The sequence below is a fragment of the Acartia tonsa genome, chromosome 14 (assembly GCF_053477335.1).
Source record: "Acartia tonsa isolate MP-2025a chromosome 14, ASM5347733v1, whole genome shotgun sequence".
NCBI classification, from domain to species: Eukaryota; Metazoa; Arthropoda; class Copepoda; order Calanoida; family Acartiidae; genus Acartia; species Acartia tonsa.
In genome coordinates, this window is record NC_137273.1 from 27,705,842 (window position 1) to 27,777,930 (window position 72,089).

General features: G+C 31.3%; 4 protein-coding genes across 4 annotated transcripts in view; 2 read left to right on the plus strand and 2 right to left on the minus strand.

Moving 5' to 3' along the window:
• Positions 1-20,854: 20,854 nt before the first annotated feature.
• On the plus strand, positions 20,855-34,155 carry LOC145305387 (proton-coupled folate transporter-like). Its single transcript, XM_080147004.1, has 11 exons — positions 20,855-20,934; positions 23,306-23,388; positions 23,843-23,888; positions 24,660-24,701; positions 24,948-25,006; positions 25,880-25,931; positions 26,250-26,307; positions 26,706-26,762; positions 29,154-29,238; positions 31,615-31,721; positions 34,073-34,155. Exons 1-11 carry the CDS (start codon positions 20,899-20,901, stop codon positions 34,153-34,155), a joined length of 708 nt encoding a protein of 235 aa, XP_080003130.1. The 5' UTR covers positions 20,855-20,898.
• A 959-nt stretch (positions 34,156-35,114) lies between these two features.
• On the plus strand, positions 35,115-47,141 carry LOC145305388 (proton-coupled folate transporter-like). Its single transcript, XM_080147006.1, has 11 exons — positions 35,115-35,147; positions 36,281-36,323; positions 37,179-37,252; positions 39,275-39,343; positions 41,115-41,152; positions 41,450-41,519; positions 41,807-41,867; positions 44,647-44,719; positions 45,829-45,897; positions 46,356-46,431; positions 47,045-47,141. Exons 3-11 carry the CDS (start codon positions 37,197-37,199, stop codon positions 47,139-47,141), a joined length of 609 nt encoding a protein of 202 aa, XP_080003132.1. The 5' UTR covers positions 35,115-35,147; positions 36,281-36,323; positions 37,179-37,196.
• A 1,759-nt stretch (positions 47,142-48,900) lies between these two features.
• On the minus strand, positions 48,901-63,125 carry LOC145306047 (uncharacterized). Its single transcript, XM_080147977.1, has 18 exons — positions 63,075-63,125; positions 62,641-62,701; positions 61,846-61,910; positions 61,055-61,109; positions 60,339-60,367; positions 60,169-60,206; positions 59,971-60,014; positions 58,855-58,932; positions 58,070-58,131; positions 57,141-57,222; positions 56,630-56,676; positions 56,011-56,090; positions 55,469-55,498; positions 55,089-55,128; positions 54,572-54,703; positions 50,476-50,518; positions 49,621-49,672; positions 48,901-49,026 (listed from the first exon to the last, which is right to left on the minus strand). Exons 1-18 carry the CDS (start codon positions 63,111-63,113, stop codon positions 48,924-48,926), a joined length of 1,080 nt encoding a protein of 359 aa, XP_080004103.1. The 5' UTR covers positions 63,114-63,125; the 3' UTR covers positions 48,901-48,923.
• A 4,290-nt stretch (positions 63,126-67,415) lies between these two features.
• LOC145305590 (proton-coupled folate transporter-like) overlaps positions 67,416-72,089 on the minus strand; it is a 22,266-nt gene continuing 17,592 nt past the window's right edge. Inside the window, exons 17-23 of the mRNA XM_080147279.1 lie at positions 71,610-71,647; positions 71,239-71,308; positions 70,992-71,052; positions 70,437-70,509; positions 69,751-69,819; positions 69,468-69,527; positions 67,416-68,973 (exon numbers count right to left, since the gene is read on the minus strand). Of these exons, the coding sequence (XP_080003405.1) occupies positions 68,879-68,973; positions 69,468-69,527; positions 69,751-69,819; positions 70,437-70,509; positions 70,992-71,052; positions 71,239-71,308; positions 71,610-71,647 (466 nt within the window). The 3' untranslated portion in view covers positions 67,416-68,878. The remainder of the gene's footprint in view (positions 68,974-69,467; positions 69,528-69,750; positions 69,820-70,436; positions 70,510-70,991; positions 71,053-71,238; positions 71,309-71,609; positions 71,648-72,089) is intronic.

The window sequence follows — 72,089 nt, forward strand, 5'->3', positions numbered from 1 at the left end:
ATCTTTTGGTGAAATTAACAAACATTTTGACAAACCTTTCTCCTACTTTAAAAATCAAATAGGATTTATACCTTTAGCAGAAACTTGTATAATTCTTCAAGTTGGAGTTTTGACACATTTTAAGTTTTGTAAATACTTTACTATTTTAGATATTTTTACATTTTTTACAGTTGTCCTATTTCTGTGGACCATACTGTGACGACGAGATTTTCGGAGATGGGTGGGTGGGGACGGAGAAATGAGAGGGGGGGGCCTATTGGGCATGCATAACCATCAGAGGTGATACAGGGCAGACTAACTTTTCTTAAACCTTCAAATTTTATAAATTTATATACATCCCCAGTAAAGATAAACAGAATTATCCCTTACTATAAGTTTGAACTAAACAGTTAAGCCAACAAAATCAGATTTAAAAACTTAGGGTACCAGATAATTTTTTTTTAAATCTATGCAAAATTAAAAGTTCTTCCAAAAATTACCTTATAAATATGGCTCTTTTAGATATTCATTTTAGGAATTACAAAGTACAAAGAAATGGATGAAACAAAAAAATGATTTAATTTTTAAGAATTTTTTGGCTCCTTCTTTGTAAAGTAAAAGATGTTTATATGTACAGTGTAAGGGGGGGGGGGGCACTAAAGCGTGAGGTTCAGAAAATTCCAATTTCTTAAGGCCTTTGGGGGTCGGGATTTTGACAGCCCTAACATCCCCACAGGACCGAGGGGAGGGGATTTAGGATCTGGTAAAAAAGGGGGGAAAACGAATATTGAATTTTTCTGTGAAGAAAATAAGAATTCTGAGTTTTGTGTGTGTGTGTGTGTGTGTGCGTGTGTGTGCTTATGGGTAGGGGAGAAGTTTAGAGGAGAGGTAGAAAAAGGGAACTTTTCACTTAGCATATATATACATTTTCTAACTTTATCTTTATAATAGAAAATAAGAACAAAATAGAATACTGCATTGGATCATCTCCCTTTTGTCTCCCTTTAACTAACCTCCCCCATATATTTGTTTACCCAAATATTGGAGATTACTCCTTTCCCCCTTTGTTTCAATTATTTTTATAAAAGAATAATTAAAACAAGAACAAATATGTATACAGAAGTATACACTTATATATATTGCGATAAAAAAGCACAGTAACTCGTTATACTGAACTTTCTAGGCTAACAAGGAAAATGAATTGGTAATAATCAATATTATAAGTGGGCTGAATTCTTTTAACTTTTAATTTTAATGTTGTTTTTTATGTCTTTATATTAATTTAGCCCAGATTAGGTGAGGTAATTGACGGTTCAGGGTAGCCCAGTAGGGTTTAGGCAACGCAGATAAAGGCCTCGAAGAGTTAGGGCCACATACATGTATTAGGTACATAAAAATATCTCACTTTCCTTTCTTACTTTTTAATTAAAGTATTGGAGGGTGGATTTCATTGCTCAACAGACAACGATTTGGGAAAGAGCTTTGCTATTAAAGAATGTTTTCATCCTGGTTGTAATAATAAGCATATTCCATAACACAAAAAAAGTAATAAAATACAAATGTAGAAAATAAGAAAATTTTACATCTCATATATTTCAATATGAAAAATAATGAAAAACATTTTTTATTTTCCTTAAAATGAATATAAATTTAATGCATATCATAGATTTATTATTTTTAAGTAGTTTAGCCATTCTATAATTCACTTTGTCTGTTAGTCAGTCTGTCTGTAACGCTATGAATAAAATGAAACGGTGCCTTTACCCTGGAGAGCGACCCAACCTTGCTATTAATTATTTTAAACTTTCTTAATTAAACGAATTCCACGATATATTGACAGGTGAAAATTGGTCGTCTTTTTAGGTTGCTAATATGGTTCTCATTTATTTGTCAGTTTTTTCGTCTAGTAGGAGGGAAGTGGATAGGATAGAGATGGTGAATGGGGGGTATCGTTATTTTAGCCAGCTGAAAGTATAATTTTATTAGAGTACATGCATATCTGGTTCAACATCCAAGTAATTCTATATTGATTTTTTTAAAGCGAAGCTTTTCTATAATTAGGGTCGGTCCGTCCGTCCATCCTTGTTTTCTAATTTCTGCAAGTCTGTTGTTGTTGTGCTACTTATGGGCATAATTATCCTAGTTATAAAGTTTTCTATAATTGAAAAATAATCTACATTTATAACAAGGAGGACAACAGCCATAAGTATCAAAACTCCTACATTGAATATTCACAAAAACAAGTGTAGCCAAAGGTGCTTATTAGTCAAGGAAGAAGCTATCAAGAAAATATTTCCCAATAACGATAATGATTGACAAAAAATCAAGTAAATAACAGTCAATTTTTATTTGACAAAATATTTTTGGGAATAGTCCTTTTCGTAACATCGCCCCATAAGGGGCGATTCGTCCTATTTTTAAAATGGCTTTTTATAGGTTATTTTAGGTTAAGTTAGGTTATATTGGGTTAGATGATTTCCCCACAGGATTAGGTAATTGGCCCCGCGGGGTTAGAGCCCCCTACAGGGGCTAGAAATAGGAGAAAGGCTACTGTGAAAAATACAAAGAATCGCCCCATAAGGTGCGATGTTACGAAAGGGACTATACCCATATTTTTTTCTTCGATTTCAACCAACAGTTGAAAAATTTCGTTTCTTTTTAATGAACCTACAGTCGAATAATTGTAATTCTGAAGTAGCTCCGCTACCAAAAATGTACATTTACAATTGTAGAAGAAAATTAAAGGGAATAAATGTACGAGATATTTATTGGATTCTAGAAATCCCCATAATGAAATAATACACATACGTACAGGGTCATATAACAAGATGTTCCTTTTTAGGAAAAAACATGAACAGGTATTTACATAAGTAACGCAGCAATTACAATTAAAATAATGCAATACATTTATGTGTAAAACCACCCAAACAAGGATGACAACATCCATAAAAGCGAAGCACTGAAACGGTAGGACAAACGGACATTAACACTTGAATAGTGTTAGAACTTAATTATCATAATATAAATTTATAAGAGTAAATTTGTTGTTAAACTGCTTGATACAGGATAATTTTTATGCACATACTTACATTTTTAGGACTTGATTATAGAGTTGCTTCGCTTATTACATTATACTTTGTTGTCCCAGGAATCAATATACTAAAAATCAGATCAATCCGATGATTTGATCAAATAAAAATTTGTTGTTAAAAAAGTAAAAAAATCAACATGTTTAAAATGGACGTACGGACATTTTGGTAATGATTATAGAGTTACTACGCTTTTTAAATCGTACCTAACTACTAAAGGAATCACCATGCTAAATTTGAAATCGATAGGACAATTCTAACATGCCTAAATTAACGGAAAAAGCTATCCGTTACGGACGTACGGACGGGCCGACCCCAATTATAGAAAAGCTTCGCTTTTAAAAAGCTGTATTCATGTATATTAAAAATATCGGATTAGCTCCTGGCATCTAGATGCTTTGCTTAAAAGTAAATTATAACTATCATAAGACTTTTCAACAGTAATCTGTTGCTACAGTCAAAAAAAAACTTACTTCTTGAATTTGTTTGATTAGATTTTATTTTATCCCAAAATTTTGTGTCCATTTATTCTTAATTACCCTGTAACTGTGTATAATGAAATAGAACTCATTCGATTCCTTAAATACCCGAAAAATTCAGGTGGGGAGGGAACATTGACTGTTAATTGCATTGGTACCCAAAGTTTTATCTAAATTAAATTTAATTTGTTGGTTCCAACTATAACATCCAATATTTTTAATCTACTTTAAGAGTAATTTTGTTTATTATCATTGGGAATAAATCTATCCTACATTGTCTTATCCCTTAAGATCCCTGAAAAAAATCAATACTGAACAAGCTTAGTTTATAGAATTGTAGAAACTTATTATGATCGACTATGTAAATGTTGTATTGGCAAAGATCAATAATTAAAAGTTTGGAGATTTTATTATATTTCTCTCTCTCTCTCTCTCTCTCTCTCTCTCTCTCTCTCTTTCTCTCTCTCTCTCTCTCTCTCTCTCTCTCTCTCTCTCTCTCTCTCTCTCTCTCTTTCTCTTTCTCCCTCTTTCATTCCCTCTCTCTCTCTCTCTCTCTCTCTCTCTCTCTCTCTCTCTCTCTCTCTCTCTCTCTTTCTCTCTTTCTTTTTCATTTTTTCTCTCTCTCCCTCTCTCTCTCTCTATTTCGATACATTTTATTCTCTCTCATTTTCTCTCGTTCTCTCTTTTTCTCCCTCTCCTTTGTCTTCCTCGCCCGTTTATTTCCATAGGCATTCCCCCAACTCATACTATAAATCTCATACATAGCCGCAGTAGGTACTATTTCTTAAATAAATTTAAAATGAAGAAAAAATTGTAATATAGTTACGCTTGCGATATTTTGTCTGTGCCATTAGTATTACCCAAAATCTAGATATGTTGAAAGTTTTAGAAAATCTATGAACTAAATAGATAAGTTTTGGGGAATATTTTGTGGAAAAGTAAATAATCAAACCATTTAAAAGTAAGATAAGGCTGTAAACATCCCAAGAACACATAAATAAATAAAACAGACGGACAAACGAACATTGACAAACATAAAGTGACTGTACTTTTAGAATTAAGAATCATAATAACATTTGGAAATCTCAGGAAAAATCCTTTTCATATGCCATTATTAAAAGCGAAGCTTTTCTATAATTAGGGTCGGTCCGTCCGTACGTCCGTCCGTCCGTCACGGATAGCTTTTTTCGCTAATTTAGGCATGTTAGAATTGTCCTATTGATTTCAAACTTTGCATGGTGATTCCTGTAGTAGTTAGGTACGATTTAGAAAGCAACTCTATAATCATTACCAGAGTTTCCGTACGTCCATTTTAAACATGTTGATTTTTTCACTTTTTTAACAACAAACTTTTATGTGATCTAATGATCCGATTGATCTGATTTTTGGTATACTGATTCCTGGGACAACAAAGTACAATATTATAAGCGAAGCAACTCTATAATCAAGTCCTAAAAATGTAAGTATGTCCATAAACATTATTCTGTATCAAGCAGTTTTTCAACAATTTTACTTACAATTTTGCTTCGACATTTATACATTTATATTCTGATTGTTCAGTTCTGACACTATACAAGTGTAAGTGTATGTTTGTCCTACCGTTTCAGTGCTTTGCTTTTATGGATGTTGTCATCCTTGTTACTTGATACTTATATTTATCAAAAGTCTGAACAAAAATATGATGTTAAAATGTCATACAGGTGCCTAAAATGCTGTATATGGACATTTTCTATTGCATACTACAAATGTTTTTTCTTCTTTTTTATGCAATAGCTAAATTAAAGAGTTTCTTTAGTAGCTTTTCGGCTATTTTATTAAGTTAGTTAGGTACATTTATGTATTAATAGTTATTTCTCGCATCGTATTATAAACGGCTTTCCGCGGATATAGAATGTACAATTAAAAGATTAAAACTAGTTTTTTTAGCCCCGAGGTGCCGGAGGCACCGGCTAAAAAAAACTGGTTTAAATCTTATGATTGTACATTTTTATATTCGTAGAAAGCTGGATATAATACGGTGCTAGACATAGTTTTTTCGTATGGATAAGAACCGGTTCCTATCCACCGGATTCGAATGAATACGAGAAAATGATTTAATTTTGTTATTTACGTCAAAAAAAAAAACCAAGCTAAAATGTTGGAAATGCCGTTAAGGCGATATCAATGAACACAAAAAAAAACTCGCCCTTTTACTCTTCACGTGTAGGAAGTGAACTTTTTTTATTTCCCTTGAAACAAAAAAAGGGGGGGGGGGATTTTAAAAGATTTCATGATTTAAAATTTAAATTTAATTCACGTTTTACACGATATAATTTTGCGTCAACCAATAATAATACAGGGATTTGAATTTCATTAAAATTAGTTTGACTCTTTTTCAAACAGGGATCTAAAAGGATAATACATTGGATGATAAATTGATTTATATTTCAATTAATGAAGAACACATTTTCCCCTTCTGTACAGTGTTGCGGAGCCGGAGCCGGGAGCCGTGAAGCCGCCATATTTTGGTGGAGCCGAAGCCGTAATTTTCGTTAAAAAACGGCTCCGGCTCCTGACTAGATACATAAAGAGATTTTTTTTATAAATTATAATTTGGTAACTCTGTTTTATCATGTGCCCCTATTAGGTTTTTCAAGTCAATTTTATCAAAAATTGAACTTTTAAAACATTCAAAAGTCAAAAATAGTCGTGGGAAAAAATATGTCGAGTTTTTTCTTGATTTAAGTTTGGAGCCGGAGCCGCCATCATCACAGACGGCTCCGCAACGCTTCTTCTGTAGATTAAAATTATTGGTTAAATTATTGGAAACTGCTAGTTTGTACCCAACAATCATGTTAAAAGTACACAAAGTTTTACGCCAACTAATGAGAGAACGAGATAATACAACTTTTGGGTTCTAGCATAATTTACAGTTTCAATGTTTTTACCCTCCCTGATCATTTAAATTTTATGCACTTTTTACACAATACAATTTTGCGTCGACCAATAAAAATTAAGATTTTTGAATTTCATTAAAGAAACTGAAAAAGAGGTACATTTCAAATTTATTTTGCGGATAATGTTTTCAATCTTTATGTAAAAGTAACAAGATGTCTGAGAGTCTTTTATCTAGTTTTTACGTATTCATTCGAATCCGGTGGATAGGAACCGGTTCTCATCCATACGAAAAAACTATGTCTAGCATCGAATTATATCTAGCTTTCTACGAATATAAAAATGTACAATCATAAGATTAAAACCAGTTTTTTAGCCGGTTCGGGGCTAAAAAAAACTTGTTTTAATCTCATAATTGTACATTCTATATCCGCGGAAAGCTGTTTATAGTACGATGCAAGAAATAACTATTCCTTCACAATGATGTAGCTTCTCATATGTCCTTAGAAGGTACAGTAATATTTTAGGGGAGGGTACCGATACACTTTCAAAAGTAATAGACTCTAGACCCGGCCACCATACTTTTATTTTTCGAAACCCCCTCTTTCAAATACTAAAGAATTTAGTAATAATTTTAGATGACTTTAAATACTAATTTTATTTTATTTCAACAGAAAATAATTTCAAATATTAAAATACATTTCTAATTAAAATGTATTACAAAACTTTAAATTTTATTAATCAAAATATGTTTATTTGTAAACAATTCATTTTTAATTTCTCTCTTTACCTCCCTCTCCCCTCCCCCACCCATCTCTATCTCTCTCTCTTTCTCTGTCTCTCTTTTTATCTTTCTCTCTCTTTCTCCTTTTCTCTCTATTTATCTAAATCTTCTCTCAAAATTTTATTTTTTGTAAAATTCCAATTTTATTGTATTTGAATTTTTAATAAATCAAATTGGTTTATAAAATATTAATAAATATCAAATTTAACATTTCCGGGATAATGGATAATTTTTGCAAAACTTTAATTGATTTCAGTAGCGCTTTTTAACTATCAAATATAATACTTTTTTAATGGTATTGTTCATTTTCAAATATGTCCAATTGGGTATGGGTAAAGGGGAGTTTCTCCCCACTCCTCTCGCCTTACGAATTCGAAAATATTTTTGGAAACAATTAAGATTTTAAACCCCCCACCATCCAAAAAATAATATAAGAAGGGTATTTACCCCCCAGGTCAATTTTATACCCCGAGTAAAAATTTTACCCCTATCCCCAAATTTAAAAATCTCCGTATCCAGATTTTTTACGCCCAACCAAAATAAAAAGTATTGACGTCCTTTTACATTTTCCTTTTTTTGTTATGGACCTACCTAATTATTCTTGTTTTAAAAACAAGTTAGAGCGATGTTTGTCTCTCTTAACTAAATGGGCTTTTCAGGGAACATACCTTCTAACGATAGTTTTAGGCTATATTCCCTTCCACTCCCCCGAAAAAAAAAACTATTTGTACAATTTACTAGCTACCAAAAGCATAATTTTATGCCTTCCATTGTCCTTACCTTTAATTCCTAAGTGGACTGATGGACAGATGGCCAGTCCATAATTCCTGATTTTAACATCCCGATATTTGTAGTCCATAGTGATGATATTAAATATTAATTTTTATTCTAAATTCTATTTGTTTTTTTAAAGTTTAAACACGCATATCTTGGAAATTTTTATTTTTATATAAATTTTCAAATTATGAATATAAAATTAGTTGGCCGTCATGTATTTTTTTTATTTTCTAGTGTGGATTTTAGACAATCTCTAATACAAAGTAGAATGATGTCTGTCTGTCTGTCTGTCCGTCTGTCTGTCCGTCCCTTAAGATCTCGGTAACCACTGATATAATTAGGTTATATATTGATCGTCTGTTTTAAAGCATGTTAGCTTTTTCATTGCTGCGCTACTTATGAACAAACTTGTCTGTGTTTATTTAAAATTTCAATGAACAACACCTGAAGGCTCTTTTGTGTTTTACCTTTAAGATATTTATTGTCATATTTGTCCTAATATTTAATTTTAATAAATTATTCAAAAAATAAATTAAGTTAGATGCATACATGGATATTGGGGTAAAAAAAGTTTAAACACTTATAGTTTTACCAACCAATCAGATTCTAAAAGATTTGTAAGGAAAGTTTTAAGGAAATTAATAAGAGAGATCTATTTAAAAACTTTTTACAGTCCGATGTCCCCTCCCTCCTTGCATATATATTTTGTCAATGGCGAACCAGGAAAATCGCATAGACATTTTACAATGTCGACTGTAGTACGAGGTCATTGCTGATATATTATTGACAAAACTTAACTAGGACGTCAATGTGGGTAAATTAAGCTTTTTGTAGGCTAACCCCCCCCCCCCCTCCATCCCATATTATATTGGTTGACATTTAATCGGCATGCCTTTGGCTCTATATTAGTGAGGAGGATAAAGAATAAAAAAAATGAGCCAAAATCCAGATATTATGTAAGAAAAATAGCCAAAAACCAGACTGGGGTTTATGCGAGCTTTTACAAAAGATATCCGTGGTTATTGAGTGCTTAACACACATAGAAAAACCTTACTTCCCTTATATTATAGGATAAATAGGTTAGGGTAAAAAATATGTTTCGGGTGATAGAAAAATCAAAGAGCCGCTAAAATTTTATTGGATAGGTTCCGTGATTTTTTATATTAGATTATCATATTTTATATGAAATTAGAAATGGAATACCTATTTTGAAGATCGATGTTTTTAAAGTCCAGTAAGATCTTAAAAACGGCGAGATAGATATTTAAGCAGTTTTTGAACAAATTTACTAACAATTGTGCTTCGACTCTTATACATTTATATTCTAATTATTCAGTTCTGACACTATACAAGTGTTAAATTGTTAATGCCCGTTTGTCCTACCGTTTCAGAGCTTTGCTTTTTTGGATAATGTCATCCTTGTTATGTAATCATTTCGTGCGTATTTAAATTATTTAATTGGCTTGAAAATCGTCACACAAAATCCAATTTAATTCTATCTTTAGGTAGCGCATCTACTCTATAACTATAAAGCAATATGTTTGTCCGTTCGTCCTTCTGTTCTTAATGGCAAGTTGAAAGGAATGTTGATGTTAACTTATAAAAAAAATTTAAAATGTAATATATTTTTCTTGTAACTGCTGCGCTAATAATTGACTTAATTGCCCTTGTATTTAATCTGATTTTTAAAAGCGAAGCTTTTCTATAATTAGGGTCGGTCCGTCCGTCCGTCCGTCCGTCCGTCCGTCCGTCCGTCCGTCCGTCCGTACGTCCGTCCGAGATAGATAGCTTTTATTCGTTTATTTAGGCATGTTAGAATTGTCCTATCGATTTCAAACTTTGCATGATGATTTCTGTAGTAGTTATGTACGATTTAGAAAGCGTAGCAACTCTATAATCATTACCAGAATGTCCGTACGTCCATTTTAAACATGTTGATTTTTCTAATTTTTTAACAGCAAATTTTTATGTGATCTAATTATCCGTTTGATTTGATTTTTGGTATATTGATTTCTGGGACAACAAAGAACAATATTTTAAGCGAAGCAACTCTATAATCAAATCCTAAAAATGTAAGTTTGTCCATAAACTCAATAAACATTATCCTGTATCAAGAAGTTTTTCAACAAATTTACTTACAATTTTGCTTCGACTCTTATACTTTTATATTATGATAATTCAGTTTAGACACTATACAAGTGTTAATGTCCGTTTGTCCTACCGTTTCAGTGCTTCGCTTTTATGGATGTTGTCATCCTTGTTTTTATTGAATTTCGTATTTTTTATATTTGAAAATCAATTAAAAAACGGATCAAGTTTGAATTATGATGAAATTAATTATTTCTTTATACATGCAACGGCTGGTGGACCCACAGTCTAACTTGGCTTATTATGATATTAGGCTAAACTTGGCCTAAAAATTCAAGCATATTTTTAAAATAAATTGAAAATAACGGGGACACATTTCTAAAAGCGAAGCTTTTCTATAATTAGGGTCGGTCCGTCCGTACGTCCGTCTGTCCGTAACGGATAGCTTTTTTCGCTAATTTAGGCATGTTAGAATTGTCCTATTGATTTCAAACTTTGCATGGTGATTCCTGTAGTAGTTAGGTACGATTTAGAAAGCGTAGCAACTCTATAATCATTACCAGAATGTCCGTACGTCTATTTAAAACAACAATTTTTTAAATGATATAATAATCCGATTTATCGGATTTTTAGTATACTGATTCCTGGGACAACAAAGTACAATATTATAAGCGAAGCAACTCTATAATCAAGTCCTAAAAATGTAAGTATGTGCATAATCATTATTCTGTATCAAGCAGTTTTTCAACAATTTTACTTACAATTTTGCTTCGACATTTATACATTTATATTCTGACTATTCAGTTCTGACACTATACAAGTGTTAGTGTCAGTTTGTCCTACCGTTTCAGTGCTTCGTTTTTATGGATGTTGTCATCCTTGTTTCTTTATGCCTAACCCTTTGGGACTACCATATATCCATCAATATGCGAAACATTAACACACTAAAAACTACCCCTTACTTTCAAAATAAGGAAGGGAAGGAAACCGCCCGTACACATGCATTCAGGCCTTTTTTTTAGCCAGTTCTAAAGATTCTACACCACCATGCATAGATTAGATACATGATTTTTCAGTATTGATGAGAAACTGTTTTAGTCGTATGGAAATTAATAGGTTTCGGATCTATAGTGTAAAATATATTCCTAAAAATCTACGACATGATCCGATTTATCTATTTAATAATAAAATTCTTAAAATTAAATAATGTACTTCATCATATTCAGACTATTATTTACAAAAGAAATTACATTTTCTCTCTTTTTAAATGTTCTTTTAGCATTAAAAGTACAATTAATTACAGTGGTTTTAATTTTAATTTCAGTAAAAAAAAGGACCTATAAACAAAGGTTATAAAATAAAAGAGCGAAGGAAGGAAAATTTGACTTTGAGTTACCTATGAAATGAAAAAAATTAGCTCTCTAGATTTAATAAGAGCTTTAAAAGCAGTGAGGTGGGGGGCCTCCTCCCCCCGACCGCTTAAGATCCAAAGGACGGCCCTGCTAGTAAGGATTAAGCCGCGGCTGAGGGTGTCTGTGGTTGAATCCGGCTAAGGGTTGCTTAGTGTTGCTGAGGCTTCAGATTACTGAATTTAAAATTAAGTGTCTATGGCCGAGCCTGCGGCTTATTGAGTGGCTGTGGCATTGGATGCCGAGACCTGCTCATTCTTTGTCTTCTAATGGCTGCATGGATATTTAATTCAAACACCTTCGCTTCTATTGGACGTGATCGTAATCGAAAAAAATATGTTTTAGCAATATAATTGTCTGAATAAATGAAATTTTATAAATAGCAAAGCTTTTTCAAGATGTTCATTTTGAAGCCTCTTGATTTAAAGTTATAAATGACTAGCGATAAAGCGGAAGGGGGTTATTGTTATTTTTTCAGGGGTGATTCTCTTAGAAAGATGGAGGTACCCTTCCCCAATATAGTTATGAAAGTTCCTGGGACATATAAGAAGCCTCACTTTAAAGAAGAATCTTATAGGTTCATTTATATTAGGATTTGTTTATAATTTGAAATGCATTTTTGGATGTGGTCATTCTTGTATTTATAACATATTGACAAAAAATAGGAAATAAAATCAATTTTTTATTTCTAATTTATTTTAAATTATTCCAAAACACTAAAATAAAGTAAATAGTGTGAAAAATGTATTTTTTATGTATTTTTACAAATGTTATATCGATTTTTTGAATAAAACTTATTATAAGGCGTGTTTCAAATGTTACTGCATTACATAATTTACTTTATAACTTTTCGTTTGATAGTTGAAGTTAAAGCTAATATATAGAAAAGACGTAAAAAATCTGTAAACCTGTCAAAAAATATTTTAGCAATTCACGCAAAGGTTCAACGCCATTACTTTTTACAAATCCGCTCCTTGGCTAAAGTTTAAGTTTAAGAAAAAAAACGGGAATAGTCCCTTTCGTAACATCGCTCCATAAGTGGCGATTCGTCGTATTTTTCAAATGGCTTTTTATAGGTTATTTTAGGTTAAATTGGGTTAGGTGATTGCCCCACAGGGTTAGGTAATTAGCCCCGCAGGGTTAGAGCCTTAGAGCAGGGGCTAGAAATAGGAGAAAAGCTACTGTGAAAAACACGAAGAATCGCCCCATAAGGTGCGATGTTACGAAAGGGACTATACCCAAAAAAAAAACTTACTTAATAAAAGACTTATATCTAAAATCAAGATAGCCTAAAACCATCTTGGGATCTAAGTGAAACTTCGATATATGAAGATCTCAATCGGTCCAGAACTTAGCGAGATCTTGATGACAATCCAAATCAAATTTCTTGTTTTCATTATGAATTGGTTTTTTTTTTAATTAGGGGAATGCAGAAAATAGCCCAAAACCGATTAAGTGGTGAGTGGAAATTTTAACTGAAAAAAAATATCACTACTTGATAAATAAGAATATCTATTTTTATCAAGAAAGAATAAACACCATAACTAATACCTGCTATACCAATAAAAAAATATAAAATTCAATAAAAACTAAAATTTACATTTTTAACAAAAAGTTTGATTTTTAACTCGTGCTATTATAAATTGTTTAAGGGGATTTTATTAAAATGTAGCTACTCTATAATTCCTAATTTTATCTAACTCACATATTGTTGTTGTTTGTAGCCAATAGTCATCACTTATAACGTCAAGAAAGCCAACTTAAAAAGCGTAGCCGCTCGTTGCCATGAAGATGGGTTCGAACCTCGGTCAGAAATTCAGATTACATTCATATATCCTTACGGCTACGCCCATAACATATTGGGACTCTGTAGATATTAGAAATACCATAATTCCATCCCAGGAGCTGTATATAACTTTACTAAACAGTAAAACATAGTATATTAAGTGGTTTACAACCATGTCTTCTCCCTATACTACCAAAGTCTGAATTCTACATATAATCTACTTGGTTTCCAGATTATTTTCTGCCCATTGTCCTATTCCTAGATCACTGGGTGGAGAGTAAGTGTAATTGCTGGAAAAATTGAATCTGTACATATTTTTCAGGGATGCAGAGATGCGGTAATGGGAACTTACAGCTAAAAATTATAAAATAACATTGAATGAATATTACATAATCTCACATTGGTTTTAAAAACCCAAAAGTAAAGTCAGAGGTAATTCCTTCGCACCTTTTTTTATAACCTTTGTCTGTAGGTTCTTTTTATAGATTACATAACAAAATATTTAAATTTTCGGATACTAAAACATAAAACTAAAGGACTCTTAATAAAATTTCAACTTTCTCCATATTTTCCTGAAATTTATTTAATTTCAATTGAAAACACGAATCTTCTGTTCTACAGAAAAATCCCCAAAATAACAAATGTTAAAAAAGAGATTTACTTTTAAAAAATCTAAAACGGTTGATTTTTATCATAAATGTGGAATTGATTAATAATAGAATTAGTCGCGGATGAGAGTCATCGAATAAAATTCATAAAAACAACTGGATGTATGTGTGTATGTATGATTAGTAATAGTCACCACCTGAATATTGGTCTTGTTATTAGAAAATTAAATAATTAGTTTTAGAGTCACCTTTCATTAGTTGATTAGTTGATTTGATTGCTAGATAGATACTAGCAGATACGCCTCTAGAAGCTTCTATGGATTGGACAGATTCACTTTAAAGAAGAACCATATCGGTTTAGCGGTTTGCGAGATCCTTTGCTACAGACAAAAAGCTTACTACTTTGTATGATAGGATAAATATATATCAATATTACATAAATAGAAATGGATCTATTTCAAATAGATAAAAAATAGAGCAAAAGATGAATTAAATAGATAATTTATACATATATATATATATATATAGATTGCTGGTATATAGATAAATAGACAGAGAGATAGATAGAGAGATAAATAGAGAGATAGATAGAGAGATAGATAGAGAGATAGATAGAGGGTAGATAGAGAGAAATATAATTGTATAAATTATAATAAATAATTCTATAGTAAGATTGATAAAAAAATATATATATAGATAGATAAAAAAAGATATGTGACCCTGCTTATAAAATAATCCATATGAAATTTTTGTCCGCCTGGAGCATTTAATAAAGTTTTTAACACAAAACTGTCCAAAACTTTTATAGGAATTAAAGGATATAATATCTGATAAAATATCTTATTTTGTCATATTTTGTATTGTTTTTCTATTAATAATTTCATTATTAGAATTGCGCTTTATGCCCTATATATTAATTTTTAATGAAAAACATAAGTAAGTCAGGTAACGGTAACTTTTGTCAGTACTAAGTTAGTCAAGTCATGGCCGCTTTTAAATATTACAAAGTCAAAATTAAAGTCATTTTAAAACTATTTTATTAAAGTATAATTTTAAGATATTTTTGAAAAATTTTCAACGTGAATCCATGGTATTTCTGAGAAGTTTTCAAAGTATTGATAAATTTTGTTTGTTTTAACACAAGAAATTTCTCATCATAGCATAACCTAGCAGGGGTGTCCATGTGGTACAGCAGGTTTTATTTTTATTTATTTAAATATTTATATTTTGAATCAAAATTGCAAAAAGGACGGACAGACAGACCAAGCGAGGTAAACTAGGGGTTAGCGTATCACTAATTTAAATACTATTAATATCTTTATATGAAATTAATAGTATGGTTGTCTTTGAATATGTCTGTCTGTTTGTCAGTATGAACCGATATGGTTTTCCTTTACAATGTAGCTTCTAAAAGGTTGTTGGAAGGTTTATAACTATTTTGGGCGAGGGTACCACCAACCTCAAATTAAAAATCGCCCATAAGTAATAAAAATACTCCACTCAAAAACAATTTTCTCTTTAGGACTAAAATCAAAATGCTGGCTGGTCGACTTCCCTCTGCACTCAATCACCCTTAGATGCCTCTGGTTAATAATATTTGCTGTTTTTTAATTACACCCCGATTCAGGTGTTTGTGAAGTATTGAAGATTTGCAAAAACTTATTACACACAAAAGTTGAAAAGTTTCAACTCAGGATAGAAAATGGATAAAATATGGATAGAAAATGGATAGAAAATGGATAAAATATGGATAGAAAATGGATAGAAAATGGATAGAAAATGGATAGAAAATGGATAGAAAATGGATAGAAAATGGATAGAAAATGGATAGAAAATGGATAGAAAATGGATAGAAAATGGATAGAAAATGGATAGAAAATGGATAGAAAATGGATAGAAAATGGATAGAAAATGGATAGAAAATGGATAGAAAATGGATAGAAAATGGATAGAAAATGGATAGAAAATGGATAAAAAATGGATAGAAAATGGATAGAAAATGGATAGAAAATGGATAGAAAATGGATAGAAAATGGATAGAAAATGGATAGAAAATGGATAGAAAATGGATAGAAAATGGATAGAAAATGGATAGAAAATGGATAGAAAATGGATAAAAAATGGATAGAAAATGGATAGAAAATGGATAGAATATGGATAGAAAATGAATAGAAAATAGATAGAATATGGATAGAAAATGGAACCGCGAGGTACATTTTTTTAACATCTCCTTGGTCACCCAGCGATTATATTATCGAAATGTAACTCATCAGAAGCTGGGATAATATTATGAGGGGTGTTATCGTAACCTTCCACCCCCCACTCCCTCCCTATGATTGATAAAATTCTCGAAAAAGCCAACTTTTATGGGTTAATGTTTGTTTGTCCAATTGTAAAATTTGTCGGGCTTGCATTGGATTTATTTATTTGCTCTATTTTTGCTGAAATTAAATTTCATCTAAAGTTTACTTTATATTTTTCAGATCCATTTTTTTGTCAGTGGAATACGACCTTTAATAATATCTCATAGAAATGTATGTCTAATAAATACATTTCTTATTAATAAGGAATGTAAGAAATTTTTGTATGATAATTAGTAAAGGATACAACGAAAGAAGGTTAAAGCAAGAAGTGAAGGATTTGAACTCTCAAGATACTTTTATTCAACCTTAATTGGTTGGTAAAATGGAAAATAAATAAAAAGGTAAAACATAACCTTCCAATTCAATTCAATAAAAATGAAATAACTTATTTTTTTGTTCTAAAGATTTCAAATTCTTTTTCAAGTTCTCAACTGGTACATAAATTACAAAAAGGATAGTCTACACACACACACCGAGTCTAAACGCACAGACACACCCTCATTCCTCTCTTATTTCTGACCTCAGCGGCGTATGCAAAACCACTGCCTTTTACGTATATTTAAAGTGGAAAATTCTAAGAATTTTGAATACCGTATACTAAATTTTGGGTCATGGAAAAAAACGAAGTTATGGAAAGAAAGTGTTGCGGGTTTCGTCGCATTTTCACAGTAGCTTTTGAAAGGTTATTTTAGATTGGGTTAGGTAAGTGTTTATGATTGCCCCAAAGGTTTAGAGCCCCCCGCAAGGGCTAGAAATAGGAGTAAAGCTACTGTGAAACCCGAAACTTCATTTTCTTTCCATGATCCATATTTTTTTTTTATCAAACAGTTTTAGTTTTCATGTGTAAACACTCAAATAATTATCTTTGAAGATTTTTATTCAAAAAAATATCCAGTTTTATTTCACTGTGTCTATTGAGTGTAAAGTCCAAAACTAACTTTCTCTATAGGTGCATAATAAAAATGTACATAATGCTGGTTATTTTCACTTTTTAACTTTTACACTAGGTTGTCTATAGATTTGAGATGCAGCTACTCTTGAAATTTAAGTAGCATATCTAGTTTATAGATTTTAAAGGTGCAACTACTATATTACTATGCTAGCGGTTTCTCCCCTATCCTCTAGGGACTTTTTCTCTAAAGGTTCAGAAGAAAATTTCAAAATTTTTTTTTACATATTCTTTGTTTACATTTTTAGATATTTTCTGTATTTTATAACTTTATATAATGCTTTATAACTTTTTTATATTTTTATATTGATTTATATTTTTCAAAGTCTTAAAAATTTTTCTTCTTTTTAATTTTTAAAAATATTTCTTTGCCATTAGCCTTTTTTTGGAGAAGGAAGGTTTCACAATCTTTTTGAATTTGATAAAAAAAAAGTTTAAAAGAAGAAAAGAAATTTAAAAAGAAGAAACAAATTAAAAATATAAAAAGTATAAAAAAATATAAAAATGTATAAAAATATATAAAAACATAAAAATAGAAAAAAAATATAAAAAAAAACTCTGAGGACTTTTGTTATAAACACTTCTGTGTCCCTGCCCACCCTCCCAGGATATAATCTTAGATAACATCCAAAACCAAAATAGGGGAATTACAAAATTTTAAACAATACAAATTTTAGAAAGCGTGGTAATAATTTCTTTTTAGTCAAATTTCAACTGAAGGCTAGTGATGAGACATAGTGACAAGTGTTTCTCCTCTATCAAAAAGGCAACGGGTTCGATTCTTGCCTAAATAGCGTTATTACAATGATTGCTGTATACACGTACCCGTCAGTCGCATGAAATTTATTTGTGTTTGTTGTTCTGTGGAAACATTGGACCAAAATTTTGTAGACTAGCCTAAGAGTTTGTGTACCATTTACGAATGTAAGAGAAGAAAACCCTAACCCATAGGCTAACCTAGGAAATTTTGGATCACGGAATGAAACGAAAAAGCAAACATTAACATTTAACTAACCTAAAATAAGCTATCAAAAGCTACTGTGAAAATACGATGAAATCCCCAACTTCATTTTCATTCCATGTTCCCAAATTTTACATGTGATTTACTCTATCTAGAATTTTAAAAAAGGGTTTTCAAAATAAGTATGAATACCACTTTTATATAGAAGTATTTTTTTGCTGACATTCTTGGCCTATCTAATCTATAATTAATCTAAAGTAGTAGGTTGTAAGTGTGTTATGGAAGATCTCATAAACGGCTAGACTAATCCCTACACAATTTTCAGTGAAGTTTAGAAATGGCCGCCAAAGAAGGGTTTTTAGTATTTTTTTATGATTGGACGCCTCCCCCCCCCCCCCCCAGAGAGAAGAAGAAATTTTTTTAACCAAAATGAATTGCTGTGTGTGGTGTGTGGACCAGGGAACCCTACCCCCCCCCCCCCGCTCTAAGCTCTAAGAGGCAACCTCCCCTTCCTCTCTTTTGGGGGATAATAGTTATTTACCACATCGTATTATAGACAACTTTCCGCGGATATTCAAATGAAAAATATAAGATTAAAACCGGTTTTGTTAGCACCTATGGGTCGAAATGGTATAAATTTTAGGATTTTTATTTTAATACGAGTGGAAAATTGTCTGTAATACGATGCTATAAATGATATATACATAAATCTTAATTAGACAGTGACACTCTATTTAGTACCCAATTGTTAAAATAACAAATGGCTGCGATCCTAGCATCTAGGGACTTTGTATTCAAAGTGGTTGGGAAAGAAATCTGAAAACCAAGAGTATAAAACCACCTTGGGACCTATGTGAAGCTTCAATAAAATGAAGAACTTAATCAGTATTGTCTTTTATGAAATCTTAAGCTGCAGACATAAAAAGAACCTTAATACTTTATATAGTAAGATTAATTAAGGTCTTTTGCCTGTATTTTAAGATTTGGATAACTACTAAACCGATTGTGTTCTTAATGTTATGGAAGCTCTAAAGACATTCTGAGGTGTTTTTCTTGTTGCAAATTTATCTTAAATTTAAATCATTGGATTGTTTTAGGCTTTAACACTGCACTGTCCTCCTTACCCTAAATGCTAGGGTTCTAAATAAAATATCAAAAACCAAAATCTATCCACTACCAAATGCAAATTCTTTGCTTAAGACTTTTGGTTGGAAGATAATTTATTGCCCATTGTCAAATTATTCAAAAACTCAAAGCATCATTTTGATATGGTCCTGTAATAATTATAATTATACTGTTATCACAACAGATTTTTAGTCTTTATGGCGTTGAATGTTGAAAGTACAAAATTTTTTTAAATTTATATGAATAAGAAGGCTAGACCTCTCAGGCTTGTACCATGTTAATATATATGATAGGTATTTACAGGGTGGTTTTGTAAAGGTTTTACCATGATTATATTTAAGGCATTATAATAGTAAGTTGTATATTTAAAATGTCAAACATTTAAATTAGTAGGGTGTTTTTAAGTCCGCCTATTTACCTGTTTGTCGAATAATACCTTAATTATACTCATAAAATTAAGTAATAAATTATAAGATTGAAAAATCGGCAATAATTACATATCGTTTTTTAATAAGTATCTAATGTTGACTTACATTTGAATATCTTAATGAATGAGACAATGGACTTTATAAATTGGATACACATCCCCAATGATGATATACAAGATTACTCATTCAGTAGATAAAAATTATGGGTTGAAACGTTTGGACTAGTTTCAAACAAAACAATCAATGTAATTTACAATTCAATGTCCCCTCCCTGCCTACTTAAATTAAATATTAGCGCTTACAATAAATATATAAACATTTTTTTAATTTATTCAATGAAAATGTGTGTTTTGTTTATAAATATAATTTCTTTTTAATCTGTTTAGTGAATAAACTTATGTAAATTCATGGATTGTAATAAGACAATGGACGATAAATTGATGAACTGAACATCTCAAATGATGGTAAACAAAATTTCCTTTTCGTAGTTTAAGATTATTGGTTTTAATGTTCGGACACTGCCAGTTCGAATATTAACTATGAAAAAAAATACAATTTCTAAGCAAACTAATGAAAGAATTTATTTATAAAAAAACATTAGGTTTCAGTATAATTTATATTCCAATATATGTAAAACTTTTCAAAAAGTGTCAAACTTTTTATGTGATAATCAACACATAAATTTATGTTTCAGATTTTTAAAAGCGAAGCTTTTCTATAATTAGGGTCGGTCCGTCCGTCCGTACGTCCGTCCGTCCGTCAAACTTTGCATGATGATTCCTGTAGTAGTTAGGTACGATTTAGAAAGCGTAGCAACTCTATAATCATTACCAGAATGTCCGTACGTCCATTTTAAACATGTTGATTTTTCTAATTTTTTAACAGCAAATTTTTATGTGATCTAATTATCCGTTTGATCTTATTTTTGGTATATTGATTCCTGGGACAACAAAGAACAATATTTTAAGCGAAGCAACTCTATAATCAAATCCTAAAAATGTAAGTATGTCCATAAACTCAATAAACATTATCAACAAATTTACTTACAGTTTTGCTTCGACTCTTATACTTTTATATTCTGATAATTCAGTTTAGACACTATACAAGTGTTAATGTCCGTTTGTCCTACCGTTTCAGTGCTTCGCTTTTATGGATGTTGTCATCCTTGTTTAGGTATAAAGCACATAACAAATATTAAAATGATGATGAGTAGAATCCTTAAAATGATAGAAAGGGTAAGTTTGTATCCTTTTTTGTTAGTACAATTTTATAATTTTGTTTAGGTTTCAATATAATCCTTATACTAAAGTAACAGGATGTTTGTTTGTCTGTGTGTGTATCTGTGTGTGTGTCTGTACCGTAGGATCTCGCTAACCGCTGAACCGATTGGGTTCTCCTTAACAGGGTAACTTCTCATAAGTCCCGGGAAGGTTTATAACTATTTTCTTGGGGGGTGGGACACCCCCAACCCCCGAAAAATGAAAAATAACCCCCCAAAAAAATTTTTTTTTCGTTTTTTAACTAAAATTAAAAATGATGGGGGGGGGCACCCCCCCCCCAAAAAAAAAAAATTTCAACCCCCAAAATATTTTTTAAAATTTTTCATTTAAAATCTAAAATAAGAAATTGGGTAATCAAATTCGACTCCCCCCTCCTCAAGTGCCCCTAGAGGCCTCTAGGGGCGTAGCCGCTAGTATTCATTAAACAAACAAAGAATAAAGCTTTGTTTTTGATTAGGGTAAAATGAGGGGTTTAAATGTTTAATGGGGGGTAATCTCATGTATTTTTTAAAGAAATTTAGGGAGGTAAAATAAGTGCCCAGTTCAAAAATACCGATTTTTTCTGTAGGTCAACCTAAACAAGTACAACCCACAAATACCTTTATAAAATCGGTTTACCTAAAGCTTCTATAGGTCGACCTAAAATTTCCAGAGGTCGACCTTTGACTTTTGTAAACTGGGCTAAGGTTATAAAGTTTTAGTGGATCCTTAAACACCCCTTTACCGTCCAACCCTTGGACGTCTATTAAAGCCGACCCAAACTTAATTAACATTTATTGTATTATAACTTAGAATTTCTAAATTTATAATTTGCCGCTAAAATTAACCAATTTCATATCTCCTTTGTGAATTGGCAACCAATAATATGCTAGTATTTTTACATGATTGGTTCATTTTGGCGGAAAATCAAGAAAGCCTCCAATTTTCTTAAAGGGAGTGTGAATGTAAAAATTTCTCATCTGATTAGATCAAATCTTAATATTTTCTAAGCACCTTTCACTATACTGATCAACAAAAAACGCCCTATTAACAAAAAATATAGTGGATTTATGCCTTGATTTTGCGGCATTTTGGGAGGGAAAAATGGAAAAACAAGGAAAATCATAATGTTTTTGTTTACTAGTGTTTCTAGGGATATTTAACTTGTCATAGTTGAAACAATTTACTAACTGTTAATGATTAATTTTATGACATAAAATTTCCAAATCATGTTATAATAACATAGTAATTAAGAAATAAAGATCTATTTTAAATTTGTGTTATTGACAAAAAAGTACCTCACTGTCAACATATGATTGAATCTTAAAGGTTATTTAAACTAATAATATCCTTTTTTCTTGTGTCGGACAATAAATAACCCACTTAGAGTATTAAGATTACACTTTTATCAGACTGTTTATAAAGAAATATTGCACTTTTATTATTTTAAAATTTGTAATCAAAAGTGGTTGAGAGATGAGCCAACTGAAGTTTATTGTTTACTATCAAAAAAACCTGTTTTTGGCTTTGTTATTGTATTTGATATTAAATAAAAAATATTGCTTATTTTATCAATTTCTAAGTAACTATACATTGGTTAAAGGCAAGGATTATGTTAAAAGTAGACTTAACTGTTAGGAAAAATAGAGAACTATGTCAAAAAGTTTAGTTTTAACTATAGACGGAGAAAAAGACAATTAATTGCACATTTATATACTCCAGAAAAATTTCTTCCAATCTTGGATTTAGTAAAATTCAGCGGAAAAAGCCGTTTTAAGGAAACAAGAGCCCGTTTGGTCCTATTGTTAAGATTATATGAATGAGATGATGTTCAGGTTTGATAATATGATGAGAAATTTTTTTGGTTCACAGTCCCTTTAAACTGTAAAACAACTTGAATTGAGTCATAATGCAGTGTAAATGAACTTCAACTTGAAATATTTATTGTATTTGATAAGTAACATAGAAAATAAAAATGCTTTGCTTTTAAACATTTTTTAAGAAGCAAAGGGAAAGACAAAAAAAAACAATTATTTACAGACGAGCAATCATGAATCTAAAGGGATAAGACGATGAATGATAAATTATTGTACAAACCTAATGATGATTAGCTAAATCATCCCTTCTGTAAATTTAAGAAATTATTAGAAAAGTTTGTTGCCTGCAATAATTGATTTATATTTACCTGGATATTGATTTTCGTCTACTCTTAATAAAATGGTACTTCCAGCTGGCTAATTTAACAATACCACTATCCATCCTCTTTACCCCATACCCTCACCTTTTACTTGAGCAACCTACTGACCGATAAATGAACACCATATTAGCAATGCAATTTTCTGTTTAGATAACAGTGGAGCCTGGGATGTTATTCTACTTCATTGGAATTTATTTTTTATATTCTGCCTTACAGCCACTAATTTATCAAAGGTAGCTTATATTTTCGTATATTATAAAGTAACAGGATGTCTGTCTTTGTAAGTATGTATGTATGCATCTTTTAGTCTATTTAGTACCTCTCCCATTACATCACCTTTAATTGATTACTGCCTATTCAAAAAAAATTAAAACGATACCCCTTATCGCAGTAATCTAAAGGGATAAGGCAACGATAAATTGATGTATAACCCCCAATGGTGATAAACAAAGTATCCCTTCTGTAGATTAAAATTTATGGTTGAATCTAAAATTCTGTAATAGTACCCAAAGTTTTTAAGCAAAGTGAAAAAGAAAACGTGGCTAACTTTGGATACTAGTATAATTTATAGTCCAATGTTCCCTTCCTCCCTGACATTTCGCTAACAGCGAATCTACAATATAAATATAAACTAAATTAAAGTGGTGTATTCTTCATTTAAAAAATTAATTTTTTTCATTTATTTAGATCATGTGAAGATTATTTGAGAAGTATTAATTCAAATCTATCCTGCCAGGAATTTAGAAAATTATCTAGTTGTAGAGTAGCTGCGCTACTGCATAGTAAATAAATACAGGGACATAGGGGCGCGGACCCAAAAATTCTAACACCCCCTGTAAACTAAAATCAATGGGGGTGTAATACAGACGACAATAGAGGCGCTGTTTATTGTGAAGGTGAGGATACACCGCCTTGCATAATCAACATACCCAAAAGCGTTCATTGCTTGGTAAATGAGTGCAAAATTTTCCCCTCTTTTTTTAGCTTGACACTCCCCTTGGCCGTTGCATAATCTTCTAATCCATGACTGTGGCGTAATACGTAGATCATCCACTTGTTGTCAGGAAGGTTCGAAACTTGTTCCAACACCGAGTTATAACTAACGACGTTAAAATGTTTTCCACTACTGCTATGACTAGTGCACGACATATATAGTTAAGGTAGAGGGAATAACTTGGCCCAAAAGAGGCGCAACTCATTACCATGCCCACTGCCCGGTTAGAACTTCAAGACAAGGGTTGTACAATCTAAGGGTTAATTGACTCTATCTTCTAATTATTTTGGTTGTATCTTTGAAACTCCCTCCCCCCCTACCATCATCAACAAAATCATGTGCACACCCTTGGTTAAAACGCTCTAAATTTTAAATAAGCTAAAGGAATCCATTTCTATTTATTGGTTATAACAATGAACAAACTGTCAAACTTACAGACGAACATTCAAGTACTATAGAGTAGAGATGTATGATATAAAGATGAATATTCTAAATATTTTGGTTGACATACAGGCAATGAACACGTGGAATGATACAAATGCAGTAATTAAAGTAAGTTATTATTTAATTAAAACATCTTTTGCTTTTTGAATTATAGATGTATTTACATACGGTACGTATCACCAATTTAAATAGGCAGTTTCCCCTAAAGTGTTGATTAGGTTATATTGGTTACTGGGTAGCTCCGCAGGTTGGGATGCCGCAGGTATAGGCCACACAGGGTTAGGGCCACTCACAGGGAAGTAAAGTTTACATAACATTAAAATTGATGATTTTGTTAATTTATTTATATTTTAGATATCAAAAGATGCATCACATTGGATTCGCTATACATCTATTTGTTATTCTGTACCAAGGTATAATTATCATTTGTGGAGTGCCGCAGGTATCCTATTCGCTATACAACTATTTGTTATTCTGTACCAAGGTAGAATTATCATTTGTGGAGTGTCGCAGGTATCCTATTCGCTATACAACTATTTGTTATTCTGTACCAAGGTATAATTATCATTTGTGGAGTGCCGCAGTTATCCTATTCGCTATACAACTATTTGTTATTCTTTACCAAGGTATAATTATCATTTGTGGAGTGCCGCAGGTATCCTATTCGCTATACAACTATTTCTTATTCTTTACCAAGGTATAATTATCATTTGTGGAGTGCCGCAGGTATCCTATTCGCTACGGATTTCCGCGGATATAAAATGTACACTTATAAGATTAAAACCAGTTTGTTTAGCCCCGAAATGCCGAAGGTACATTTTTATATTCGTAGAAAACTTGTTATATTTTTTCGTATGGATGAGAACCGGTTCCTATCCACCGGATTCGAATAAATACGAGAATAGTTATTTCTCGCATCATATTATAAACGGCTTTTCGCGGATATAGAATGTACAATTATAAGATTAAAACTAGTTTTTTTTTAACCCCGAGGTGCCGAAGGCAACGGCTAAAAAAACTAGTTTTAATCTTATGATTGTACATTTCTATATTCGTAGAAAGCTGGTTATAATACGTTGCTAGACATAGTTTTTTCGTATGGATGAGAACCGGTTCCTATCCACCGGATTCGAATAAATACAAGAAATTGAATTACATAACTAATTATGATATACAAAGTTACCTTACAAATTATTAGTTGGTTATTGCCAGTTTGAGCCTATGAATGAGAAAACGAGTTTATAAGATTTTGGGTACCATTATATTAAAGTTTTGTTAAATTTTAGTTTGTTGGTTGATATTTTAATGGGCAGTTGGAGTGATTACTTTGGAAGAAAGGTGAGTCTATAGTTATTTGTCGGTTATTTTTTGGGGGGTTAGTCCTGAACTCCCAACATTACAAACCAAAATTGCAATAAGGGTCCTCCAGAGCATAGAGAGCTCTATAAGGATGGGGTCCTGAAGGGTATTTTGAAAGTATTTATTTTTCCTTTTTCCTTTCTTATGTTTATATTATAATTAAGTTTTATTATTCATTTTGTAAATGTTTACAAATAATCTTTTAAGTTAAATCAAAATGTATACCTAACAAATAAAGTGTTCTATATAACCAATAATCACTTACCCGCCCTGCTTATAACTATTTTAAAATTTGAGTTGCCCTTGATTCTTCCCAGTATTGGACAAGCTTTAGCCGCTATCATCTACGTTTCAAGTAAGTTTTAAATAAATAATACCTTTTCAATTATTTTTAATAAAAAATTGTTGCTTTTACACAAAGTGCCTGTTGAACACCGACATTCCCCTGTCTTATTTTTAAAATGAATTGAAAATAAGGGTGGGTAGTCGATCGATGATAACCCCTTCCCTCTTTTTTATATTAATGAACAATGAAAGGAATTTTTTTCCTATGCCTAACCCATGAGGGGGGCCCTAATCTTGCCAGTCTGTTCAGCACCTAATCCTAATCATCTAACCTGTCCAGAAGTAATTAACAAACCAATAAAAAAAACTACGCCTTATTTTTAACTTACTTATAATATAAGAGAAAGGAGGGGGGTGAAGGGGGCGGGTTCTTGACTCACAAATATTGAATATTCTAATTTTATTTAGTCAGTGAAATAGTCACCATGAATACCTATTGGTTCGCTATAGCGAGTGCTTTATCAGGTAATTGTATTTTAGTAGCACAGCGAAGCTTTTTGTAGTGCCTTTAAAAATAACGTCATAGTGGCCTAACAATAGTCAATTAACATCTATACTGGCCTGCCAAAGGTGATTTAGTCTGTGCATTGTATGGCGTCCTTTTTTTCTTATAGGCACCATAAGCTGCCTCTAGCACAGCTACTTATTTTATACCTATATGAGCGATTACTTTTTCTGTTATTTACCTTATGAATTATTTTCAACAGATTTTTTATAAAACCGCTTGCTTTATTGCATCAAGATCCATGACAGATCTATATAGGAAATAAATGTCTATAAATGAGCTCGAATCTTCCAATAGTAGAGTGTTTAATACTCATAGTGCTCCAATAATCCATAACAAACTCTCATTGACCAGAACAATAAGACACATTATTTTACTCTATGAAGAATAAATTCATTTTCTTATTTCATGTTGCTAATTGAATTATATTAAAGTATCAAATTTCCATTCATAAAATAGAAAATTTGGATCATGGAAAGAAAACAAAGTCATTCCTTAATTAGGACAGAAGTCATCTTCCTAGGAAGGACATAAGTAGCTTCCCTTATGTGAGAATTTGTTAGATGAAGGGCATAACTTGTCTCCCTTAACAAAGATTTTGCAAGATGGAGGACATAAGTAGCCTCCCTTCACCACACAAAACCTAGCTTTTTGGTCCTTCACATAGCAAATTCTTGCAAAACATAGTATTTCTGTCCTTCACATAGCAAATTTTTGCAAAACATAGCAAATTCTTGCAAAACATAGCAAATTCTTGCAAAACATAGCAAATTCTTGCAAAACATAGCATTTCTGTCCTTCACATAGCAAAATCTTGCAAAACATAGCAAAATCTCACAAAACATAGCATTTTTGTCCTCCACAGAGCAAATTCTTGCAAATTCCCTTCACCACACAAAACCTAGCTTTTTGGTCCTTCACATAGCAAATTCTTGCAAAACATAGTATTTCTGTCCTTCACATAGCAAATTCTTGCAAAACATAGCAAATTCTTGCAAAACCTAGCAAATTCTTGCAAAACATAGCAAATTCTTGCAAAACATAGCATTTCTGTCCTTCACATAGCAAATTCTTGCAAAACATAGCAAAATCTCACAAAACATAGCATTTCTGTCCTCCACATAGCAAATTCTTGCAAAAAATAGCAAATTCTTGCAAAACATAGCAAATTCTGCAAAAAAATAGCAAATTCTTGAAAAACATAGCAAATTCTTGCAAAACATAGCATTTCTGTCCTTCACATAGCAAATTCTTGCAAATCATAGCAAATTCTTGCAAAACATAGCAAATTCTTGCAAAACATAGCAAATTCTTGCAAAACATAGCAAATTCTTGGAAAACTTAGCATTTCTGTCCTTAACATAGCAAAATATTGCAAAACATAGCTTTTTGGTCCAAAACATAGCAAAATCTCACAAAAAATAGGTTTTTCTGACCTTTTTCTAACAGGAGATCAGAACTAAATCAGAACACACATAACAAGAGTTTAAGGACAGAAATGCTAAGTTTTGCAAGAATTTACTATGTTTTGCAAGAATTTGCTATGTTTTGCAAGAATTTGCTATGTGAAGGACAGAAATGCTATGTTTTGTGAGGTTTTGCTATGTGAAGGACAGAAAAGCTAAGTTTTGCAATATGAAGGACATAAGCAGCTTTCCTAATGTAAGAATTTGTCAGACAAAGGACATAAGTCACCTCCCTTAAGTTAGATTTTGTTAGATGAAGGACATCATTGGCCTTCCTTAGACCAATTTCCTGTGACTTATGTCCTAATTAGGAATGACTTTGTTTTCTTTCCATGATCCAAAAATTTAAATTTATAAAATAGTAAATAATTTGATACTAGTGACGCGTCTGAAATGTGTTCAGAAATTAAACTAAAATTTAACATTTAACTAAACATTTTAACCCTTTCAGGACGATAATTTGAAACAAAAAAATTCCAGGATCCTAAAATATTTTAAAGAAAGAGAGACAAAATTATAAATACGGTTTTAAATAAAAATAATGAAATTTAAAAAAGATGGAATGAAAGGGAAGTGAGAGAGAGGGACATTTATCTTTAAAAAATTATGAAAATACAAAACTAAAGTCGTAGTAATCTTTATGAATAGTAACTTTTTTTGTAGTTGGGTTGATATTCAGGGATTGGACAATGGAAGAAAAAGATTAATATTCAATCTAGCCAATAGCGGGATAATTTTTGAACGCCACCTCTAGTAACTAAAATTGTCTGCTCTAATTATTACAAAATGAAGGGGGTAGGGGGGGGGGAGGGCATTATGCATGTCTATTCACTTTTAGAGAAACGTCCGCCACTAACGGACACATAAATTAATTAAAAATTTCAGGTTTGTGGGGTGGACCAACGGCGACAACAGCTGGAATGTTTTCCTATATTACCAGTGACTCTACCCTAGAAACTAGAACTACTAGGTAAATAATAAATTAATAAGTGGAATATTTCCTATATTACTAGTGACTCTACACTGGAAACTATAACTTCTAGGTAAATTAATAAGTGGAATATTGCCAATATTACTAGGGATTCTACCCTGGAAACTAGAACTACTAGGTAAATTAATAAGTGGAATATTTCCTATATTACTAGTGATTCTACCCTAGAAACTACAACCACTAATAAGTGGAATATTTCCAATATTACCAGTGATTCTACCCTGGAAACTAGAACTACTAGGTAAACTAATAAGTGGAATATTTTCTATATTACCAGTAACTCCAACCTGAAAACTAGAACTACTAGGTAAATTAATAAGTGAAATATTACTAGTGACTCTACCCTGGAAACTAGAACTACTAGGTAAATTATTAAGTGGAATATTTCCTATATTACTAGTGACTCTACCCTGGAAACTAGAACTACCAGGTAAATTAATAAATGAAATATTTCCTATATTACTAGTGACTCTACCCTGGAAACTAGAACTACTAGGTAAATTATTAAGTGGAATATTTCCTATATTACTAGTGACTCTACCCTGGAAACTAGAACTACCAGGTAAATTAATAAATGAAATATTTCCTATATTACTAGTGACTCTACCCTGGAAACTAGATCTACAAGGTAAATTAATAAGTAGAATATTTCCTATATTACTAATGACTCTACCTTGGAAACTAGAACTACTAGGTAAATTAATAAGTGGAATATTTCCTATATTACTAGTGACTCTACCCTGGAAACTAGAACTACCAGGTAGATTAATAAATGAAATATTTCCTATATTACTAGTGACTCCGCCCTGGAAACTAGAACTACAAGGTAAATTAATAAGTAGAATATTTCCTATATTACCAGTGACTCAACCCTGGAAACTAGAACTACCAGGTAAATTAATAAGTGGAATATTTCCTATATTACCAGTGACTCTACCCTGGAAACTAGAACTACTAGGTAAATTATTAAGTGGAATATTTCCTATATTACTAGTGACTCTACCCTGGAAACTAGAACTACCAGGTAGATTAATAAATGAAATATTTCCTATATTACTAGTGACTCCGCCCTGGAAACTAGAACTACAAGGTAAATTAATAAGTAGAATATTTCCTATATTACCAGTGACTCAACCCTGGAAACTAGAACTACCAGGTAAATTAATAAGTAGAATATTTCCTATATAACTAGTGACTCTACTCTGGAAACTAGAACTACAAGGTAAATTAAGAAGTGGAATATTTCCTATATTACTAGTGACTCAACCCTGGAAACTAGAACTACTAGGTAAATTAATCAACCCTGGAAACTAGAACTACCAGGTAGATTAATATATGAAATATTTCCTATATTACTAGTGACTCCGCCCTGGAAACTAGAACTACAAGGTAAATTAATAAGTAGAATATTTCCTATATTACCAGTGACTCAACCCTGGAAACTAGAACTACCAGGTAAATTAATAAGTGGAATATTTCCTATATTACCAGTGACTCTACCCTGGAAACTAGAACCACTAGGTAAATTAATAAGTAGAATATTTCCTATATTACTAGTGACTCTACCCTGGAAACTAGAACTACAAGGTAAATTAATTAGTAGAATATTTCCTATATTACCAGTGACTCCACCCTGGAAACTAGAACTACAAGGTAAATTAATAAGTGGAATATTTCCTATATTACTAGTGACACTACCCTGGAAACTAGAACTACTAGGTAAAGTAATAAGTAGAATATTTCCTATATTACCAGTGACTCAACCCTGGAAACTAGAACTACCAGGTAAATTAATAAGTAGAATATTTCCTATATTACTAGTGACTCTACTCTGGAAACTAGAACTACATAGTAAATTAAGAAGTGGAATATTTCCTATATTACTAGTGACTCAACCCTGGAAACTAGAACTACTAGGTAAATTAATAAGTAGAATATTTCCTATATTACTAATGACTCTACCTTGGAAACTAGAAATACCAGGTAAATTAATAAGTAGAATATTTCCTATATTATTATTCAGTCATATGCTGGTTAGAATTTAAGTAGAAGTTATCATTCATTGTCATATCCTTTAAAAATCCGAGTTGTAAAGTTGTATTTATTTTATGAAAGATAATAGATTTTATTGTCCTTGTTTTACCTTTTCCTTTATTTTGGTGAGGAATGGTAGTAAATCATATTCAATTGAATATGGAGAGTAAAAACCTATATTTAGCTTTAGCAAAATAAAGGAAATCTAAGGGTTTATCAACACGGATGACAACATCCATAAAAGCAAAATGGTACAATACTAGCATGCCTAAATTAATGAAAAAATCTATATATTTTTTCATAATAACTATTTTTGTTTAGATTTTCAATTATTCAGTCAATGTCCTACCTAGCAGGATTAGTTTCACCCTTTGTTGCCGGGGCTGTTCTAAAAGCAACAAGCTTCACAGCTATATTTTCCATTTCAGGTACAACAAGATTCTGGTAGCAAAACTACCATATAATTCACTTTGCACGTTTGTCTATTGTATGATTTTTTTTGTTTTCTACATTTGGATGTTGTCATCCTTAATTGTTTACATAATTGACAATTAAATTATTAATTGAAAAAAAATATTGATTTAATATATTTCTTGACAATCCTAATCCAGCAAAAAAACTCCAGATAATAAAAGTAACACTTTTTTTCAGAATATATTTAAAGAAGGTGTCCTAACTTTTGTGATATTTTTTTAAAACAGCTATTCTGTGCTTTCAGTGAGTAGTAGATGTAAAATGATCCATAGAATAGATCCATCAAAAATTGACAAATAGGGAAGCTAATCATCAAAAATTAAAAAATAGAATTGCTTGAAAAAAGGAGAGTGTTCATACAATATAATCAATAGATACTGCAATAAAATAATAATACTTACATAACATGTAAATAATGAAAAATTATGAACAAATATGCTTCAGTCTATAATAAACTTCAAAACAATGCAGTTAAAAATGTATTATTGTTTCTTGTGCTTAAAAAATATCTGTTACATTGCATTGTACATTTATTTAATTTTGATGTACTGAATTTTAGTTTCCGAAATTGTACCTAGCTTCCGAGTCCTATCTCAATATTTACTACTAGCTAAAAAAGCTTCAAAGGTAAAATTGTTTATACATTATATTGCTTTACCCTCAAAATTCCCTCAAAATTGAAAAAAAAAATTTTAAGAGGAGAACGCCTTATTTTTTTTTCTTTAAGTTAACCCTTTAAAGCCAAAAATTATGTTTGGCTATTTATTTGTGATTTGCTAGTTACAATTCTAAAAATAAACTTATTTTTTTTTTATTACAGTTTGATTACTTTTTTACAATTTTGCTTAGAATGGAATCGTAATATTTTTCTCATTCTAAAGGTATATATGAACATGAATATATATTAATGATATATTTAAGTTCAAAGTTTGGATTCACCAGGATTTAAAAAATTGATTTTTTTATAATTACCTCACAGAATTCAAAAAGTAAGGTGTCAAATTAAAGATCTAAATATTTTTGTTCATAATGACAATTGGCTTCTTTCTTTGGTGTGTTTTAGTAACTTAAAACCAACTTAATTAAAAAAAACTTAAATTACTTCAAAAATAAGAGGTCTACAAAAAAAAACGATTGCAAATCTAAATTCTATGGATCATTTTCATCTAATAATCACTGAAAGCACCGACTAGCTGTTTTAATAAAATATCATAAAAGTTATGATACCTTGACCGCTCCATGACCTATTTTATGACCGATTTTTTGTCCAGCTTTTATTATAGACATATATCATGAATATCGTGGCTTCTATTACATCTAGAGACCTAAAATGTTTTTGGTAAACCTTGAGCAAAAATGAACCTCCGTGAATAGTAAAGTTATGACCATTTGACCACTCCTTGGCCGATTTTTGCCTGATTTTCTATTTCCTACCTGTAGTTTGGCCGTTTTTAAGCTGCGAGCCGCCGAATTTAAAAACAGCTCTAGACCAGCCAAATTTTTTATCTATTCTTTTACTGTGATAAAAAAACAGATAAAAATATTAATTGGCGCCGCCAACCGCCGTCTTACCACCGTAACCGCCGAAAATGGCGGTTTCCGGTTTTTCCGTTTTTCGGCGATGGTCAGAAAAAGTAATTTTTTTATAAAAAATAAAAGTCCGTCCTAAAATTTGGTTATCCTAGCTTTAAAAATGGCCGCTCTACAGCTGTTTTAATATTTAGCGGCTGGCCGCTAAAAAGGTGCTAAGGAGCGGTCTGGCCGCTAAGACTAGACTAAGTAATTTTCTCCAAAAATGCACATGAACCACCTGAAAAAAAATTTATGTCTCTATCTGTAACAGGAGCCGAGATAGAGGGAGGGGTCTAAATTAGCCCCCCCCCCCCCCCCATCTATTAAGGTGGGAATTGTGGCCCGATCTGTAAGGGTTAAAAAAAGAATTGCTATTTTATAAGTTATACATATTTTCCCTTCCAATATTTTTGCTTTAATAAAAAGCGCAGCTGCTCCAAAACAAAGGTATGTCCGTAGTCCGTCCGTATGTCACTCCGTCACAATGTTAAATACTTTAGCTTACATAATTATAAATTTGTCATAGTTTAAATAATTCTTAACACTTGTTTCCAAACTACAAGTTCCCAAACTTTTCACCCAATAACTTTGATCTATATAAGGAGTACTTTTATTCTATCATAATTGGGAATGTATACAAATGTATCGTACATTGCCTTAACCCTTAAGATCCCTGACAATTTGAAAATGACTATAAAATCTTGGTTGTTGTTATAATTTTGAAATATTTTAGGTGGATTTTTCCTGTTGACCTCCATATACTGTGCCCTGCTCAAAGATCCCGGTCAACACAAGGAATTAATAAAAATAATTTAAATAGTCGGCATTTTCCCTCAAAGTGCCCTGTTTAGCACAAAAACTCCCACCTTATAATTTTTAAATGAATTTGATTGTTTATTATTCAGGTCAGGTTAGGTTAGGCCAATGACATTCAAAGGGGGGGGGGTGTAAAGGGATGTTTAACCCTCACGAACTTTGAAACCCATCATTTTACCCCCCTCAAAATTTTAAAGAAATAAATTAGATAACCCCCTTAAAACACATTTTACTCCCCTCAAAACTAGAACCTAGACGTCCTTGGATTCGGCTTTATATTGCATTGCTGCACTCTTGCAAATTTAGGTTTTCCTAAGTCTGTTTCTTTATACCTAATTCTATGACTACTTAGGTCCAAACCCTAAGAGACTATGGCTAATCAATCAATCAATCAATGCTATATAAACTAATGTCCTAGGCTACCATTGGAAATCTTATAGGCTTTGGCCCATTTTTGCGAGAAGAAAATACACTCCATCCCTGTGACATCATCAGGATCTAACTTAATGGGAAAATGAATCCCAAACCTTATCAGTCGTGAAATCTTTTGCTTTACATCGAATCTTATTTTTTTCAGGTTCGGTATTAGTTGAGGCCTCCAACTAATACTTTACCTGAAAAAAAATCGAGATAAAAAAAGATCCCATGATCCTCAGTTAAAGATACGGATATATTTCCCATCATGTAACTTCCAGAAAAGGGAATGTTTTTTTTCTTCTTTAATAAAAAGAACAAAAAAAAGTCTGTTTATTGCTAATCTTATTTTAGTACCTATATAACCCAAATAAAGACATCTGCATTCAAAATATTGAAATTTTCTGATTTTTAGTATTCTAGTTTATTTCCAAGACAAATAACAAGCCTCCCTGAGATGCACAGCTTAATTATTCCAGCCTTTTGAAAAGTTTTACATTAGTATCTTAGCAATTTGATACGAATGAATCTTGAAAATAGGAGTCAATAAAAACAGTTATAAAGAAGAGACATAACAGGTATTATTATAATAATTATCAATACATTTTTACAATTTTTGTTTTACAAATCGGTAATATTTGTAAACTTTCCAGTAAAATTTGCCCAACGATTATCTGAATACTAATTCTTTTATCAAAGAGGTGATTGGGGGATACCATCTCCCCATCATTTATTTTTTTATGAAGGGGATGGATTTCTAGTAAACTTCGCCCCAGCTATGACGTGCAAATTCCCCTAGCTATGTTAATTCGAAAGGGATGTTTTTGTGATTTTTACAAAAGACATGAAACTCTATTCATATAGTTCTGCACAAACAAAGTTTAAATAAACAAGGATGACAACATCCATAAAAGCGAAGCACTGAAACGGTAGTACAAATGGACATTAACACTTGTATAGTGTCTGAACTTAATAAGCATAGAGTCTAAGCATAATTGTAAGTAAATTTGTTGAAAAACTGCTTGATACAGGATAATGTTTATGGACATACTTACATTTTTAGGACTTGATTATAGAGTTGCTTCGCTTATGAATCACCATGTTAACGTTGAAATCGATAGGACAATTCTAACATGCCTAAATTAACGAAAAAAGCTATCCGTTTCTGACGTTTCAGAAACGAGATAAATATTTTGCATTACACTTTGGGTAATTTTTTTGTGCAGATAATCTTTCAATTTAAAGCAACTGTCCTTAATTACTATTTGCATTGACAAACATGACAAATAACATCTGTCCATATTGACAAACATAACTTATATCACCTTTTATAATAACAAACATGACAAATAATATCTGTCATAATGACAAACATGACAAATAACATCTGTCATAATAACAAACATGACAAATAACATCTGTCATAATGACAAATATGACAAATAACATCTGTCATAATGACAAACATGACAAATAACATCTGTCATAATGACAAACATGACAAATAACATCTGTCATAATGACAAACATGACAAATAACATCTGTCATAATGACAAACATGACAAATAACATCTGTCATAATGACAAACATGACAAATAACATCTGTCATAATGACAAACATGACAAATAACATCTGTCATAATGACAAACATGACAAATAACATCTGTCATAATGACAAACATGACAAATAACACCTGTCATGTTTCAGGAGCCAGATAATTTTGTTGATTATTGCCTATTTAATATTTCAGGTTAGTACTTTTCAGGGAGGGAATGGACAATTAAAATGAATTAATCTACATTCTACAACCTTTAGTCCCCTTCTTGTCATATTTAGTTAATAAAACTGAATTTAACAGAAAATTATTTTGAAAACTAATTTATTGCTCTTTGTCCAGTCCCTGTATCTCTGGTATTTCTAATCGAAGCTTCTCTACAAGAAGGTTAGTTCCGTCCGTGACAGATAGCTCTCATCGTTGATTTAGGAAGGTTAAAATTGCCCTATGTATTTAAACTTTTGATATGTGATACCTGAAATCGTTAATCTTAATGAGAAAGCGAAGGAATTCTATACACTTTACCAAAAAGTCCCAATGTTTATTTTAAAAAATTTATTGTGAGAGATTCTCGCGATTGGGTTTAAAATATTGCCACGGTCGTAGCGGTCATGCGTCTTGCGTCATATTGGCAGGGTGACGCAAATTTCAGATCTCGTTTTTCGCTGATTTTTCTTCATAAGATAAAAGCGATGCTTGCAAGATTATTTAATTCGCCATAATATAAAGATATTTTTTTTTAAATCGCGAAATCTGGGATCTGAAATTTGCGTCACCCTTCTAAACTGAAATTGGGGAAGAGAATAAGGGAGGGGGTAGAACCGGTTATAATTATGTTTTGTTTTCTTGACTTTAGATTAAACTTCACCATTCTCGCATACTCTGATGAAATGTTTTTAAACTGGCTAATGTAACGATACCCTCAATCTTCCCCCTTCTTTTGACTCTACCCCATTCCCTCCACTGACCATGGAGGATGGTATTGACCAATAAATATGAGGACTTTAAAATTCCCGTCCCATTATCCACGTATTCATTAATTTTGTTTAGATAATAAAATACGGAGAAATGGATATAATGTATCTCTTCCTCACTGATAATCTCAAATATTCTGCGTCAGAATTCAGGGGAAAAAAACTTTTTAAAAATAACAAAATAAATTAGGTGTGTCCATTTAGGCTATCATTTTTACCGAGAGAGAACTAGTGAAAAAGTAGATTACTTTCATTTGACACAAAAAAAATTGTCCCGAATTTGTATTAATTTTGAGGAAAAGGACTCCAGTTACGTCATATTTTTCTTTCCCGAAAAAGGGAAGGGGGAAAGAAAAAAAAGGGAAGGGGGGGGGGAAAGAGATGGGAGAAAAGGGGGTTTTCCCCATCTCTTTTGAAGAGATTTTCTTCCCCTCTTCCCTTTTTCGGGAAAGAAAAATATGACGTCACTGGAGTCGTGTTCCTCAAAATTAATACAAATTCGGGACAGTTTTTATTGTGTCCTTTTATTTGTATGTATACAGTTTTAACCCAGGTATAAGGTATAACCAACAAGCAAAATAAATCTAAAAGAATATTTGGGAGACAGATATATGGAGAGGTCGTCAATTTTGCCCCCCAACGTGTTGCCCCCAAACACAGCTGAAAAATATGTATAGGTTTCGTGATTTTTTCCGAATTTATTTCTTTGTTGGTATAAGCTGGTTAACAAATTATTTATCAAAAATATTTTATGATTTTAGCTGTGGAGGGGGGGGGGATGTCTTGGTAAAGATAAGAACCTATGTCATAGCATAATAATTTTTTTATATTTATTTTGCTTATACCTATATTCCTGGTGTGTTTTGAAATAGTGTGTTTGGTGAAAGGGGAAGCGGTGTGGTTAAGAGAAAGGTGGGGAAATGGTTAAGGTAAGTACGACCGAACCACTGTGCAAATGAAGGTGCTTTGACTTTTGTGTCAGAACCTAAACAGGGAAATAGTGCATTTCATTACCCTAGGTTAGGTAACTTCATTTCACTTTTCAATAAAATCTAAAATGCAGCGGTTTTTGAGAAAATTAGATTTGAAAATTTCAAGATCAAATTTCACCCACTAGGAGTTACTGCATAATCAAGACAAGAAAAGCAAAGATTATTTATTTAAAATTTTGAACAACTTTGCTTTTATAAAGTCTTTCATAAAACCACTCTATATATGATTTATTTAAGGCTGAATTCCTGTGACCTTAGCAAAGCAATTGATAAAAATGACCATTAATTAACTCACTTCAGGAATGGTTTTATGAAGAACTTTATAAAAGCAAAGTTGTTCAAAAGTTTAAATAAATAATCTTTGCTTTTCTCGTCATGATTATGCGGTAGCTTCTAGTGGGTACAAATTGAACTTGAAATTTTCAAATCTAATTTTCTCAAAAACCGCTGCATTTTAGATTTTATTGAAAAGTGTAATGAAGATATCTAACCTAGGGTAATGAAATGCACTATGTCCCAATTTAGGTTCTGACACAAAAGTCAAAGCACCTTCGAAGGCACTGAGATCGGTTTTTAATAAATGCCGCGTTTTTTCGACAATTTTTTAGACATTGATTGATTGAACAAAGACGATGGGAGAGTATACAACATAAGAATTTAAAATTTTAAAATTAATATTTTAGCCATACAACTTAAATCCATTTTCGCTGCATATTTATCAATGCATCTTTTTCGATCTGTATTAGACATTATACAAATGGCCAAAATAATAATTTTAAAATTTTGAATACTTAAGTTGTATACTCTGCTAAAAACCTTATTCCATCTTGAAGATCAATGCCCCGTACGATTTTAACAGAGTATACAACTTGAGTTTTTAGAATTTTAAATTATTATTTTAGCTATTTGTATAATGTCTAACACAGCTCTAAAAAGACGCATTAATAAATATGCAGCGAAAATGGATTTAAGTTGTATTAGACATAATACAAATGGCTAAAAAAATAATTTTAAAATTTTGAAATCTTATGTTGTATACTCTCCCATTGTCTTCGTTCAATATCAAAACGCGGCATTTATTAAAAACCGATCTCTGTGGAACAACAGACAAACTTTAAAAGTAGCTACGTTCTGCTAAAAATTTGTATAGAAGATCAATTTGAAATGTTTTTTTTACGAACAGTTTCTTTTTTGGATACAAATATGGAATGGCTACTTTGGCAGTTCTTATATTTCTTCCATTAGCAAAGTAAGTTCTTGATAAATTATGGCAGTTTCTTCCAAAAATGGAAATGGACCACAAAATTATTTATCTATATTTCTTATTTTGAGTTAGGTTAGGCAAAGGCAGATTAAAAGAGTTTCGTTTTTTATTATGATTAAAAGTATAAAAATGAGAGGAGTGAGTTTCTTCTGTTGCATTGTCCACTGTTCGGTTGTAGCTCCTACGCTTCATATATAGTTCATTACCGTAAAAATTTAGTTTTACCATCCTACATATGATTGATGTATTGAATGCATTATCTCAGCAAAGCAATTGATACAAATGACCATAAATTTACTCCCTTCAAGAGTGGTTCTATGAAGAAGTTTAAAAATATAATTTTTTATGATTTAAGAATGAGAAGCTTTGATTTTATTATCAGGATTGTGCAGGAACTTTAAGGGTTGAAAATTAAACTTGAAATTTTCAAACTTAATTTTCTCCAAAATAAGAATTCTTTGGATTTTCTGGTTGCCCTTGCCACAAATGAAACCTACGCATCTTGTTTAGCTAGATGGCATTGGTCTAGTTAAAGGGACTGTGAACGTAAATTTTTCTCATCTTAATATCAAATCTTAACATTATCTCATTCATAATATCTCACAGAAAGAGCAAAACGCGCTTTTGTTTGCTTAAAAAACGGCTTTTTCCGACGATTTTTATAAGGTCCAGGGAAAGGAAGAAATTTTCCGGACTATATAAATGTGCATTAAATTGCTTTTTTCTCCCATTATAGCTAAAATTAAACTTTTTCACATAGCTCTTGATTATTCCTAACGGTTAAGCTGACTTTTAACATAATCCTTGCTTTAAACCAATGTATAGGTTCTTAGAAATTGATAAAATAAGCAATATTTTTTATTGAAAACCAAATACAATAACAAAGCTAGAAACAGGTTTTTTATTCGGATCCAATTAACTTTAGATGGTCCATCTCTCGCCCACCTTTAATTACAAATTTGTAAATAATAAAGATGCCATATTTCTTTATAAACAGTCTGATGAAAGTGTAAACTAATTCTCCAAAGTAGGTTATTTCTTGTCCAACACAATGAAAAAGGATATTATTATCTTAAATAACCTATGAGATTCAACCCTTTGTAGACAGTGAGGTATTTTTTTTGTCAATAATATGAATTTAAAATAGGTCTTCATTACCTAATTACTACGTTATAAAAACACTAATTGGCAATTTTATATCGTAAAATAAATCCTTAACAGTAAGTAAATTGTTTTAACTATATATGACAAGTTAAATATCCCTACAAACATTATAAGAAACAGAAACATTCAGATTTTCCCTGTTTCCCTCCCAAAATACCATAAAATCAAGGCATTATTCCTGGATATTTTTGTTAATAGGACATTTTTGGTTGATCAGTGTAGTGAAATGTGCTTTGAAAATGTTAAGATTTGATAATCAGATGATAAATTTTTACGTTCTCTCTCCCTTTAAGATAGGAAAGTTTAAACCAAATTTTATACAGTAATGTATTGTGGCTAACAAATTAATTAATGGGCGTCAATCAAAAGATACTTATTCATTTCAAAACCTTCTGTCGGGGAGTTCGAAATAACTTACTCAATCTGAGTCCTTTAAACGTGTTCTGGAATCCTACAAAGTCCTTGATTTGTCTAATAAACAGTTATACATACAGTATACACCCCATAACTTTTCAAAAATAGCTTAAATCATTATAGTGAACAGACAACAAAGCTTTTCGGGGTAAAAAATTTTATATATTTATTTATTTAGACATTACAAAGTTCCAGATGATATCATCTGTGCCTTAGGTAAATCATTTTTCCTTTCAGAGAGATTACGGACAGACATTTTGAATCGTGGAGTAGCTTAGCTACGAAAAAGAAGAGTAAATAAAGGAAGAAATGAGTTTTAGTTATTCCCTGGCGTTCATTACAGAACTACAGACAGACTAAAAGACAAACTAACATCAATAATTATAGAGTAGCCTTACTACCAAAAGTAGAACAAATAGCAAACATTTATATATTAATCAATTGGTTTCAACATTGATGAGAAAAACATTGAAAAAAATTACGGAAAATAAATTTATGATTATTTAATTTCAGGTTTATTGTGCAAGATAACTGCCCTGACTATGTTTGGACTCAGTAAAAATACTACTCTAGCTGCCATAAGGTACTTACATTTTTAGATGCTTTCCCCCCAAAGTGACTATTTGGCACTGACCCCTCCCATTCCCCAATTATATTCTATGTAAATTGAAATAAGTAAAGGTGTTTTTCCCCTATGACTAATTCCCACAGGGGGCCTTACCATGCTGAGCTTCTACCTGCGGTGTTCCATGTCCCCCCCCCCCCGTTTTGCTAATTTTAATTTATTTCAAAATTATGGTTAAGGTCCAGAGAGAAACCTCAATTTCAAAATATTGAATTTATTCACTAAATGATCCTAATCTTTTTCAGTATTGTATTTGATGGGTTTGGAGAATGGGCTTTTACCTCATATGAAGCTCTTCTTTCAAAGGTTTGTGTTATTTTTAATATTTTGTTTTATCTTTAAGTGTCGGACTGACTAAGGTCATAAAAGAGGTTTATGGCCTTGAATATATCTCAAACAATACCCCCAGTTTTTTTAGATGCAAATCTTGTCTACAACAATCTGCCTACCCAACTGACTCACTCACTCACTCTTGCAACTGATAAACTGAAAATTGATTACCTATTTGTTCCCCAATTTCCGAAGTTGTATGACAGATAACACAACTTGCAAAACCTATTTTCAGCTACTCCGGTCAAAGGGAAAGGCAGAAAGGGATGGGGGAGGCATAATAGTTCGTCTGTCCGTCCGTCTATTAATAGCTGATATAGTCAAAGAGTACTAGAGTTAGCTAAAATTTTACCCCAGTGAATTTTTAGGGGGTAAAAATATATACCCCTGCCAACAGATTTTAGGGGGGGGTAATTACCCCCCACCCTTGAATAACCCATATCCACCCTTTTTATTCCATCCCTTCCTATCCTACTGAAAGAAAGTACTAACAAATAAATGAGGACTAAAGTCGTAACATAAATTTACAGCAAAAAGTTCACTGTCATAATATCCGTGTTTATTATATCCATCATACAAAAATCTTCTCCCTTACAATTTCTCCCCTTCCTCTCTCTCTCACTCTCTCTATTTCTCTCTCTCTTTGAACCCAACTAAAAATATTAAAGGGAGTGTGAATGTAATAATTTTTCATCTGATTATCAAATCTTAACATTTTCTAAGCACATTTCACTACACTGATCAACCAAAAACGTCCTTTAACAAAAATATCCAGGAATAATGCCTTGATTTTATGGCATTTTGGGAGGGAAAAAGGAAAAACAGGAAAAATCTGAACGCTTTTGTTTCTTATAATGTTTGTAGGGATATTTAACTTGTCATATATAGTTGAAACAATTTACTTACTGTTAAGGATTTATTTTATGATTTAAAATTGCCAATTAGTTTTTTTATAACATAGTAATTAGGTAATAAAGACCTATTTTAAATTCGTATTATTGACAAAAAAAATACCTCACTGTCTACAAAGGGTTGAATCTCATAGGTTATTTAAAATAATAATATCCTTTTTTATTGTGTTGGACAATAAATAACCCACTTTGGAGAATTAGTTTACACTTTTATCAGACTGTTTATAAAGAAATATTGCATCTTTATTATTTACAAATTTGTAATTAAAAGTGGGCGAGAGATGGGCCATCTAAAGTTAATTGGATACTAATAAAAAAACCTGTTTCTAGCTTTGTATTTGGTTTTCAATAAAAAATATTGCTTATTTTATCAATTTCTAAGTAACTATACATTGGTTTAAAGCAAGGATTATGTTAAAAGTCAGCTTAACCATTAGGGAAAAATCAAGAACTATGTGAAAAAGTTTAATTTTAGCTATAATGCAGGAGAAAAAAGCAATTTAATGCACATTTATATAGTCCGGGAAATTTCTTCCTTTCCCTGAACCTTATAAAAATCTTTGGAAAAAGCCGTTTTTTAAGCAAACAAAAGAGCGTTTTGCTCTATCTGTGAGATATTATGAATGAGATTATGTTAAGATTTGATATTTAGATGAGAAAAATTTACATTCACAGTCCCTTTAAGTTGCTATGACTTTAGTTTCGTTTTTTCATCATTTTTTAAAGATTAAATGTCTCTCTCTCTCTCACTTCCCTTTTATTTCGTCTTTTTTAAATTTCATTATTTTTATTTCAAATCATATTTATAATTCTGCCCCTCTTTCTTTAAAATATTTTAGGATTGTAATATTTTTATTTCAAATTATTGTTCTGAAAGGGTTAAACTGTTTAGTTAACTGTTAAATTTTAGTTAAATATCTAGACACATTATGCACATATCGCTAGTATCAAATTATTTAAAACCAAGTTTTCTTTTATTTACTATATTATAAATTTAAATTTTCTTATTTATGAATAGAAATTTGATACTTCAATATAATTCAAATAGCAACATGAAATAAAAAAATGAATTTATTTTAATACAGTAAAATAATGGGATCTTATTGTTTAGTCAATAAGAGTTTATTATGGATTTTTGGAGCACTATAAAATTTAAACACTTATTATTTGGAAATCTTGAGCTTATTTATAGACATTTATTTCCTATATAGATCTGTCATGGATCTTGATGCAATAAAGCAGGCCGTTTTGTCAATGTTAAAAATTGGAAGATTTCATTGAACAAAAGTTCCCGCAAATATAAGTATTAAATATGTTAATTAATTTCTCTTTTTTTTATAGTTGTCCAATTTTAATATTACCTCCTTAGTTGTGACATTATTTATTATTTTGTACTTTTATGAGATTGTACACTAAGCATTTCTCTCACTTTCCCCTCTAATACTAGCCACTACGGTCTAGAAGCATCTAGGGGCCCTAGAGGAGGGGGGTAGTTGAATTCAAAAACTTTAAAAGAAAAAAAAAATTGGGGTTGGATTTTCTTTTTCTTTGCGGGGGGGGGAGGGAATAACCCATTCCATCTTTTAAAATAAAAAAAAGGGTTTTTTTCTTAGGGGTGATTTCTCTTGGGAGGGTGGTGGTACCCTCCCCCAAAATAGTTATAAACCTTCCCAAGACCTTTAAGAATCTACCCTGCAAAGGAGAACCTTTGATACAAACAAGTATCATAAATGATATTCAATCTCATAAAAAATCATAAAAATTTTAAATACATCTACACAGTACACACTTATTACTAATTTTAGTTTTGTTTTATGTACTTATGTTTTATGTTATAACTCTAGAGTGTACCTGAAAATGAAATTGGAAAACTACTTGGAATAGTTTCTTTTACTGGTGACATTTCCCTGCTTCTAGGTTAGTATCAGATAGTTATCCACCTGTTTCATAGTAAATAGGTTATAAGAAAACAGAGGACTATAAAAGTGGAGGGAAAATCAAGATATTTTTTGTATAGAATGGTATTATTCCAAGCATTCTGTATTTTCATATTTTAGCTGCCTAATTATGAGTAGCACAGAAATAATACTTACTGCTAAAAAACTAGAATTAATATGCTTTCAAATAGTTTACAGACAAAAAAAAGTAATAAATCACAAAAATTAGAAAGAATACATTTTATTAAGATTATTTATTTATTCTTTGACAGATTTGAAAGGAGGGGTAGAGTGTAGATAAAAGAAGGAGATGCAAGGGTGAAATAACTACTCCAGAAGGCGTGGGGGGGTAGAGGGAGAAAGGGTATTAAGAGGAGGGAGGGGGTGAAAAAAGGAGGAAATAAGGTTAAAAGGGAAAAGGAGAAGTAGAAATTGATAAATAAAAAAGGGAAAGGTAGTGTAAGAGGAGTGGGATATATATGCAATAAAACTGTGAGGTTGGGGGGGTAATACTTTAAATCTTAAATTCTTAATATTCATAAAATCTAAATTTAAATTTGATTTTTCATTCCAAAAAATATGAAAATTATTAAACACCCCTGCTTTTTCAAATTTGTGTTAATATTAGGACTATCCTAAAAAATTAAGATAATAATGAAACAGGTGCTGTAAATTAGTTAGTTCTCCTATTCCATTACTTTTCTTAAAATTTTGAATAGTCCTTATTATTGAGAATTTCCATTAGAATTCCATAGTGTCTTTCAAAGTTCGAAAGAATAGGGAAAAAATAAAAGACAAATTCTGTCTTAAACTTTTGAACTATTCTTAAAATTCTCCATTATTATTCCATTTTTAAGCCTTTTTTTTAGACACCACAGTGTGTAATGCATGGAGGAAGGGGACATTACACCTGTACCCAAAGTTTAATGGCCTAAAAACCTAGGGTACTTTTTTTTATTTTGATTGGTTTATTCCAAACAAAATTTCAATTTTGATTTTGTTTATAATCATTGGGGATGCATATTAATTTATCATCCATTGTCTTTTCCCTTAAGATCCCTGGAGTAATAAAATGATGTATAAATTCAGGCGCAGTTATTTTCAACAGTTTGTATCCAGCCCTGAAGCCCTACCATTCCGGCGGTACTTATTTTGTTGGTAAGTATATAATAGATATTTTGAGTAGTAGGCTGTATAAATGTATGTACAATGTACATGTCCATTAATATTTTATAAACTGCTGGAACAATTACTAAATTATAAATTTTAATAAAACTAGGTTGGCACTTGTAAAGGATTTTGTGATTTGGGAGTTAGGGAGGTTAAGTTAACCTCTGAATAGATACAGCTAAGGCTTCCCGTATCCATCCATTAATAATGAAAAATAGTTACAGGGGGGTGGGGAATAATTATAACTCTCTGCCTCTCCCTTGGTAAAACGTGACCTGTTACCATAAGTTAAGAATAGCTGTTTATCGCAACTTATTATAGACAGCTTTATAAATATTTTTTTGGCTCTAATAGCTCCGGCCAACACAATTTTTCGTATTTTACAGTATAGATAGCTCAGAACTGGTTTATATTGGAAAAACTTTTACTATATTGATATTTTTCAGCGTGTGGAGGTTTAGCAGTGTCATTAGGACTCTTGGCTCTTGCTCAATTTCTTACAAGGAAAGTACACAATCAAAAGTTTAATACTGAAGTTACAGAATTTACGTCTGTCTGTTTGCAAAGATATTGAAATTGGCTTGACCGAACAATCAGTGATTGTGGGGGGATTTAAGTTTATTCCTTCCCAAATTTTTTCTTATATTTGCAAGTGAAAATAAATGTGTGTTTGGGGTTCAGGATACTCTCCGTACCAAAAAACAATTCGATTTTAAAAAGTTCTTCAAGAGGATTACAGCTAAGCCTAACTACAGCTTTTAAAATCATTAGTATATGTAACTGTCAAAAGCCTTAGAAAAGTCTAAATTTTGGATATTCATTCAGATCCCTTGACTTTGAAATTTTTAATATTATAGGTTTTATATCAGATTCTTCCTTTCTATTCTATTAAATAGTAAGGTTTTTAATGTCTGATGCTAAAGATTTCGATAACTTCTTTATAGAACATTATCTTAGTCTCTGGGTGGTTTTGGGCTATTTATTTTTATATCTAAGTTTAGTTTTAGGCTATTTCCTACTTTCTGTGCTTCGAAGAATCCTAGATGCAAGGAGGGCAGCCAGCCGCTAGTGCAAATAATGTATTTCTATAACTTTTATTTGACTCAATGATTGTGTAATATTGCCATACATGCAGGAGTAAGAAGAAAGACGACAACCCAGAGAAAGCTAATCCCAATATTCTCGCCAATAATAAAAATACAACATTTTCAAATCTTGGCTATGCTGATTAAATTTTCAACTTATTAGGCATAAACTATTAAACAACAAAAATGTTTTTCCAATTAATTTCAACAGGATATAATTATACATTACCAGTCCTCAATACTTTTAGTATTAATTGTCCACGGAAACGCAAACAAGAATAGGGCCAGCAAGACTTACCAATTCTTATTCTTTTTATATAAACCCCGAACAAACATATTATGCAAATCTGAATTTTCAAAATAGCAGCTTTATTATTCATTATGGATGTTTTTACAATAAATATGAAATGTAGATGCCTCTTTTGGTTACAAAATTCCACTGTTATTTTTTAATTAATCAGCACCAATAAAGCACAAGATCTCAAAAACAGCATTTGGGGGAAATACTGGTGAACAAACATATTATGCAAATCCAAAACAAAGCCAAAAAAAAAGGTTTTTTGGCACTTTTCTCCTCTTTTTAAAGATTGATTATGATAAAATAATATTTTTTTAAGGGATTTATGCATTAATTATTATGAAATATAGTATAAGGTAAAAATTAATGATTTTTCTAAATAAGGAATGTTTGAAAAAAATAAATTCGATCCCTATTACTTTAGAGTACAGCTGCTGACCCCCAGTCTTATGGATGAACCTAAATACATGTTAAAGATAAAAATTACCCTGAAAAGTATACAAAAATGTTTTTTTATGTGTTAAAAAAATTCATTTTAAAATCTATTTATTGTAAAATCATCCTAAATTAATAATAAAGCTGCTATTTTGAAAATTCAGATTTGCATAATATGTTTGTTCGGGGTTTACATATATATAATGTACAAATTTCCATCTAGTTTTAAAATTTTAATTTCAAACAACTTTTGTGTATCTATTAAAAATTTTATGGAAGTTGTCTTATATTCAAATCTATATTGACGAATGAAATTTGATATTTTTTCAATTTTATATACTCTAACATTGCAATAAATGCTGTGATCTAATATTTATCCAACAAAAACAAGTTTGATTCGATATATAATTACATGAATGTTGCTTCAGATTTTCATAAATCAAGTGATATTTCCAGCTGATTCCCAGCTGGCTAAAATGACAATGACCCGCATGTAACCCTCTTTACCACACCCCTATCCCCTCTTTCTGGAGGAACGAACTGGTCAATAAATGAGGTCCATATCGATTCAAATATGTCATTGTGAGGTTAAGAAAACCTGTTATATATAGAATTTAACCCAATTGTTTTATTAATAGTAAAGCTTAGAACATTAGTATTGTAATAAATGTATTTCTTATTCGATAAATAATAGTTATTTCTTTCATCGTATTATAAACAGCTTTCCGCGGATATAGAATGTACAATTATTAGATTAAAACCATTTTTTTAGCCCCGAGGTGCCGAAGGCACGGGCTAAAAAACTAGTTTTAATCTAATGATTGTACATTTTTATATTCGTAGAAATCTGGATATAATACGATGCTAGACATAGTTTTTTCGTATGGATGAGAACCGGTTCTTGTCCACCGGATTCGAATGAATATGAGAAAACTTAGTTAATAAGTAATACAGTTATTATTAAAAGATACAACGAAAGGATGTGAGGGGATATTGACTTAAAATTTTTGCGTACTTTTCTTTAATCCTGATTGGTTGATACAAAATGGAAAATGGACGAAAAGTTAAAACAAATTTGTAAATCATTGGGACCAATGTAATTTACTCTCTAATGGCTCCTCCCTCCCTATTTTGCGTGAAACAAACTGAGAGTGAATAAGACAGGTTTCTTTAATGAAACTGTTTTTATTAAAACATCATAATTGAACCACATTATATTTACTAACTATATCGTTTCTAACATATAGAGCATCTAAATCTTCACCAGTTATATGGTGCTTTCTCTTTCTATGTCTGAACCTGAAAATAAGGACAATTTGTTAATTAGTAAAGAAGCAAAAATAGTTATTTCGCGCATCGTATTATAAACAGCTTTCCACAGATATAAAAATGTATAATTATAAGATTAAAACTAGTTTTTTAGCCCCGAGATGTCAAAGGCATGGGCTAATAAACCTGGTTTTGATATTTAATTGTTAATTTTTATATTCGTAGAAAACTGGATATGATACGATGATAGACATAACTTTTTCGTATGGCTGAGAACCGGTTCTAATCCACCGTAGAACATTTAACCCCCTGAGTTTCTCTCTTTAATTTGCAATTTTCTAATAATTGAAAATAAAAGGGGGGTGGGAGAGCAGTATTTTTGTCCATTACATAAGGATGGGTAAGATTATATTGGGTACTGAGTAGCCCTGCATGTTTAGGACATCACAGGGAGAGACCCCGGATGGTTAGTGCTCCCCACAGGAGTTAGACGTGGGGAAAATTTTACTCCCCCTCCCCATTGTTTTCAATTTATTAACTACATCAGAGGGGTTGGGGTTTTCGGTGCTCAAAAGGTACTTTGTGCGAAAGCACCATGCATGCTTCAATAAAAAAAATGAATACCTTTTATATCCTTTACTCTCCATAAACTCATCTATTATTTGAGGGGACGAATCTGCAAAAAAAGAAAGGATAATTATGGGTACACTGACAAACGTCCTAATACGACAAACGTCCTAATGCGACAAACCTCCTAAACGACAAACATCCTAAACGACAAACGTCCTAATGCAACATCTCTTAAGTGAAACGTCCTAATTTTTTTTCAAAAATTAAATCTTCCAAATTTAATTTAAAAATGTTCTAAAATAAAAGTAAATAGATATATATTTTTTTAATTTAGAAAATTAAAGGTTTATTTTTGTAATGCACGGTTGTATTGGGTTCGAAACCATTCCGTTTGTGATAGCCAACACAGACTTTGGGAAAACTGTCGGACAGATTTGTAAAATTTAGCCTATGGTTAAAGTTATTCGATTTAAAAAGTATTTTTTCCTGTGTTTTATCGCCATTTTGAATTTAATATTGTTAAATATTTTTATAATTAGAGGATTTTGTCCTTTTTGAAAGATTTTTTTTAATTTCATAATTTTTGAAATTTTTTAGGACGTTTTACTAAATAGATGTCGCATTAGGACATTTGTCGTTTAGGAGGTTTGTCGTTTAGGAGGTTTGTCGCATTAGGACGTTTGTCGCGGTAGAACGTTTGTCGGTGTACCTAAATATGTGATACAATAGCGAAGCATTAAATATTTTTTCATCATATACAGTTTATCGCGTAAAGTAAATCGAAAAATCAAAGGTTTAATTTAAGTAATGTAAAGGACCGGGCCAAGAAGAATGGATTATTCTTTAGATTTTTGTGGAAATTGTCAAAAAATGTTATTGTTTGTGTGTGTTGAGTCATGCAATTTTTACCTTTCATAAATTCTCCTGCATGTTCTATTTCAACAGTCAGAACCTAAATAAGTTGTTATTTGAAACACTTCTTTAAAGTATGTTTGTCCGTCTGTCGTTATTACTATTTCGTACACCCATTAACATTAATTAAATCGCCCAGTCCATTTCAAACTTTGCATGGAAAAACCTGTAAAAAAAGGAATAATATTTAAAGCGTTTCAACTCTACAATTATTTTTTAAAGTCCTATAACATGGCTATTTTTAGAAAAGTAGCATCTCTATAAGTATCCTCTACCAATGTCCATCTCTGACCGACTTATACTAGCTTCCTCTCTGCTTCCAACAGAAATGTTAAAATTCTGTTTACTTCTAGGAAAGGCCTTGAGGAGTAGAATCAGGAACTTTTGTCCGTTTAAAAATATCTCGTTCCTAGCCTTAGAAATAAGAAAAAGGTTTATTGAGAATTTTCCAATTTGTAGAGGTTTTTTGAGTTTTTCTCAGGCTAGGAACGAGATTTTTTGAAACGGTCAAAAGTTCCTGATTCTACTCATCAATGCCTTTCCTAGGAGCACCATGAAGCCATAGTTCTGATTCAATAAATTTTTGACACCCATTTACAAATAGCTATACAATTGAATGTTTGGTCGTCAGCGGTTTTAAGACTTAGGATAAATTTTAAATCATCCAGAGGTGTATTATACTCTTAAAAATCATTTGCAGATCCCCGCCACAATGCCATCGAAGGTGATTTGACTTTTGTGTCAGAACCTGAATTGGGACATAGTGCATTTCATTACCCTAGGTTAGGTAACTTCATTTCACTTTTCAATTAAATCTAAAATGCAGCGGTTTTTGCAGGAGGTACCATTTTCTGTGAAAATTTTAGAGGAAAATTAAACAGTTTTTAGTTAATTTCTACTTCTATTTTCAACTGAAGAAAAAATCCTTTTGTGTATATACAGAATCATTGTTGTTACTTAATCTTATCAAAAAAAAAATTTGAAAATTAACCCATAAAGGCCGATTTTTCATTTTGTTCAATATGGGTAAAATAAAAATATTACCATCTCCAAAGGGTTAAAATCAAAATTTCAAAGCTCTAAAATGTTGTTCATCGAAAATAAATAGCAGTTTATAAGGACTTTTTGCATCCATCTTCTCATTTAACAGGGAAAAAAACTAAAAATAGAATCTATTTTTTCAGTGTTGACATAAAAAAAGCATTTGATAAAAAACTATAAAAAAATATTTTTTTAAAGTGCTAAAAAGTTATACAGACTATTCAGTCTTTACCTCTGACATTGAAATAGATGTAAAAAAAGTCAATTTAGTATAGCAGCCAATTAAAATAAATTTTCTTATGGAAATTCTCATCAGATCATTACTGATAAACCAAGGTCTTATTGGATAACATACTAAATGCTCCTTTAAAAATTTTTATTCTATGAGAAAATCATGTTTTCAAACGGACATTTCAAATTAAAGAGTAGCTTCAAGTGACTAGCTGTTCCCAGAGTGAGGGATACCAATGTTTATTACACTAGTCCTTAAAGTTTTACAATTATGTTTCTTATTCGTTGGTTTAACAACTTTGAGGACTTTTTTAATTGGTTAGTTTATTAAGTTGACTGTTCAAACGTTTCAACCACTAATCTTAAGCTCCAAAGAAGGTAGTTTTGTGTTTCAATATTGAGGATGTACATCAATTTATTGTCCTTTGTCTTATCCCTTTAGATCCATGAGTTGTTTTACCCTTTGACTTTAGGGCGATATTGATCTTGAAAATAGTCTAAAACCACACCAAAATAAAAGTGTTACCAATCTCCCTCTCTCTCTTTGTGTATCTGTCTCTTTCTCTCTCTTTATTCAAGGGTGATAAAAGGGAAATGCAGTTCTTCATAAAATGTTGTTTCATGGGGTTGTATACATCCCCTTCTGCACGCTTATGATCCAAAATATTGCAGACTATATTGTAACATACCCTTTTTCCAAAATGATCATGTTTATGGGTTGCACTTGTTTTTGAGAGAAGGCATTTCCCCTACTTTTACTATAAATACCGCTCATCTGACATAACAGCAGTAGGTCTTTATTTTGTCTTTAGTTATGAAATTTGTTTAGGCTAAGATTCGTACCTTTCTTTACCATGTGCAGATTTGCTGAATGCTATAGAAATATTACTATTACTTGGATGTTGCACCAGATTTTCTTGTACTCTAATAAAGTAATTCTCACAGCCAGCTAAAGTTACAATACCCCAATCCACCCCATGGATGAACAAACTATAATAAACGAGGTACATATTAGCTAGCTAAATTAGCGACAAATTTTCCCTTGTTAATATATACATGTATTCTATATACATTACTAAAGTAAACCAGTTTTAAAAAATATAAAAAAGATAAAATCATAGAGTAGCTTCGCTACTAATAATGGATATATTATTATTTGGATTTTCATGTTCTCTAATAAGGCTAAATTAACATTTCCCCCTTTACCACATTTATATCCTCCCCTTTTTCTGGATAAACAAACTGACCAATACATGGGTTTCATGTTAGCAAGCTTAATTGACGACAATTTTCCCTTGTCATAATATCCATGTATATTCTACATCCATTATTAAAATTGTGACTATTTCTAAATTATGTTTATTTGGGATTAAGTCCGACAGAAAAAAACATTGTTTTAATCATATTATGTAAAACTAGGGGATGCGCCACTAGCATCTAGAATCTTTTAATTCAAAGGGATGGGGAAATTCCTAAAATCATTCCGGGACCAGGTAAAAGCAGTTAGTGGAAGGTTAGTAGAATAAAACCTTCCATCACATTTTCTACCGAATCCAACTTTTGAATAACATAGTTAAATTAAGCGGCACTTTTCAAGTTCGAGAGTTTAAACAAGAATCATTTATAAGATAATCTACATTTCTAATTATATACTTCATGCTAGTCATATATATGTCAAGATAAAATTCAAAACTTTTTTATTCTTTATTTTGATTCTTTAAAGATTAAATAGATTCTACTTTATAAAAGCTACTCTATAATTTGAAATGTCCATTTAAAACATGATTTTCTTATAGAATACATTTATAGAATACAGAATACATAGAATCTTTTTACAAAGAAGCATTTAGTATGTTATCTAATAAGTCCTTAGTTTATCAGTAATGCTTTGCTGAAAATTTTGTAAACAAATTATCATAATTGTCTGCTATAATAAATAGATTTTTTACATCTAATTAAATGTCAGAGGTAAAGTTGAATAGTCTGTATAACTTTTTAGCACTTCTTTAAAAAATTGTTATTTATATTTTTAATCAAATGCTTTTTTATGTCAACACTGAAAAAATAGATTCTATTTTTGTTTTTTTTTCCTGTTAAATGAGAAGATGGATGCAAAAAGTCCTTATAAACTGCTATTTATTTTCGATGAACAACATTTTAGAGCTTTGAAATTTTGATTTTAACCCTTTGGAAGTGGTAATATTTTTATTTTACCCATATTGAACAAAATTAAAAATCGGCTTTTATGGGTTAATTTTTAAATTTTTTTTTTGATAAGATTAAGTAACAACAATGATTCTGTATATACACAAAAGGATTTTTTCTTCAGTTGAAAATAGAAGTAGAAATTAACTAAAAACTGTTTAATTTTCCTCTAAAATTTTTACAGAAAATGGTACCTCCTGCAAAAACCGCTGCATTTTAGATTTTATTGAAAAGTGAAATGAAGTTTCCTAACCTAGGGTAAAAAAAATGCACTATGTCCCAATTCAGGTTCTGACACAAAAGTCAAATCACCTTCGATGACATTGTGCCGCTTTGGTCTCAGAAAAAAATGTCCAAAATCAACCCACCCTATTATATTCTTTTTATTTTTCGATTTTAAAATATTCACCTCTTAATAAGATAGAACACATTTACTATTTTGTATTTTATTACATTTTTTACTATAATATTCTAATTTTTTTTACCCATTTCACTATTTTCATATTTTTAAGGAGGGATAGGACAACGAAAATTAAATGAATATCTTTCTTTCCTTTTCTCTATCCCTATCTTTAAATGTATTATTAAATTTATCAGCTTATCTATCTATCCGTACCTCTATATCAACTTTATCCCAGTTGATGGCCCTCAGGACAGCAAGTTCGAATCCCTCGATGTCAAGAACAAAAAGATTGACAGTGGGGTTGTTTATGGCTGCCAGGATGGACTCGAGTGGGAAACATTGGATCTAGAGATGGAGTTTGGGATTAGTCACGTAACAGTAGCGAAGCTACTCTATGATTCTAAGCTGACTGAAATATTTTATGTAAGTGGGATTTTTGCGGCTCAACATTAAGATGGACAGCTAAAAAAATTTTATAGGACTCGACTACACTAATTAGTTTCCTTGAACCGTCTGTCAGTCAGTCATGCTACAAAATACAGCTTCATGTTCTACTTAATCCGTGTTCTTTTTATCTTTTCTCCCTCTATTTAAAATCTGTTTTATAACTAACTTTTTCCGGTCATTTTTAGAAACCCAATATTCTTTCTCTTTATTTATGTAAATTTTTTGTTTGTAGGTATATATCCTAGTTAAAGATTGGCTTTCTAAAACATTATAATAATCAAACCTCGTGCGTATCTCCTTGCTTTGCAAATCCTCCCATTGCTCTAAAAAACATCAATTTAAGTTAGCTTTTTCATGCAATATCTTTTAAGTAAAATAATTCAATCAATTCTAAGTATGGACAAGAGGGTGTAAACAAACACCAACATTAGAATAAAAGCCTGCCTTCCAAATTTGTCACACCTTTAAGTTTCAGCATCATCGTAAAATTGACGACCTCTCCATTTGCCCCCAAAATAATATTTTTGATTTATTTCTCTTGTTGGTTATACATTATTCCTTGGTTTCATATCCCCTATTTATACCCATGTATTTTTGGTTATTTTACTGTCTATAATACCTAATTAGAGTAACCCTGCTACTACAAATAAAATGCACACTTACGTAGTTTTTGTATGGTTATCATGTCCCGCACTAAAAAACAAACATATTTAAAAATAAAGGTTTCGTGATTTTCTATTCATTTGTTGGTTATAGAATTGTTTACTTTATTAACATGTTAAATCCGTTGAGTTATTAAAGGGATCTAAAAGGATATGAAATATTAAATTTAAGTCTATTCCCAATGATAATAAACGAAATTACCCCTTCTGTTGATTACAATTATTCGTTGAAATGTTTGGACACTCAACACAATAAAAATTTAAAAGTCCATAAAGCCAATGAATTGGATTTGTTATATTAAACTTTGGAGACTAGAGCAATAAATAGCCCAATGTCCCCTCCCACCCTGATCAAATTTCAGTAAAAACAAAATGTCCAATCAATACCATAACTTTTGTATATAACAAGTGTTTAAAAATCATCTGGCCTTATTCAACAACAAATTCTATATAAATTAAGCGGGTGGGTTCGGTGGACTCACACACATGCACACACACAAACATCCTGCCACTTTGATATAAACAGATAATCTATAAATATACCTCTGAAAGTTAAATTGTGTGAAATAGGGAGTGTTTTGTGTCCCTAAGCAGGTATGCATCAGATAGGCCTGTCTACCAACCTTAATAAAAAATATTAAGAATTAGATTAAAGGGAATAGGCAGTAAAAGGACAAAGTTTTGGTGGCAATTTCCTTTAACTTAAATAGACTGAATATGGTAACATATAAAAACGTTACTAAATGATCATAAAAGACACAATAAGAATATTGGGGGGGAGGGGGGGGGGGGGTAGATACATATTTAAAGGGAATGTGCAACATATTAACATTTATTTTGTGCCTATACCATTAAACATATGTAGACAGCAGATATCGAATATCTAAAAATGTTATCATATGATCACAAATGAACAAAATGTTTACTTTTTTTGTGAAGAAAATAAGACAAATAGTTAAAGGGAATAGACAGCAACAAATGCTTTTTAAATATACATGAGATGGTCATAAAGTCATAAGAAAAGTATAAAATATTCCTATATAATTACAAATAGACAAAATACTGATTTTCAATAACTGAATAAATGATATTATAGTTAACATTTCCATTTACATGGGTAGAAGAGTCATACAAAGAAATGTATTAAAATGCTATAGCTCACCTTTTTACAGGTTTCAAAGTCTTTCATATTTGGCTCTAAGAGGACACCTGCAGAAAAAAATGAAAAATAAAAGGATGCCTGACTGACTGTATTCTTGTACTGAAGGATCTCACATACCGTTCAACTGATATGGTTCTCCTGTACAATGTAGCTTTACATAGGTCCTGGATGACTATTTTGAGGGAGGTTACCACCACCCTCCAAAGACAAAACGCCCCTAGAAAAAATGACCTTCTCTCCAAAATGTTTTTTACTTTTCTTTTTAAAACTAGATTAGAATATGCGTGCCGGGGGGATTGGTTGACCTCCTCCCTGCACCACTAGTTCCCATAGAGGCCTATAGGGGTGTATCCGCTAGTATTTTTACTTCCTTATATAAAAATAACAGAATGTCTGTCTGTACCAAAGGATCTATTTAACCGCTAAAGCTATATGGTTCTCCTATACATGTATCTCCTCATAGTTCCTGGAAATACAGACAGCCTAGTATTAGATAGAATTGCTGCGCTACCTGTCCATCCATATTTATATTCCAAGGGAAGCGTCTCTGAAAATTCACAATCAGCAGCCCCGGCCTCAATGAAGAGTCCCTTCTGATAAATATATACAATTAGATAGATCGATAGATATACAGATAGAGTATTAGATAGATAAATGAAATAATAGAGAAAAATATCTTTTTTTATATGAGGAACAGTATAATCTAGAAGCTTTTTATACTGCCCATAAAAAAGGAAATATTTAAAAAATTCATTATTCTAATATAACATCATTAATATTTTCATTTTGTATAGTGACTGACAGACTGAATGACTAAAAAAATCATTTACTGCTACTATACTGTTTGAGGGATCTTCAAAGTAAAAATCAGCTCTACACTGTAAAAAATATTTTTTTCATTTAGTATCAATTGATCGCTGGGGTTGTATTAGACCTGGACCAGTAAGTGTGCTGTATTAACAAAATGAATATACAACACCATGTAGTACTATATACCGTAATAACTATTGCAACAGAGTGACAAAAATTACGAACCAGAGTATTAAAAACTTACTTCTAGCGTATTTAATTTTATTCCATAGAGAGTATTAGATGATAATACTATAAAATGCACATTCTCTATTTAGTAATACATATTACTCCATAGAACACTAAGTAATACTCAAAACAGTATTGGAATCTTCCTTATATCGTGATGAGGTTTTTTTGCTATAACGTATGGGATGATGCTATACAGTAATGAAATGAATATATAGTATTATCTAATAGTATATATCTTGAATAGCAGCCGACTAAGTTACATTTCTCCTTACGGACTGGCAGAAAAAAAATTTATTGGCGAATAGACTCGATAATAACAATGTATTCCAATTGGTAGACTGCAAATCATTTCTATAATTAAGTCTATTCTTATTCTGATTATTATATGACGTCACTTACCTTTAGCTGAAATTTGAATACCATTTCCATAACATCCAAGGCTTGCTGGTGAGATTCTAATTCTAATACACAACAAGGATGACAACATCCATAAGTAGCTAAGCTCAACAATAATTAATGGTGGGTATCAGGAAAAAAAATTACTATAGAGCAGTGTATTAAAAAATTTTAAATAGGAGTCGAGCAAATCATGAAAACTTTAAAATCTAGGAATAGATCTAGCACCCCAACTAATAAAACTAAAAAAACTTGTTGGTAATATGTAGAATGTGTACATATCTAATCCCTGAAAATTTCATCAATCAATCTTAAATAGGATTTGAGAAAATCACGTTTCCCCCATAGCGTTACGGACTGACTTATGGACAGACATAGTGAATAATAGAGTAGCATTTCCGGTTAGTTAGTCTTGTATGTCTTTTGCCCACCATAGTAAATTACCCAGAGCGATACTTGTAATTGTAAGATTTTACTTTTCAAATAATCATTTAGAAAAAAAAAATAAAAATCTTTTTATAAAAAGTCCTCATCACTTTTGTATTTTATTAAACTTTTGAATTATTCTTGTTCCCATATCGGGGATGGGTTGTAAAACTATCTAATGACTTGAATTTGAAAATAAAGTATATGAAAATCTGTGTAAAGCTTAACTAAAATGGAGAACAATATCGGTCCACCAGTAAGCAAGATCTTAAGCTACAGACAAACACACACCTACACACACACAACTACACACACATACACAAGATATCATATTACTTCTAAATGTTAAATTATTACTACACCTAGAGATCCCAAATTATCAAGTGCATAATTTACATGTTTTGTAGCTGGACGTACTAGAAGATCTCGGCCAATAACATCTAAACAAAAGTTTTGCTGCTCTCCAACCTACTTAGTGATCAATGGATCTATTGTATAGATAGATCCCTTCCTTTTTCAAAGACCTCTTTCGTCTGCTTCTAAATTATTTTCTGCTACTTGGCTAGGTTAATATAAGCGACACCATTGGTTGATTTTCAATGGCCCAATAGAAAGGTTGCACAAGACGGTTGCAATAGGGAGATACAGTTATTTAACCCTTTCTCCCTCTAGTGTTTTACTCTAATAATGGAACACTTCCAAGCCCACAACCCCCCTTCCAATTATTTCAGATATTTTAGATATAATTCGAGCCTCACTGGGTGGAGGGGGCGGTTGTGGCTTATTTCATTAGGAAAAAAATCTATAAACTTCAAAGGCTGCTAGCTGCAAAGCAGCTGAACGTACTTGTCACACCCGCACACCGTTTTAAATGACACAAGACGTCTTAAACAGATTCTAAAATAACAAAGATCCAATGAAGCACAGGGAAAGCTTCACTGAAGAAAAAATGTAACAAAAAAAGTCTTTTTTCTTCAGAAAAAAAATTGTAAGTAAATTTGTTGAAAAACTGCCTAGATACAGGATAATAAATGAGGAAATACTTACAATTTTTGGAAATGATTATAGAGATGCTTTGCTTATAACATTGTACTTTGTTGTCCTAGGAATCAGTATTCCAAAAATCAGGCCAATCGGTTTATTATATTACATTAAAATTTGTTGTTAAAATAGTTTAACATGTTTAAACATGTTTAAAATGGACGTACTGACATTTTGATAACGATTATAGAGTTGCTACGCTTTCTACATCGTACCTAACTACTACATGAATCACCATGCAAAGTTTGAAATCGATAGAACAATTCTAACATGCCTAGATTAACGTAAAGAGCTATCCGATTCAGACAGACGGACGGACCTACGGACAGCCGTCTATCTTAAAAAGCAACCGAGTAATTCACGTTCCCCCTAACCGTTTCTAACAGACGGACGGACGGAGAGAAGATTGTAGAGTAGCATCGCTCCGAGAAACTTACATGCAAGATAAGGGTCTGTTGCGTCTAGACAGTTTAATAATGGCCTGAAGGGAAAAACAAGGATGACAACATCATAAATATTTTATTTTGTTCAAACAACTGGTCGAACACAATGAGGTTGTAATTGTAATTGCTTGGACATAAATCTAATAAGTTGATAGATGAATAATTCTAAAGAATATTCGTAATAGTTTTTACCTTTTTTTAATCACAAGTTCTTCTGTTTTAAGTTTTCCCTATAAAAAAATGCCGCATTAATTTGAATAATTAAAAAAAACATCATAGACATTAAATAAATTATTGTCTTTTTAAATTTTTTTATTTTTTCTTTAATTTATATGCTAGCTTCGCTATTGATAATATTTTACCTCCGAATTATGAATGACAAATGATTTTTCTGAAATATGTTAGCATAAAAGTTTTTATTTTTACTTCAAATTGAAAATAAGGTTGAGAACATCCATAAGTAGTAGACGCTTTTTAATCAGAATTGTGAAAGTCAGACCATAAATAAAAATATTAAAAATCTTAAAACAAACACCAATGATATGTAAAACTAAGCTGTAAATGATAAAAAAGCTGCTTAAATGCAGCCCTAAACGCCATACTTAAAGAAGCTCCAAAATGATGGGAATATTGACAAGAAATTTTAGCCTGGTATTTTTTATAAGAGCCGAGAAAATCACGTTATCACCTACAAATTTCAGACAAACATACATTTTGCAGAGAGTTCGAATTATATGTTAGTTTTGCTACTAAAACATTGTTTTCAACGTAAATACATGTAGAACAAGGATAACAACCATTAGCGTGCACATGTCCCCCTTCCCCCCGTATTAATCAGGTATTAAAGGAGAACACATCAAAGCTCAAGGATAATAGTTTAGATATCAACCAACGGACAACCAACCCTTTGACTGCCAAAACTCTTGTCTTGAAGTCCAAACTGATCATGATTATTACTTGCGCCTGTTTATGAGCCATGACATGCCCCCTAATCTCATTTTTATGGTCTCTATTGTGAGATGGTTTGGCCGCGGGTATTTAAATTTAGTTTAGGAGGGTTAATAATTTTTATGCTTTCCTATAAATTCAATATCTTGAAACTGGTTCTGCATTTCTTCTTGACTCACACCCTTCTAAGATATATTGACTTGTCCTATAGGTTTCAAATCTAGCCTTCTAATAAAGTAACAGGATGTGTGTCTGTATGTCTGTCTGTTTGTCTGTTTGTTTGTACCGAATGATTTCGCTAACCGCTGAACCGATCGGGTTCTCCTTAACAGGATAGCCTCTCAGAAGTCCCGGGAAGGTTTTTAGCTAGGTATCGTAAAAAGACACTCCTACGCAGCGTAGCTAGGTATCGTAGAAATTTGAACGCAACAAAAAACCAAACATTTAAAGTGCCACTAGAGGCTTCTAGGGGCGTAGCCGCTAATATAATATCTACTAATAAGAAGGAAAATTGTATTAATTATTTTTGTGGTGGGAAGATTATTTTACTGTCCATAGTCATTTACCAATATATCTAACTAGCCTAGGGGCCTCTAGGGGCTTTGTCCCTCTATTAAAAATGCAAAATTATAAGTGAGGTTTATGTTTTTTTTCTATGAGTGCTCCTTAGGGGGATTTTTTTTTATTTTTTGGGGGGGGTTCGGGGTGTCCCTCAAAATAGTTTAAAACCATCACAGGAACAGTAGATATATTCCCTGAAGAGTAGAATCCAATCGGTTCAGTGTTTACCGAGATCTTAAGGGACGGACGGACGGACGGATAGACGGACAGACATCAAGCTACTTTGTATTATAGATAACTTATGACCTCCATTGTGATATATATAAAGGAATGCTTATAGGAATGGCGTTAATTATTTACCTGTATTAGTTTCCTGTGGAGGTTACAATCAATACCCATATTGTCAAACTGTCGTATATTATAACCTAAATTAGAATATTTTCTTGAATAACATCTAGCGGCTTCGCCCCTAAACGGCTCTAGGGGCACTTATTTGGGGGCTTAAACCTCTCTTCCATTTTCATTTTATTTTTAAGAAGAAAAAGTAAAAATAAAATTTTTGATGGGTCATATTTTTAGGGGAGATTTTTTTGGAAGGGTGGTGGTACCCTCCCCCAAAATAGCTATAAATCTCTGAGATGCTACACTGAAAAGGAAAATCATATCGGTTCAGCGGTTTGCGAGATCCTTCATTACACACAGACTGGCATCATATTACTTTCATATAAGAATATACAAATTTAGCATCATAATTCAGCCGTCTCGGCGGCTGCGGCTGTAGATTTTCTTTTTTCATACATCACGCAAGTTGTTACTTTAATTGGATTTGTTGAACTTCGCTGTTATCCATGCAAATTGTTGTACGTTTATATTTTAAACAATTTATGAACAAGATTGGCCTTTTTAAAGCAGGAATATGCGAAGAAAATTTCAGAGTGAAAGTTTTTTACACGAGGTAGTAAAAAAGCAAGTTAGGATACGTCTTGTTATATACAATTATATGTCTGTGTGTTCGTACCGAAGGATCTTGCCAACTACTGGACAGATCTAGTTTTTAGGTTAGTCCTTTAAGATCTTGCTTTTTGACTCTTTTATTTATATACAAAATATTTTATTTATAGAGAATCAATTCCCTAGAAAAGATAAATGTTTTACCTTTATAATTGTTAGTAAATAGCATTAAAAATGTTGAAGAAAATATCAAAATCACGAAAAATCTTTTAAATAATCCGTTTTATGATTTTATTTGTAATTTGTCAATTTTTATTAGCACAGCAACTCTAAAACTAGGGTCTATACGTCCTTCCAGTCAAAATAATTAAACGAAATGAGTTATTTAATACAACAAAATTTAGCAAAAATCAATATTTACATCTCAAAGTAATAAATGTTACACCAAATTACGCGATTTTTTTTGCAATGGAATGAAATTTGCTAATCAATGAGAGAAAAAGTTTGGATTTTTCTCTTAACTTGTTTCATAGTAGTTTTCATTTGTAGCCAAGCTAAATCAAATTCAAATTCAAATTTTTTTTTCACAATTTCATTAAAGTACACTCTAAACTACTTTTAAATCATAAAACTTTTTTCCTGTATGGATTTTTATTCATAACTTTTAAGCACTTCATTGTTCAGTGTTGGTTTAATACTAAAGAGTTATATATACATAAATTGTATAGCTACATTCTATACATATACATTCTTATATATACACCTTTTCTGCGTATAATTTCCAATAGTTCTATGGTTAAGGGTTGGAAAATTAAGCATAGAGGAAGGGGACATTGGAATGTAAATTATACTGTAACCCAAATAGTTATATAAACAAATCTTGGATTAAATCTTGTTGTCTTCGCTTAATTTTAATCTTCATAAGGGTTATTTTGTTGTTTTTTATCCTTTTTAGAACATTAGCAGTTGCACCCTCTAGCATTTAGGGGTTTCTCGATTCAAGGGGCAGTAACAAATACTTGAATACTTGAATCTAAAAATGGAACAGCCTAAAACCAACCTAGGACCATTGTCAACCTTCTCTGATATGGAGAACTAACTGTTTTATATATTAAGCTTCAGACAAAAAAACCTTACTACTTTATATAAGAGGATTGTGATATAACTGGAAATAAAACTCTACTTAAGAATATATACGAAATTTTTACAGCGTTTTTCTAATTTTAAATATTTTTGTATATCGTCCTTGAAGGCTAATCTCAAATAATGATTAATACATTTTTGTCAAGTCATTGTTCAGTATAAACCTTTCGTTCTAATTTCCCACCATGCATAAAAAAAAACATGAGAACAAGGTTGACAAGTTCCATAAGTAGCGAAGCACAAAAATCATACATGCGAATATGGTCAAGGAGATTTATTGTAGAACATTCGTTAAATTCAAGAATATACATTAATTTTTTTTTTGGGGGGGGGGGTTCAAGAATACATCACATTTCCCTTTTTTTTCTAAATTAATGGCATTGGATGGTTTTAGGCTATATTCTACACCCTCCCTTCCTTTTTGAATAATGAGCCTTGAGTTCCTTAAAGTAGAGGGGAATTTCTTGGTCTATACACAGGCGCAACTAATTGCCATGCACAGATAGGACTTCCAGACAAAGGTCACGTAATATAAAAGATAATTCAAGTAAAATGTCTTAGTAGCGAAGCTACTCTATAATTCGAAATGGGCGTCTGTCTGTAAGAAACGTGCTATGGAAACATGAGTCCTTGTCACAATGTTACTAAATTGTAAAATACAAATTTCAGTCAAATTTTTTAGAAATTTTGATATTATGTGTATATTGATATATGTATTGTGTATATGATATTTAATAAAGTTAATATTTAAATTTAGTACGCTTTAGAAACGTTTTCCTTAATTATAGAGTAGCTATGCTAGTTTTACTTTAGAATAAACTAGCGGCTACGCCCCTAGAGGACTCTAGTGGCACTTTAAAATTAAATGTTTTTGTTTGTTAAAGTCTCTACAATAATTCTTTACGTACGATACCTCTTTATTTTACGTTGAAGTCTCCCGTATTTAAAAAAAATTGATTTTTTTGTCATTTCTCTTGGGAGGGTGGTGGTACCCTCCCCCAAAATAGTTATAAACCTTCCCGGGAACCATGAGAATCTACCCTGTTAAGGAGAACCCGATCGGTTCAGCGGTTAGCGAGATCCTTCGGTACAGACACACAAACAAACATCCTGTTACTTTGGTATAAGGATATCCCTCTCTTGTTTTCACCTGCCCCAGAATTTTTCTAAATATAAAGACTTTCACCCAAACCACCTTATATCGCCATAATTGTTGAAAGTGAGGCATTTGTATAATTAAGGTCGATCTGTCAGTAGGTAACAGATAGCGCTTATTGTAAATCTAGTTTTGGTAGAATTGTCCTATCGATTTCAAACTTTGTATTATGATTTCTCAAAGTACGAATTATAAAGCGTAGCTCCTCTATAATTAATTACAATATTGCAACAAGTTTATAAATAATTTGGATCGTTCGTTTGTTATACCGTCAGTTTTCAGAGATCCACTGTTATGGATGTTGTCAACCTTGTTTAAAAATATTATTTGTAACTAACAAATAATTTCTTTCACCAAATATTTCTCTTCCCCCCCCCCCTCATTCTCTTTCACTCTCTATCTATATATCTCTCTCTCTCTCTTTTCCTTTCTCTTTCTCTCCCCTCTCTCCTTATTTCCAGTATGGCTTCCAAACCAATTAACATCCACCATGTTATGTTAATCCTACTTTAACATTTGTTTGTTATATATTATCTGTTATTTGTTTATCATATAGTTTAAAAAATTTTGCCGCTAGGCTACGCAATTAATATTTTTATTCTTGTAATTTTCAGGATCCTTTAATGATAATACACAAGATTTTTTTCTTGCAACCTTAAAAATAATTTTTATTTTGCATTTATCTTTTTGTAAATGTTATGATTTTAATATTTAAGGAGGAACATATAGGATTTTTACATTAAATATACATAAATATATTTTAAGATTTTAAGATATTTTAGATTCAACTTGTTTATCTTTTATGAACTGGACTTAGTCGAAGGGGATCCGTTTTCATACAGACCCTATGTTTGAGCAAACTCTTGTTTAATCTCAAACAATTTGAAATAAGTATATGATGACACTTTTAACTTGGTTCGAAGGACAAGGGCTAGCAAGAATTGCATGTATGCTGATGGGAGGAGTATAAGAAATGCAATTTCTAACAAAAAAATTTTATGTGATCTAATTATCCGATTAAGTTGATTTTTGGTTATACTGAATCCGGGGACAACAAAGTACAATACTATAAGCTAAGTAACTCTATAATCGAGACCCAAAAATGTAAGTATGTCCATAAACATCATCCTGTATCAAGCAGTTTTTCAACAAATTTACTTACAATTTTGCTTCTACTCTAATACATTCTGATTATTCAGTTCTGTTAATGTCCTTCTGTTTCAGAGCTTCGCTTTTATGGATGTTGTCATGCTTGTTTCCTATTATAAGATTATAAGGTTGTGCTTTTCATATGATATAGAGAGTGGTTCTGTGATGGTTTAATTAATTTTCTTATGTTTCGATATGTTTACTCATTAGAACTTTTTAAAAATTAGATTATATATTATATTATATATTAGATGTATTTGATTATTATATTGTGAGAACAATATACAAAGTAGAAAAGATTTTAGTCTGTATGTTAAGACAAAGCCCAAAGTGGCTCAAAAATCAGCCATATGACGTCATAAAAATGAGGGATTATCCATCTCTGTTATAGGGGTTTTCTTTCCTACTTCTCCTCTCATGTCCCTCATTTTTATGACGTCATATGGCTAATTTATGAGTCACTTTGGGCTTTATACTCTGTAATCACTGAACTAATTAAGGTTTGGATTTTACATTAAGTCTTTTGGTGTTTTTCTTTTTCTTTTTACTAGCATCTCTTTAAATACATAGCCTCGAGATACTGAGTAGGTTGGAATGCCCTGGCCCATTAACAGGCGCAGCTAATTAGAATGCGCAGAAAAGGCTTCAAGAAATATAAAATGTAATCCAAGAGATTACTTCACTTAATACCCTCAGAAAAGGAAGGGGGTACCTTATCATTCCCCCTCCTACGTACATAAACTTTTTTTAAAGCAGATGTAAAATATGCTATGAAAATTTAAGAGAAAAAAAACAATAGCAATACTCCTTTTTACATAATTTATTTCAATACTGTTGATTAACTTTTATTTACATTTTAATAATTTTTTATAGTTAACAAATAATTTGAATTTAATTTTTTGAATAATAAAATCATTTAAATTTCTAATCTAATGCCAATATTATGATTTATGTTAAAAAAAAACCAAGAAATACAAAATTTATATCAATAAAAATAACAAAAATATAAGTACATATTTTTACTGTATTTGGAAGTACAAATTTGTGTATATACAATAAACTTCAAAATACTTATTTGAGTTTTTGATTCAATAAGTATTTTTTTAAATTATTATATCATTCAGTGCTTTAGACATAAAAGCTTTACTGAAGATCCGACCCCCCCCCCCCCTCCCTATTTTTTAAATTAATTGAAAACAATAGAAAGGATAGTTTTGGCCTATGCCTAGCCCCTGCCGGGTTGTAACCCTATAGGGGTTATCTCTGAATTACCTAACCTGCAGGGTTACCAGTACTCATTATAAAAACTGACCTAAAGAAGAAAAACAAAAAAATACTTCTTTCCATATTTTCATCTTGTCTATAAAATAAGGGGGGGTTCTCTGCTCGACAAAGCAGTTAGAGGGAAATTACTTACAATTGAGGAAGTCAAAGAGAGAGGGGGCGTGTGATTTTTAACTTTACAGTCTCTATGCAGAACCTAATTATATTAGAGCATTTACCTAGCATTAGCATTTCAACTGAACATTTATACACATATTCATAACCCAAATTGGACATACATAAAAACATAACTAAAGTAGAGTAATTTATAAATGTTCAAAGCTTTACTTCAATTAAAACAATTAGGCCATACCTAAAAAAAATTATTAGGCTAGCTAAGGTGTTAAGATTAACTATCATAGATAAAAAATTATATATTTTCCTTGTGATTCATATTCCTTAGAATACAATAACTATAGGCTAGTCTAAGAAATTTTATAGGATATGGCCTATTTTCGGTAACATTCATTTACTAAGTATATTTGCGATAACTTTTATTTAATAGATTCTTCCAATTTTTAACATTTACAAAAGGGCCTGCTTTATTGCTTCAAGATCCATGACAGATCTATATAGGAAATAAATGTCTATAAATGAGCTCAAATTTTCCAAGGAATAATCGTTTAAAACTCATAGTGCTCCAGTAATCCATAATAAACTCTCATTGCCCAGAACGATAAGACCTATTATTTACTTTATTAAAAATAAATTCATTTTTTTCATTTCATATTGCTATTTACATTATATTGATGTATTTAATTTATAATCATAAGAAAGAAAATCAAAATTTATAATATAGTAAATTTAAGAAAACTCTGTTTTAAAATAATTCGATTGTGGCGACACTTCCTGTGTGTTCAAATATTGAAACTAAAATTTTAATCATATTAACCCTTTGGTGATGGTAAACTGAAAAAAAAATATAATTGAAGAAATCTTAAAATCATTTAAATTATTAAATATTCACTACTTTCTTTTAGATAATAATTGCCGGGGCGAAAAATTGATTTATTGAGAAGTAGATAAATAGATATATACTTATAGAACACTAGCCAATAGCGAGATATAGTTATATCGAGCCAACTCTAGTAATTTACATATAGACAATAGCATACTTGAATAGATATATAATTACTTAGATATATTAACAGGGGAAAATTTGTCGTCAATTCAGGTTGCTTATATGGACCTTATTTATTGGTCAGTTCGGTCCTCCAGTAGGAGGGGGTGGGGGTGGGGTAAAGGGTGTTATTGTTATTTTAGTCAGCTGAAAGTATCACTTTATTATAGTTCATGAAAATCTGGTGCAACAACCAAATAATTATATATAGATTCATACTTGCATTTGTTTGAAAATATTAGATCACAGCATTTATTGGAATGTTTAGAGTATAAAATAGCTACAATGAAGTTATTTAAATCAGAATTTAGAATTATATGGTAATTGTGATGTAAATTTGTAAATTATATATTTTGATATTTTTCTATTGTGGTTGTATTGACAGTTGTCCCCGGATGCAAAAATTATAAGTATAGGAATTATTAAATATTACAGAATTTGTTATTCATTTGCGTTTCCGGGGACAAGTTCTTAAAACTGGTTATATATATCCAGTTGAAATTAATATGAAAAACATTTTTTGATAATAAAATGCTTTATATGTTGAAAATTTAATCAGCATAGCCGAGATTTGAAAATGCGGCATTGTTAGTTTTGGCGGGAAGATTGGGATCAGCTTTCTCTGGGTTGTCGTCTTTCTTCTTACTCCTGCACATATGGCAATTTTACACAATCAAAAAGTCAAATGAAAATACTGGTAAAACATTATTTGGCACACGCATCTGCCATACTAGCATCAAGGATTCTTTCGAGCAAGTAGGAAAACAGCCTAAAACCAAACCTAAGATATAAAAAACAAATAGCATAAACCTTCCAGGAAATTAAAGCTTCCATAAAATGGAGAACTCAATTGGTTTATTAGTTAAAATTGATATCTCAAAGTCAACAGATCTGCTGAATATCCAGAATTTTGACTTTTCTAAGGCATTTGACAATGACAAAGATATAAATTTTTTAAGTGGCCTGTTAGACTTAGCTGTAATTCTCTTGGATGAACTATTTTCTCACTTAAGAAGTTCGCTGACAATTATTGAATGCTCGAACAAGCAATTTGAGAGATCTTAGTACACAGACAGACGTATATCCTGTTACTTAGGTATAATATACATGATTCAAATTAAATTTTTTGATTGTGTAAATTCCTTGTAAGAAATTGTGCAAGAGCCAGAAGTCCTAATGACACCGCCAGACCTCCACACGCTGAAATAATATCATTTATTACCCATATTTGCGATAACTTTTACTACACAGAAACTGTCAATTTTTTTACTATTACAAAAGAAATTATTGTTTTTATTATCATACATATGTATATTTTTGGGGGATTTGGAGGGGATACCCTCGCTTCCCCATCCCCCAAAATTTCTAGACACACATATATACATACGGCCTACTACTAACAAATAACAATTTATCTACTAACCGACAAAATAAGTTCCACCAGCATGGAAGGGCTTCAGAGCAGGATACAAACTGTTGAAAATAACTGCACCTGAATTTATACATCATTTCATATCACCAGGGATAAGACAAAAAACGATAAATTGATGTGCATTCCCAATGAAAGTAAAAACTACCTCTTCATATGATTGACATTTTTGTCCACTACTTGATTGGAACCAACCAATCAAAATAAAAGAAAAGTACACAAAGATTTTGAGCCATTAAACTTTGAGTACCAGTGTAATATCCCCTCCTTCATGCTTTAATCACAATTATTTTAACCTTTCAATGTCTTGTTTCCAAACATATTAATGATATTCTTATTCTTACTGATAGTCTAGAAGCCTCTGCCTTATTGCAAAAAGTTGGAAAATCAAAATGGCGAGTAAATAAAGAAATCTGTCAAAGAAAAAATGTATAAACTTCATAATATTCTTTTCTATTTTTTTGTGAGTCATTACTTTGTTTGTACACTATTTGATAGCATATTAATTCTAGTTTTTAAAGTAGTAAGTATTATTTCTGTGCTATTTATAATTAGGCAATTAATACTGTAGCTATACAAATATAATTACGTGTCTTTAAGTTTTATGGTTAATTGCTCTAACAAAAGGTTTCAAATAGCATATTTACTATGAAATAAGTAGTAAACTATCTGATACTAACCTAGAAGTAGGGAAATGTCACCAGTGAAAGAAACTATTCCAAGTAGTTTTCCAATTTCATTTTCAGGTACACTCTAAAGTAATAACAAATATTAAAAGGGGTTTATTAAATCATTCAAACTCTATTAGCTTTGACTCTAAGAGCCTTTTAATAGTATATGTTTTAATATCGATATACAATTTTTCTGTTGGAAGAGGGAGTCAGTCAGTGAGGGAAGTGGGTTCTTATAGAGATGCTACGCTTTTAAAAATAATAGTTCAAGACATATTTAGTCCCCTTAATAACCTAAACCACATTCAGGACCTTGTGGATGGTGGTTGGATTAAATCCCAATCGTCAATTTGAAACAAAGTATACAATGTCTTGAATTCATGTTAGGTTGCTAACATGGACCTCATTTATTAGTCAGTTCGTTCATCCAGTAGAAAGGGAGGTGATGTGGTCAAGGGGTTGGATGGGGGTATTGTTTCTTTAACCAGCTGGGAGTATCGCTTTTGTGCATACAAATTTTGTGCAACATCCAAGTAATAATAAACCGCTTAAAATAACACAAACCTTTGAAAGTAGAGCTTCATATGAGGTAACAGCCCATTCTCCAAACCCATCAAACAAAATACTGAAAAAGTTTAGGATTATTTGTTTAATATTTAAAATTGAGGTTTCACTGTTAACCCCTATTTTGAACTAAATTGAAAGTTATCGGGGAAGGGGGGGGGAAGTTTGGGGGTCTAGTTTTTCGTTGGGAGGTGGGGTTTAAGTGCTCGATAGTAACCAAGGGGGAAAGCACCTAAAATGTAAGTACCTTATGGCAGCTAGAGTAGTATTTTTACTGAGACCAAACATAGTCAGGGCAGTTATCTTGCACAATAAACCTGAAATTAAATAATCATTAATTTATTTTCAATAATTTGTTTTCAATGTTTTTCTCATCAATGTTGAAACAAATTTATCAATATTTGCTATTTGTTCTTATTTTAGTAGTGAAGCTACTCTTTAATTGTTGATGTTTGTTTGTCCTTTTGTCTGTCTGTAGTTCTGTAATGAACACCAGGGAACTACTAAAACTCATAGCTTCCTTTCCTAACTCTTTCTTTTCTAGCAGCGAGGCTACTTAATGATTCAAAATGTCCGTCCGTCTGTTTGTCTGACTGTCAAAGAGAGAAAATTATCTACCTGAGGCACAGATGATATCATCAGGAACTTTGAAATGCCTAAAAATTAAATATCTTAAGTTTTATATCCATAAAGTTTTTATGTCTCGTCTTCGCTATTATGATTTAAACTGGTAATTAAATAGTTATGGGATGTTTTCTGTAAAAATTAGGGCCATTGTAAGCTTTATATTGGACATGTTTAAAGTTATCTTGGATTTGGTATGTCAACCCTATCAATAGAATGTTTTGAAGACAAATATTTCCTTTTTATTGATTAATTTCAGGAAGGAGGAGACAATTAACTGTAAATTACACTGGTACCCAACGGTTTATGACCACATTCTCTTATTGGTTGGTTCAATAACTTTCATTGAATTTTGATTAGTTGGTTCCAAACAAGGAGTGTCTTAACTTTTTAAACTATAATTTAATCTACAGAAGGGGTAATTTGATTATCGTAATTAAGGATGCATATAAATTTATCGTACATTGTCTTATC

What these genes read in the sequence shown, in the direction of transcription:
- LOC145305388 (XM_080147006.1), top strand. Translation starts at nt 37,197, where the DNA reads ATGGATATAATGTATCTCTTCCTCACTGATAATCTCAAATATTCTGCG. An exon ending in AAATATTCTGCGTCAGAATT is followed by an intron (nt 37,253 to 39,274) that starts CAGGGGAAAAAA and finishes TTTTTTTACGAA; the next exon opens with CAGTTTCTTTTTTGGATACA. An exon ending in TGATATCATCTGTGCCTTAG is followed by an intron (nt 41,153 to 41,449) that starts GTAAATCATTTT and finishes ATTTAATTTCAG; the next exon opens with GTTTATTGTGCAAGATAACT.
- LOC145305387 (XM_080147004.1), top strand. Translation starts at nt 20,899, where the DNA reads ATGATGATGAGTAGAATCCTTAAAATGATAGAAAGG. An exon ending in CAGCCACTAATTTATCAAAG is followed by an intron (nt 23,389 to 23,842) that starts GTAGCTTATATT and finishes TCATTTATTTAG; the next exon opens with ATCATGTGAAGATTATTTGA. An exon ending in ATACAAATGCAGTAATTAAA is followed by an intron (nt 24,702 to 24,947) that starts GTAAGTTATTAT and finishes TTTATATTTTAG; the next exon opens with ATATCAAAAGATGCATCACA.
- LOC145306047 (XM_080147977.1), bottom strand. Translation starts at nt 63,113, where the DNA reads ATGAAGTGCTTAAAAGTTATGAATAAAAATCCATACAGG. An exon ending in TTGTCATTCATAATTCGGAG is followed by an intron (nt 60,207 to 60,338) that starts GTAAAATATTAT and finishes ATTTTTTTATAG; the next exon opens with GGAAAACTTAAAACAGAAGA. An exon ending in GATAACCATACAAAAACTAC is followed by an intron (nt 55,129 to 55,468) that starts GTAAGTGTGCAT and finishes GATGTTTTTTAG; the next exon opens with AGCAATGGGAGGATTTGCAA.